Source organism: Sturnira hondurensis, unplaced genomic scaffold (assembly GCF_014824575.4).
Source record: "Sturnira hondurensis isolate 20B ecotype Veracruz unplaced genomic scaffold, ASM1482457v3 Scaffold0021795, whole genome shotgun sequence".
Taxonomy (NCBI): Eukaryota; Metazoa; Chordata; class Mammalia; order Chiroptera; family Phyllostomidae; genus Sturnira; species Sturnira hondurensis.
The window spans coordinates 864,159-936,247 of record NW_028094426.1 but is presented as its reverse complement, the minus strand read 5'-3'; the positions used below and the strand labels follow the sequence as shown (position 1 = coordinate 936,247).

Genomic DNA, 72,089 nt, shown 5'->3' with positions numbered 1-72,089 from the left:
TTTCTGGATGTTATATCCTGAGAAGCAATTATAGAAGATACCTTAGATCATTATGATAAACTTAATTACATGGCAAAGCAGTAGCTATAAGGGTCTTTTGCCCCCATTAAAACCAGCAAATTATAAGAAATGACCTCCTTGTAACCCTAAATATTGATCTAGATATTAAATTGTCACCCACTGACTTGCATTTCCCAGACTTTATGACTTTGATCAACAATGTGGGGTTCCAGTTTGTGTCTGTTTTGCTAGTGGGCGCAGCCACCAAGGGCGGTCTGCTACCACGGCACCTGGCATTGCCACTTCGACCTTCTCCAATACTATTCCCTGTCTGGTTTCTAGACAGGTGTAAATTGTCACCAGATCATATGTATATATATACATAATACATATAATCTTATATGTGTATGCAAAGTCATCTCCTTGTGGAAATACACACTAGAAAAGAAAATGAAGGTCATTTGTCTCATGTTGGGGAAGATTTGGCTCTTGTTAGAACATTTGCAAAGTTAGAAAAAAATATTCAGTCTTTGGTATATACAGACTTAGGTTCTTGTAACCACTTGTACCTCACATTTTTCCCTTTCTGAACATGCATGCAAGGTTTTTTTCCCTTTTATTTTCTTCTTTTCTCCTTTTCTCCTTTTTCTTTTTTGTGATTCATTTCCAAGGCTGAGGCCTGCTGGGAAAGGTGTGATAACTCAGAGATTCAGTTTTCAACATCTTCCAAATGTCTCTCTTTGTGTTTAATTTCATTTACCAGTTGTCTTTTGAACTCCGCTGCTGGCATACATGGACGCGGAAAGCAAAAGGGTAAGGAAATCGAATTCTGACACTGAACGATGATCTCACCTACAGGACTGTGGGGGACATTCAGTGAAAATGAGCGATCTCGGGCTAGCTGGGGGATCTGTTGACCCTGTATCCTTTCTTAATGTTGTTAAATTGCTGCTGTCTCCTATGACTTTGATGAGAATGGGGATTTCAGACAATGAGTTGGGTAGGAAAGGGAGAAATGTTTAGTAAGACGGGTCATTCACAGAAAAGGTGGGGGAAGTTCTTCCTTTACAGAGTTCACTTTAATCTTTCTTTACAAAAATAATGGTAAACAAACTCATAGATACAGAGAAGATGTTGATGGTTGCCAGATGGGAAAAAGGAAGGAATTAAAATATACAAATTGCCAGTTTTAATAATGGTGCCAGGTGGGTATGGGCTTATTGCAGTCGTCACTTCGTAGGTTCCATAAAGGTCGGACCACTCTGCTGTGTACCTGAACTGAATGTACATTGAACGTCAACTGTAATTGAGGAGTTAAAACACGTTTTCAAAGATAACAGTGATCATTAAAGCAGCTCTCTCTCTCTAGTTTAGAGCCCTTCTGCGGACTCATCGTCTCCTTCCAGCATCCCCACACTTCTCTCCGTAATGTTTCTCCCTGTGTCTGATTGCTAACCCAGCTTTCCCTCCTCGTGACTTGATGAAGCCTGGGTGGGTGCTGAATGCGATAGGGGCTAGCTGTCCTCAACTTCTCTTTACTCTTCTTTTTTTCCCCCTGGTTTTTACTAGTTGCTGCTTCGGAGTGCTACCCTCCTCCAGTTCACACACCCAAGTCACAGTAGGAGGTCATTTCTAAATAAAATCAACATTAGACCTTTCGCTTTCCAATAAGTTATTTTCCATGTTCCCTGGCTGGTGCCTTTCCCTTTGCCTGCCCTGTCTTCACGTACAGTGCAGGTTTGATTTCTAAGGTTCGTATTGGAAGTTACTCCTTTGGGTTTTTTCCTTGGCATTTTCAAAGGCTGGAAAGAATTTCTCACCTCCGGAGTTCTACCCTGCTGCAGGTAAAGAATTTAACAGCTACGGGAGTGATAATTAGAGCCAGTAATAATTTGACTGACCTACCTTGGGCACTAATTTGTACAGTAGATCTCTCTTTCGTGGTGTCAGGTGGTTATTTAACTCTTTACACGTGTGGTGGGAGGGATCTGCGTGGCTTCCCAGTCACTGATAAGGTGATTTAGCCCAGGGCATACAAGTGAATATTGCCCATATACTCATAGATTTATGTGGGCAAGCTTCCAAACTTATTCTAAAGTTTTAAAAAATATTTTCCCTGTTAAATATTGGGATGAATGGGTGATTCAGCGGTTGGTGATCTGCTTTGGCTCTAGTGTTTTAGGAGGAGCTGGGGACTCGTAGGCTCAGAGAGATGGGCCAACATCATCACAAAGAAGCCAGGGAGCCCGGGAAACTGGGCTCCACCAGCCCAAGCCAGAAGCCTTAGGATCTTCCTTAGCTTTTCCCTTTCTCCTCCTCTGGGAGTCAGTGTCCTCTCCTTTTTCATCCCTACGGCCACGGCCTTAATACAGCTGTCATCATCTCTCACTTGGGTTAAGTACGACACAGGCATCCTGGGGTACAACCTACCTTTTCCTGTCCCAAGGAACAGAGATATTTGCTAAAATAGGAATCAGGCCATGTGTCCACCGCTGCCTGAAAGCCCGTACACTGTCATGCACATACACACACCTTCAGGTCTGCTACTGCTCCCCTTCCTTTGGTAGTGCACCGAGCCCCTGAGGCAGCATTCCTCGGCCTGCTCCTCACCCAGGCACCCCTGTGGGAAGTGGCCTGCTCTGTACTGATGGCTGAGGAGAGGGAGGAGGGGAAGAGAACACGTGTGGTGAAACTGCTATGAAGTGTGTAAAAACCCACCATGCAGTTCTGATATACCTCCTAATGGGAGAGAGGAAGGGGCACCCTTCTTCTGCAGCTGTCTCTGAGGACAGTGGCTCCGAGATGCCAGGAGGAGAGAGAACGCAACTCCACTTACCTGAGCTCTGAATCACACCAGACAAAATCTCCTCTTTCAGCAATACTTCCAAAGTGCTAAGGAGCAAAGTCTCCTTAACCCGTGTGAGCTGGTCCTCCCCTGTCAAACTTCATACTCGTGTTCTCTCTCCACCTACAAGGAACCTACAGCAGAGTCTCAGCACCAAGCTCTTTTCTCTCCCTTTGCTCATGGCTTCACACATACTTTCCCTGGCAGCTGGAATGCTCTTCCCCTTTTCTGGGTAATTCTCACGCACCCCTCCAGTCTGGGTGGGGTATCCCTGGTATAAAGGGGTACTTCCCCATACGATTATAATTGCCTTACAGCTTGCCTGTCTCAGCCTCTAGGGATACTCCAGGGGATGCACCTGTCTTGCTTATTTTGGGTTCCCAGGCATTCAGCCCACTGTCTGGTACATACTGGGTGCTCAATACCTGTCAATTATATACAAGAATGGAGAGAAGAATGGGGCATAAACAAGGATGATACAAGAAGCATGACATTATCCAAAGGGCATGTTTCCGATCCTCTCCTAGCTTCTCTTCTCACAAAAGTCCCTGGCTCTGACTCAGCCTGCATCTCGTCTTCATTTGTCACATTCCAGACTGAGGGCTGGTCGGATTCTGAAGGCAGTTTATGTTTCATTCCTAGTTCTTTACTTACTTCTATGTGGGAGGCACTGTTTTATTGCTCCAGGGCTCAGGAATGAATCTCCTAGATATTTTGCTTCTTTTATGATGGGGAGATTCTTATTTTTCTTATGAGGTTTGGCTTTCCCTCTCACATTCCTGGGATCTGTTACAGGAAGAGCATGCTCCTTGTACTATTGCCCTTTAAGTCTGAGGCTCAAAGTGAAGATGTATGGAACGGACCAGAGTACAGCCACGGCCTGAATTAGAGCCACGTAGCTGACCCGCAGACCTGTGAATAGGACAAGAGATATTTGGGGTTGTTTGTTACCTGGCAGCATCGTGGCAATAGGTGACTGGCATACCATCTGTAATATGGAGAGTGATGGGCTCTCATTGACCCCAAAGGAAAATAGATCCTTAGGAATATAAAAACTATGGATTGCTTTACTCATTATCTGTTACAAACCTCATTCTAGTATTGGAGAGGCTGCAAAAATTATAAATTACATTTTTCAGATTCTCTTGCCGCTAAGGTTTCAAATGTAATTTAGATTCCATCAGTCCGAAAACGTGGCATGATACTTGAATTTAGAACTTGTCTGCTCAGATCATGGTAGCTCCTGGTAGAGACATCCGACTTCGTGCCTATGTGAGTAGGTGGTGGCGGCATCGCTGCTTGGTCTTGTGATTTTGGACCTGGGAGGTTTTCCTGGGCCTTCTGTAGTCTATTCCTCCAACCCTTCCAAGTATTTGGTGAGCGAGCTGATACTGTAGCACAAATTCCTTTCTGCTTAAATTAGCTTCAGCTTCCAAAATCTAATCAATAAAAATCATACAGTAGAAATTTCAAAGTATAAACTCTTAAAAACCCTATAGTAAAGATTTCAAACTAAAAATCAGAGGCAGAATCATCACAGGCTCTCAGTCATCTATGGGCTAAAGGTCAAGCTTAGCCTGACACACAAGTTTTTTTTATGAGTTGGCCTCAACCTGCTTTTCTAAATGTTTCCCCACAGCCTTTCTCAGGTGTCATTAGGTGCCAGACAGATGGAGCTGCTAGACAAGCACCAGGTGCCTTTCCTGTGCCTCGGACACGCTGGTTTTCTACCAGCAATTCCCTTTTAACTCATGGGCTTATCTCTTCACCAAATGTTTTTGACCACCTACCATATGCCAGGCCCCTGGGAGTACGAAGATAAGTAAACAAGACCCCTGTATGCAAGGACCTCGTGGTCTAGTATGGGAGACCTGGATGAATAACTATTGTGAATCCCGTTACATGCTGGAACATGAATATGAAAAAAATTCTGTGACAGTGGAAGAGAAGAAGAACTTGGTTACCTTAAGACACGGTGAAAGTTTACCAGAGAAGGTGACCTGCAGCTTAGTTGTATAATGTGAGTGGTGTGGGATACTGACCATGCATAGCTTCTTCTAAAAAATGATGAAGAGCAACTCAGTCATGTAGAGTAGGGAAGGAAAACAAAATACAGTAGGATTCCAACTTCAAGTTACTACCTAAAGCAAAACCATGGATTCTAGTAAGCAACTGAGAGTCCATGGAGGTTTTTCTATAAAGAAGTGATTAACTTGCACTGTCGGGCTAGCTCTGGTGGCCCTATGGAACATGGGGCCACCGTGGAGAGGCTGGTGACTAGGACACAGCTTAGCCTTAGGAGGTGGTTGCTATCCAATGAGATTTTGAACAAATTCAGTAGCTGCAGGGGGTGGAGACCAAGGGATTAGTTGCCATGGTTGTGTGGGTGTATGTGTGTGTATATTCCAGGAGCTGATGAGCAGTTGCTCCCAGGAAGTGAGAAAAGAGAGGATTTGGGATGCTGGAAGTTTCTGACTTTGATTCTTGGCTGGATGAGTGCAGGTGCTTGGTAGCACTCAGTAGGTGTTTGCTGGTAAAATGATGGCAATTGGTTCCACTCACCAAGTCAGTGAATACAAAGGAAGGATCAAGGAGGGTTTTGTAAGTGTGTGTGTGTTTTTCTTTTTGGGGAGGAAAAGGTGATGTTTTGAAATGTTTCTAGTAGATAGAAAGAGCTCTAGGGAGAGATCAGAGTGGAGACTGTGTTACGTTCGGGTATCATCAGCATATAACGTGATGGGGGTTGGAAAGACTGCCCGGGGAAAGTTTGTAGAGTAAACGAAGTGGTCTGGAGATAAATGTTGGGCACAATCGACAGACAGAGGAAGGGTGGAGCAAGAGGAATAAGGAGACAGGGAAAGAGTCCAAGGGAGAAAGCACTGTAAGAAGGAGGCATCTGTGGAGCTGAATGCAGCAGAGTAAGAATGGCCAAGCATCCAGCGGATTGAAAATTCGGAGAGCCTTGCCCCTTGGCAAGAGCAGCTTCACTGTAGTTTTGTGTAGAGGAGAGAATAGGGTCTAAGAGTTAGAGAGGGTAGTAATGTACTTCTGTTCATGCACCTGGGTGGGAGTAGGTGAGGTGGCTTAGCTCTGGGGAGGCTAAGGATAAAGGGAGGATTTTTTCTAGGGGAGAAAGAAGAGAAAGGAAATAACAAAATTGCTATTACTACCACCATCATCTCACCACCATTTACTAAAGAAAAAGATACATCGTCTTTCTAACACTTGTCACACTTTCATGTAACAAGCCTCGTGTTGAAGCTAGGCACCGTATACACAGCAGCCATGGAAGCTGGGCACATTGATTTATTTTTCAACAAGAAGAGAATGCTCCCCAGAGGCCACTCAGTGAGGAGTTGATGGACCTAAACTTTGAACCCTGTGCTAACTGACCCCCATAATAATGATTCCAAAGTGCATGTTCTTTCTAAAACACCATTGCATTTCATATTTCAAATGAGAGAGGTTGGCAATACAGAGAAGAGGAAGGATAACTAATAGAACATAGTCCAGGGGGAGACAAGGCTGATAAGAATAATAAAGGCTAATGCTTATTAAACACTTACTGTATGGCAAACAATAGAGTATTAAATCATCATAACAACCCTCTGTAATATTATGATTCCCATTTCACGGATATGAAAACTCAGGTTTAGAGGTGTTAGGAGACCCATCCAAGGTTCCACATGCTGAGGCAGAGTCAAGATTCACTCAGACATTCTGACCTTGGAGCTGGTATCTTAACTGTGCTTACTGCCCAGGGATTGGGCAGTAGAGATGGAGGATTATCTTTGAAGTGGAGAAAGGACCCGCTGTTCTCTGAGAAGGCAGAGAGAGTTAAGGAAGATGTCAATGTAATTGTAGATGAGCTTGGTGATGGTCAGGGTAAATGAGGTTGTTCATGGCCAATGACTTCAATTTTCTTAGTGAATCAGGAGACAAAGTTACCTGTGGAGGGTGAGAAGTTTTGGTGCAGGGAGGGGCAGGTTTGGGTATTAAGCAGAGTGATGAATATTAGGTTTGGCTGCCAGAAGAAATAGAACTCAAGCTATATATGTCACAGTATGCATTTAACTGTCATGAAGCAAAATAGAAAATATATGAGAGCCACTTCCCCAAGACTGATAAGAGATTCTCTTCAGTGTTGAAAACTCTAGAGTTACGAAAAGACCTGTTTGTATACCAATAGTCCCACTTTTTATAAAGGTGATTATAAAAGGGGATTATTTAGAACAATATATCTTGATAAGACATTTCTGAGAATTGAAGATACACATAATAACAATTCCATGAGTTGGTGAGGAAGTATCTTTGCAGGATCTAGGAAATAATCTAGTATAGTGGCATATGTATGTAGGTACTTAATAAATATAATTTAATTATAATGGAGAAATATACACTCAGAACAAATATCCAGCTGCCTCCTTGGAGGACGATATGAGTGAAAGCTGGGGCAGTTACCTGCTGTTTATAAAGAGCAAGTTTAATCTCACTTAAAGTATTCAGTACTTAGAGGCATGGCTGCTGAACTTAGCATAAAAAAATGCACTACCTTGAATTTCTTTTTCTCTGACCTCATCTCTTTCCGCCACCCCACCCCACCCCACCCCACCCCACCCAGAACCTGGTGTGGGGCAGAGACTCTGCCTGTCTCTCTTGATCGCTCACTTTTTAACTTTTCCCAGTAGCATTTTGGGAGGCATTCATTTGTAGCTCCCAGTTATGAAAATGAGTTTTGGCCTTTCTCTTTTATTTCAAAGTAGCAAATGTTTTTCCTCATAGGTATTCTAATCTTAAAGACAATTATAGCTCTAATCCTCAATTTTCTTAAAACCATGATACAGTAATTTTCACAGGCTACCCTCCTACTTTTATGAAAATTTTAACATCCCCACCCTTTGACTTTGCTGGAGCTACTTTCCTGTACTATCATGTACAACGTTCAGAGACTAGTGCCTTTCCTATGGTTTCTGAGGATGCACGAGGCAGGAGGTTGGGAATGGGGGGCGTGTTTTCATCTCTGAGGGGGTGGGTGGGTTGTAATCCCTAGGCCGTGTGAACACTCAGCCCCGCTCATGGGTTTGCCTCCGTGACTGCTTTCCTTGGTTGACACCACTTTGTCTCCAGCCCCTGCGCTGTTGTTCCCCACAGCGCAGACGCAGACGGAAAAGCTGCCGAAAACCAGGGAACAGAGAGCGGATCCCAGCAGAGCAACGGTGGGACGCTCTGCCCCAGGCCCGGTTGCCTCCACTCCAGCCAGGCCCATTTCCTCCGCAAGGTCACATCCCGAAGCCCTGGTCTGCTCTGAGGTCTGTGGTATTTCATTGGCTCTCCCAGAGGTGCCATCTGAAAACTCCCCGTCTCTGTTACTACACAGCAGGGAGAGGTTTAACTCTGGCCCACTCCCTCAGTTCTGGGGAAACTTTATATACCTAAAAAGGCCTCTTAACAAGCTCCTGTGAAGACAAATGCATAGAACTGACAGCTTTGGAAGCATTTCTGGCAGTTCTCCTGTGGTACAGGTCAGCTCTAATTCACAGACAGGGCCACCCGTATCCACCGCACACCCTCTCCTTCCCATTCCTGCCAAGGATTCCTCTTGGGACGGTTCCTAATTTTTTTTCTTTTTACATGAAAATGACATCGGTCATATTATCATGGTGTTATCAGTAGCTGGAAAAATATAAAATCTTGTAAATACTGCTTTGAAATATTGAAAGTAAAAATATTTTCCAACAACATAATTCCTTCTGCATTCTGAGTCTAGAAGCCTCGGTTGAAGGGTATGGTACTCCTGAGGCTTGCCAACAGGGCTTTGCAGATCTTTTTGGTATTTACATCTCTGTTTTTTGTTTATAAATAGAAAAATTTGAAATATGTGAAACTATAAACCATGGCATGGACATAGAAATGAAATGCAGCACTATCTTGTAAGACACTTGGAATGGAGGAGGGGGAGATGAATGTTAAAGCATATTCTTTAGCCTTAAAGGGAGAAATCTAGGTCACGAACGTTAAAGAGAAAGAGTGTCCTTGACAGGCCACGTCTTTGGAGTGGAAAAGATTTGAGTTCCCACGTCAGTGCTGTCTCCAGTGAGCTGGGTAAGTGACGGGAACAGCCCTCTCTGTACCCCAGGGTCTTACTTCTGACGTAGAGCTGGAACTACCTCTATCTGAGAGTTACGGGGAGGATTAAACATAGTGGGAATGTGCCTGGTTCATGGCGAGGGCTCCATAAGTCCCTGTGTCTTTCTCTTCACCCTTTTGCCTTTCTTCCTTCTAAGGTGGGGTACAAGAACACACAGTTCTGTACCTTAGAAATTCTTAGGATGAGTGCAGTTTCTAATAAAAATGACAGGTACACACACACACGTGTGCACCCAGCCAAACACTGAGCGGATTAAGTAATTAAATTTTTTTATCTGTAAGGTAATAGGAGAGAATTAGTGAAGCAGAAAGGTATAAAAACCAGGCTTATTTGAATATCCTTGTGTATTTGACTTTAAAACTGTGAAAATAGTTTACATAATTATACAACAAAATTAAATGAAAAAAGAACAGTACCTAGACAGTAAAGATTAAATGAAACAAAATCAATCTTACTGTATATTCAATTGTTAGCAGAAGAGAACTGTATTAAGTGAGTGCCAACCAAGTAATTGGACAAATACATCCCTATTGGTGTGTACCCTTAGCAGAGAGGAGAACAAAAACCTTTTTACACATAGTTTTCAAGAGTCCTGTTTTTCACCTGAGACAGTTATATGTGTATTATGACACAAAGCAAAAGGATAATTGTGTGACATTCTAAATTAAACTCTCGGATTCTAAGTTTGGGAGATGTAAGAGGATAAATAAAAGTACTTTACTCCTGGATTTGACTTAGAGGTGTCAGTTGAGTTTATGATGAGTTTTACGTTAAAAGATTGCCCTAGGCTTGTCCACTCTAAGGCCTGAGCACCTGTAGTACCCAGACTGTGGCTTAGATAGCACAGGAAGTTAGACATGAGCAGAGCAGGAACAGCGCCCAGGTGTGGAATGTCACTAGGGCCGAGTGCCCAGCCATGGATGACACAGAGGAACCAGTTTTAGGCTAGGATCTACCCCCCAGGGTGACCTTTCCTCCCTTCGCATGTTGCTAATCATGTGGTTTAGACCCATCTCGAGGAGGAACAAGGGGGCTGAAGAAAAGCCTCACATGACTCCCATAAGAGCCCTTGCAGGCCACTCCCTTAAGCATTAAGCCCTCAGGACAATGAATGAGGTTCTACATCACATCAAATAGTCTTAGGAACAAAGCCTCAAGCCTGTTGACCACAGAGAGTGAGTTTTGGTCAAACTAGAGATTACATCCTGGCCTCAGCTGTGTTTCCAGGCCCAGAAAAGCAGCAAAACTGATGAAGCAATGCCATGGTTGACCTGAGGAGCAGCTGCAATGACAAATGAGCCCCAACTGTAGTGCCAACCCATCAGTAGAGACCATGGCCCTGAAATGACACACCTGGAAAAGCTGATGAATATTCTATTAAGGTGCCCCCCTGAGACCTATTCTAAAATTTGTACCTGTAGAAAATGGATAAAAACCCTTAAGACAAGGGACCCAGAATGTACACATGTTCTCCATCTTGAGCACACCCATGCCTTTCCCCTCCCCTTCCCTCATGGTGCATACCTTTGCTTGCCTTCCTCTAACCTCCAAGGGTCCTTCTTTAGCCCTGCAGCTAGTTTCCTGGGCCCACACAGCCCAGCTGGCCCAATTCTTCACCTCTGTGACTTTCTAAATAAACTTCTTGTGTTAGAGTTCTTGGCTCTGAATTCTGTCTTAGCTGAACTCAAAAACTGAGGTCTAACTCTGCCATTAACAACTTCAAATACCATTTCCCATGAAGGGAAATCTTGGCCCCTTGTAGAAATACCAAATCTAAACTTGGGGTAGGCAATGCACAAAAAATGAGCCTAGAACATCTTATCATATCAGTAAGAAAGGAAGGAAGCTATGGTATATTTAAAAGTTACATTTGGTCTTTGTCTCCAGTTCCCGGCACAGAGCTTCTAAACCTTTTGTAGTTTTTGGAGTGAGCAATTTTCTTTGCGCTTCCACTCCTTTTGACCTCAAGGGAGAGGAAAGTGGCTTAAGTTCATTCACCAATGGTTAATGATTCAATCAATCATGCCCATAGAAAAACTGAAATAAAAACTCTGAAAGAAGGAGGCTGCAGGATCTTCTGGGTAGGGAGGATGGAAGGGCATGGGAGCTCTGCACAGCACCTCCCCCATTCATCTCTTTGTCTGGATGGTCATTTGTATCCTTCATGCTGTTATGACACAAAGGGAAATTTGAATGCTACTGCAGGTTTGATTCTCTGGCAAGTAGACTCTGAGACAAAGGCAAGCGCACAGGGAATTTCCTGGGGGTGCTCCTGGAATGGACTCCTGTGGGGGTCGGGAAAGCAGCAGGATTGAGCCGAGGGAGGAGCTGGGCTGAGATGGGGTCACTGCAAGTCCTCTGCCGAGCTGGATGGACTCCTCAGAGGCTCCCAACTTGGGGTGCGGGGTGTGAGCCTTTAACCCTCCATTCACCAGCCACTGGCTGTGGGCTGCTCCAAGGAAAGGTGTGTGGCCTTCAGGGAAAAGGCTAGAGAGCCTCGGGCTGGCAGCTGGAGGAGTAAGTCCCTTCCATCCTGAAGGGTGGGCTGGGCAGCACAGCACAGTGTCCACCGCAAACACGGGCCGGAGGTTTGATGAAGTTGGAAAATTACTTTTCCTTTTATTTTAGGGGCGATGATTTTGTTCTGGTTATGTTTTAAAAGTGGGCCCTTTTAGAAATAGAGGCTGAAATATTTATTAATGAAATGATATCACAGATCATGGGATTTGCTTCAAAATAACATTGGGGGAGGGGTGTGGAGTATAAATGGAACATGGCTTACAATTGTTGAAGTTGTGTGATGTGTATATGGGCTTCATTAGACCACTGTCTCTACTTTTGTGTATTTTGACTTTTTCCACAATTACAATAAGTAGAAAAAAGATGACACAATTAAAGATCATTTATAAAACTGATATGTTAGTTAATATAGCAAAACATGACATTACTAAGAACAGGATTAGTGCTTATCTTAATGTAAGTCCTTTTTACATAAAATGTTGATAATTAGATCTATAATTTGTTTTGATATTACAGAACTGGTGGTAAAAAAAGAGAAAAAAAGAATGCATTCAGGTTCCAATGAGGGACAGTATGAAGGTTTGAAATGACCCAGGACACAACGTGTTACTGAGTGCCAGATTACCGGAACAGAGTGCTGATGGCATCTTAAGACTGGAACAGATACACATCCTTCTAAAAAGACGTGCATGAAAGCCGATGCGAAAGGCATGCAGGGAACCTGTAGCTCTCCGACGTTCATGTCAGTGGATGTAGCTGTGTTTCCCCCCTTTCAACACGTGGTAATTATTTCTCCTTTTCCAAGGGAAAAATGGCTTTTTATGTGTGCCATGAACAAAAGGTATTTTTTGTTTGTTTTTGGTAATGAATTTATGTGAATATCCAGCTTAAGAACCCAGGGGGGAAAAAAAAGCCAGGTTAAAAATAATAGAGCATTAACATCCAAATGGTATTTTTGAAAGTGAAAATTCTCACATAGAGCATAATTCCTGATGGTGCTGTACCTCATTTCTGATTTAGTTCCCGGACTCCTCATTAGCCAGAGGAGAGGCGAGGCAGACCAGCTGCCGGTGAGGTGACCTTGAGTTCTATCTACTCCATAACTGTGATTCAGCAGGAAGCCTGTGTGTGTATGTGTATGAAACACTGAAAAATATGTGGGGGAGGAAAGCTTAAAGTAAGCTCATTGTCCACAAAACTGTTTCAATGGCACCAAAAAGGTGGATTTGTGGGTACCAGGTGCATCATTAATAATTGGGAAATACATGATGTTACCCAGGTTTCACGCCATTCTGTGGGGGGCACTTGTGTCTCCTCTACAAGGATCAAAGAACATCCGATTCCTGGCAGCTTGGGTCTCCCTGGGGCCTCATCTGGCCCTCTCTGTTTGGACCGGTTTCCCACCAAAATGGGATGTGGGTCCTGGATCCTCTAATTTATCTCACTGTATTTCTTGCTCTTTGCACAGCTCCTCTCCTTTTAACTTTCACTTTGGGTCTTTGTCTCAGGTGTTATGCCAAGGTAAGTTGAGAGAAACTATTGATAGGCCAGGAGCAAATCCAGAGTTCTCCTGGGACTTCCGAAACATTAAGATTTAGACAGTGCCAAGTAGAATGAGCAGAATATTAATGTTAAGGCTCCAGAGATGTCCACTAAACTAAGCATTACTAATATTTCACCGCCATTATTGTGAATGCCTTGGTCGTTCATTACTGGGGAGGTTTGTTCTCTTTGGGGCGTGAATGTGGGGGGCTCTATTCTACCAAGAGGCCCCTCGCCCAAACGTGATCCAGGGTGTGCCATGTGGGCGGGTGTTATCTGGGTCTTGGAGGGGCTCATGGCACTGAGATACTTCTACTTCAGTTCTTTCTGCCACTTTGTCTCTTTCCCGTTCTTTTACTGTGTTCTCTTGTCGCATGGTGCTGTTTCCCCATCATGCCTCACTCGTTTACAAGGCTGCCCAAAGCCGCTGTGAGATCAGAGGATTAGTTTTGGACCCACTTTCTTTCTCCTTTATTTCATACCTCTCCTCACTGTGAAAAATGCATTTCTCGCTTCCCTCCAATCTCAGCGTCTTGGTAGCTCTACGGGGCTGCTGGACTCACGGAAGCGCTGAAATGTAAACAGTAGCGGTCAGTGATGGTTGTGTTTTCATAGTTCATCCATTGCTCCCATTTTCACACTTTACCCTCTTCTCTGGCCCGCCCTTCCTACCTTTCCTTCTCCTCCTTGTTTCCTTCTGATACCTTTCCCCCAACTCTTCTCCCCAAGTGCCTGCCTTGGTACTTTCTGCTTACTTTTTTGTTTTCTTTTATTGCCGTTCAAGCACAGTTGTCTCCACTTTCTGCTCACTTTTGCCCACAGCCTGCTCCTAGCTCTAGTGTTCTTGCTGTCCCACCACTGCTAAGGCGCAGAGGTGTTCGTCACCTCTCAAAGGAGTCTTTTTTTAAAAAACTTTCATGCTATCTTCATATCGGTCAGCTTTTCAAAATTCGTGCCTGACTAAAAAGAACAGGAGTACTTATTTCCTTGTAACTTGTTTTCCAGTTTATCGTCCAAGATCAGTGGCAGCCACGGCCACAGCTGATGTGCCGGCAGTAGGATTACGTGCATGCGGGTCCGTAAAGACCACAGCAGTCTAAGGAAGGGAGCAAGAGATGCCTCAATGAGGGGCTTTGCTTGGGAGAAAAAAAAAAGACACGTATACGAAATACGGGGGAAGGAATTTATTGAAAGGATCTGGAGTAGCTCAGTGGAAAAGCAAAATAAAGGAGTCATGAAAAGGACAAGAATGAGGGCAACTCTGGGTGTCTGGGCAGCAGGAACCAGGGCACAGACTCCGTGAGGCGCTGCAGCCTGGGAACAGTCAGCCACGTCTCCTAATCTTTACTCTCACTCGGCTCAAGATACAGATGCCTAAGGAAGACAGTGTGAGGAGCCACGCTGGGGTCACCTGCCCACCCTTCCCCTGGTGAGAGGTCAGAGAGGGGCAGGAAGGCGGTGTTTGGACCCCCCCATGGAACCCAAAGCAGTAAGTACTCAGAAGCAGAGAGGCGTTCTTCAAGACAAGGTCATGGAGTGGTGACCAAAACAGGAAGCACTGGGTTCTGCAGGAGCAGAACCCACAAGTAGCTGCTGGAGTTGAAAATGAATAGATTCACGAGAGGACAAGTGGATTCAGTCATTTTTAACAAGTCATTTTGCTGAAGCCTCTTGAGAACAGTGCCCCACACTTTTTAAACACAGAAAGCCAAGGTGCTAGAGTTAGTGTTCAAGTTCAGGCTGCCAAGAGGATTTATTGGTTAAGAATAGCTAACATGATAGATCACCCTGTGAATCAAGATAGGCTAAGTGCTTTTCCTATATTAACTAACTTAGTCCTCACCACAACCCAAAGGTAGGTATTATCAATCCCATTTTACACAGGAGAAAACTGAAGCCCGGAGAAATTAAGTAACTTACCTAAGACCACCTAGTTGGTACCATACACGGCAGACTAAGGACTCAACCCAGGCAGTGTGGGTCAGTGGGTGCTCTGACCCACCTTGCTGTCTACCTCTGAATCTTTGTGTAAATATTTAAAGGAAATGGGGTTTTGGAGGGCGGGGCTCTGGTCGTCTCTCCTATGTTGGAAAGAGGGAGCAACAGAAGAGAAACATTTTAAGTGATAGTTAATAATCCCTCCCACGTGGACCCAACGTGGGGATTTTATCAATAAACACCTGTTCCCATTCAAATGTAACACACCGAGACAGAAATCGCTGGCACACGAAGACGCCCACTCATATCCCGGGAAGCCAGCTACAGGGTTGTATTTCCTAAGGGCAGTTATTCGAAAGTATGGGTCGTTTTATTTTTAGTTTCCTTCACATTATCCCCCAGAGCACATCCCTTCACTGTCTCCCAGACACTCCCCTGCTTTTCAAAAGGAGAAACACTGGACCTTCTCTCCTCCACACTAAAAGGCCTTTGTCCGGAACCACACATGTCGATTTTCAACAGAAAATAATATTAAAGCACAGTGCTTCCTTTATGTGCCTCACGCAGCTTTCTGAGTGCCTGTGTCCTTGGATTTATGATGTGCTCCACACTTTCCACATTCTCAGCGCTGTTTTCCCACATTGGAAGGAGAAATGATCAAGAGATTTGTGCCGGAGTAAATTTATTCTGTCTTGAGCTGGGAGAAGGTTCCAAATCCACCACAGCATGGAAAATATAAATGCTGTAAGCATCGTGCTTCCTCCCCAGACACTGCGGACAGGCAAACACGGGGCCTAGAGCAGAAATGAACGTTGCGTTCTTGTGATCACCCTTCTGCCCAGAGTGGCTTGGCTTTTCTGAACTGAGGAGAGAAACCTGACCGGGTTTCATGACCCAACCACTTGGTTCCACGTTGGGGGTGAAAGTCTCCTGTGTCCTTTTTTAACTGCCCCGCTCTTCTGTGGAGTGAGAGATCCGTGAACTTGGAGGGGCTGGACACTGGCACGAGTGGTAAAAGAATGTGGGAGGTGGAAGTTCACTTTCATCTTTCAGGAAATTCAACTGTTGACTTTCAGTCATAATTCTAGAGGTACATGTCATTCTGTTTAAAAATGAGGAGTGTAGACAGGGGGAATAAATGCTTGGAAGGGATGGTTTTCTGGGTGGAATTTCATCCCGGGTGTCAGGATGCCTCACTCTCACTTCCCATTCACTTTCATGGGTAAAGCAACTGTCCACTTACTGCTCTTGGGTCAGAAGCCTTCCATATTCAGGAAACTTTGCCCCTCAGTGACCAGAGGAGGTCAGTCTTGGGGCTCGAGGGGTGTCAGTGGACAAATCAACGTTCAGAGCTGGGAAAGGCTAGCACCCACTTTGTTGTTGTACTGAGTCAGGCAAACGCCATCATTAAGCATCTTTAAGTGATGAATTTGGTTTGGTTGGATGGTCCCGATTTTTAGGCCCTTCATGCTTTAGTGGTTTCCTTCTTACTCCTTTAGTACAAAAATAATCACTCATCTCATAGTTTCTTTCAGTGTCTTAACTGGTAAGACAACCCTTCAAGGGCTAGTAACATTCTGCCTTTTGGTGATCTTCCGGGAAAGATGGTGAATACCTTTGATCTAAAACTAGAGACAGATGAGAGGGTAGCATTAAAAACCAATGGAGGAAGATATAAAGAAATCGATAAGAGATGCTGAAACTATTGATTATCCTGGTGGAAAGTAATAACATAAGACCTTTGCTTATTGCCACATTAAAATCTCAATTCCAGGTTCACTGGAGACCTAAATAAGAAAAGTCAAAACTTTAAAAGCTTTTGAAAAAAAGTATATATAAAGCATTCTATTTGGAACATTTTCTTTTAAAAGGACTCCAGAATGGAAAAGTTGATGAATTTGACTATATTAAATTTAAAATTTTATAGAACGAAGGTACATAAACTAATTGGGAAGATAAGCTGTAGACTGGGGAGAAATACTTGCAAGACACACACACAGTCAAGCATAGGCTCCGTAACATTTGTGTTACTGATCAATGAAATGTTTTTTTATCAATGATTTTATCCTATAAATTGCATATTTTAGAATGGAGAATGTGTGTTAAATAAATAAAGGAGTTAACAACCGTGTAACGGGAGAGTGGGAGAATTATTGACGATGTTACAATTGGTGGTGGCCGATGTGGAGAGTGTGGTAAGGAGATTAGGTCTGAGAGACAGGGCTAATGGATTTAGACCTAAATGTTGATGCCTGGTTGCTCCGAAATTCAAGTTCCTTGAAGAGGGAGGAAGTAGTGGGATGATGGAGGAGGCCTTTCCTACAAAGAGCTCAAAGTTTGGGGGTCTGCTTCCCACAATATTCCTCCTAAATTCTCCTTTTTTTTCTCACGAAGAAAACTGTTAGCATCACCTTTAAATGAATCCTAATCTAGGTATCATAAGGAAGGTCATGGTGCACTAGCTTGCTTTAAAAAGTCACTGTGGGGCATATGCAAGGCCTCCTCGGCTGGGCGGGTGGAGCCAGAAGAGCCAGGGAGGCCTGGTAGGAAAGTGCAGGGCCAGACGAGGTGGGTGGCCGGGTTTGGGAGTGCCCAAGTCTGGCAAACATGGTAGAATTTGGAGCCAGGGGTCAGACAGAAGCCAGGAAACACTGGGTTCATGAGGTGAAGGCTAAGTGGGGGGCAGGGGAGAGTCAGGAACAAGACAGCCAGAGCCGACAGAAAACAGGGGTGTCTTGAAACCAAGGCAGCTGCCTCTGCCGAGAAGCCTCCTGTGTGCCTCTCTCCAAAACAAAATGCAGCGTCTAGAACAGTGTGCCCAGGCCTGCAGGTGGGGGCAGGGTGAGGAGGCTGGCAGGGCTCAATGGCCAGCTTGGAGCTGCAGCCCAGACACAGTCCTGGCATTCAGCCCCTCTCTCTGAGAAGGCAACCTTGCCTATTCCCTCTTTCTAGGTCTTGGATGCATGAAGGAGGAAAGCTGTCTGTGTTGTAAAGACCTGTTAGGAATTTTTAGGACTTTCATTTCAAGTAATCCACCAACTGATAGAGGGGGTCCCATTTTCGTTTGTCTTGTGGCATCTCTCATGTTATCCTTGTCATGTTGAACCCCATTTTTGACCTAGAAACCCTGGGACAGACAGACCAGGAAGCCCAAAATCAGGGTGCATGATCTCTGAGGTCCCTTCAGGGGCGAGAGAGGAGTCATCTGGCCATCTTCGAGGGAAAGGTCGGCAGTATTAAGACAGGGGGGAGTTTAGGACAGGACACAAGAAGGGCCTCAGTTCTGTAGCTGTAATTTTAAGAATTTCTGCTCATCAGTTAATGTGATGAACATGGTTTCTTCCTTCACTTACCCACAGAATATTTATTGAGTACCTATGTGTGCCAGGCCTGTGTTGCTCCCTACCAGCACTAACTCCACCCTCCTGGCCAACCCTGGATGTTTGTACTCTGTCCTTGAACTCCCTCTCCCTCCCCCTTTCCCTGCCGCTTTGCTCTCTGAGTGGAGTTGCTATAACTTTATGTTACTTTCACCTGCTGTACTTTTTTACTGATATTTGAATTTGTAATCATTCTGCAGGCATTTAGAAAATGGCTGTTAGGATTGTATATGCTCTTCTGCTATTATATATTCCATAGCTATCCCGTAAGGGTATTCACAATGATGATAAAAACCCAAGGAGCGAACATCACAGTACAGCCTGGACCCCGCTGTCCAGCCCTAGTTCACGTGAAAACTTGGTGTGCTAGTCCCAGCGAGCCATCAGGGTACAGATTAATTTGGTGACATGGTTGCACACTGGGGACAGATGTGTTAGGTACAGTAGGTCTGATCTGGCAAAGGATGGATGAAGAGAGTAGATGATACTGATGGTGATAATTATGTTAATTTTAATAATAATAATTTGGGAGCCACCATACCATAATCAGGGGAAAAACACAGACTTTGAAGTCAAGAAGACACAAGTTTAAATAACAGCCATGATACTCACTGTCTGCATAACTCTGACCAAGTCACTCACCTTTTTGAGTCTTGGTTTCCTCATCTCTGATACAAGAATGTCTACTTCACAGTGAGGGTTGCTTTGAAGATTAAATGAAGAAGGGAATGTATTCAAAGTGTCTAGAAGACAAGCCCTGTGGTTGTGGCGCAGAACAGATGCTCCATCACGGTAGATAATGTAATAGCTGTGATGGACTGGGCATGTAGGAAACGCCAGATATTGAAGCTGGTGGAGGGTGCCTTCTCACTTTCTATTGCCTACGAGGTAAGAATTGTCCCCATTGTAGAACAGAGGGCTCTGAGACTTAAGGAAGTGACGTGAATTACTCAGGCTCACAAAATTCATCAGACACATCTGTAAGGCCCGGCTGGTAAGAAAAGGAGAAACAAATGAACATGTATGGAATGCTTAATGTGTATTAGAAATTGTACTAGATGCATTATAAGCATGGAGTCATTGTAGTAATCCTAGGAGATAGGTATCACTATCTGATTTTACATGAGAAAATGGCAATTTTCTCAAGGTTGTACAGGTGCTCATATGTGGAGTCAGGATTCCAGCCCACATCTGGCCACCCCCAAAGCATATATGATCTCTTCATCTTGAAAGGAGAGAAGGAAGTTAGGACTCTGGGTTTTGTCCACCATAAGATGAAGTTTGAGTCTTTACAATGAAAAAACCTGGTTAATCTTAGCAACGGAGAACCGACTTTGACTATGGGGTAGAAACTAATGAATGCTTCGAGATCTGTATCTCCTCTGACTGTCTGCTTTGCTCCGGAGCTCAGTCACCTCAGCTGCATTCTGGCAAAAACGGGAGCTGGCTGCTCTCCTTTATGGTCCTGGTCATTTAGGGAGTCAGCGCCCCTGGCTTGTGGGGTCAGGGCAAATGTGTCAAATCATTTGTCAGACCATGTGTCTCCAGACCTGGACACAGGACCAAGTTGTAAGAATGGCAAAGAAAACTCCTACTTTATCTTAAGAAATGGAGAATATTGCTCTTTATTAAAAAAACAAACTAAAAAAGTAAGGGGAGGGAAACTCAGGTAAGATAGGGCCATGTGGTTCCTCAGGCTGCCAGGTTGGCTCGGCCTGTTCCCAGGATGGTTCCATTCTGATCCAGAATCTTCTAGATCATGTCTATAGATGTGGGAGAGGACTGGTAAGGAAAGCAGTGGTCCCCCCCAGGTGCGCTGTGGCAAAAAAGCGGGAGAGTGAGGCGTGTGGAAGAGAAACAAGAACTTTTGGGAAGTCTCCCTCTGATTCTCTTTATGCTTCACGCAAGGACAAGAGTAGATGCTCAGCCCTATGTTGGGAACTTTATTTCTATTTATTCAACCTTCGATAAATAGTTATTGAGTATCATGTGTTGGATAGGGTAGAACTGTGAGTAGTCAAATATAGGCTGGGGCTTATATTTTAGTGGAGAGGCATGTTTAGAAAATGAACCAAACTAAATAAGTAAATACCATAACAGAGAATTTTAGAAGATCATTTTCATGGAGAAGAATAAAGTAAAAAAAAAAAGGAACAAAAGAAACATGGGCATTGAAAGAGCTAATACATTTACTCTAAGAAGATATTCTTATTACATTGATTTTTCAGGTGAGGAAACTGAGGCCAATAAAAGTTCATTGTTATTATTTTCAATTCTTCTATTGCAGTTGACATACAGTATTACATTCGTTTCAGGCTACAACAGAGTGAGCAGACATTTCTGGGACTTGCGACGTGAACACCCTGATAATCAGCACCCATCTGATATCACACACAGTCATTACACTGTTACTGGCTGTGCCCTACGTTCTAGGCTGCACAACCGGGTGGGGCAGGTTCAATGGTAAACCGGGTCTGTTTGAATGAAGCTCATTTTTTTTAAGGAGCCAACTTTTTATTTAAAGACATTAAAACCCCCTCCACAACCATCTGTTGTCGCTAACATTCCATAAAATCAATGCTTAAAATCTTTAACTCTTCATTGTCCATTCTCCGCTTTATTGCCATCCACCTTAGCTGCGTGTTGACACAAAGGAAGACTGGGAAGTGCAAGCAATTTCTTTTTAGTAGCTTTTTTGAATTGCCCAGTAGGCAGTTACAGAGTTCTTTAGCATACGGTAATAGAGAATTTATGTAGACTTTTCGGCTCAGTTAAGAAATGCTCTTTCCCCTGCTAGCAGCAAAAATGTTTTTGAGGTCAGCGCTTTAGCCTTACGAACAAAGATGAGCTAGAATGAAAATTCAAACATTTCTTTTTAAGGAGGTAATTTGTATTTGCAGTGTGCAAACATGCCAGAGAGCTCGCATTCAGTTCTGAACTTGGCTGTTGACAACCATTGTTCCCAATGAACAGCAGTCACTTCCCAGCATTGTGGTGCTCATTTGATCTTTTATTAAAAATTTCCCCCCAAAATATTAATTTAAAAATTAATGTCAACACTTTCTGACATTCTATCCCTGAATGCTGAAGATGAAAAAAGTTTTAGAGCTTTTTAATAATCTTGGTAAATATTATTTGAACTTTGCTTCAAGCCAAAACAAGTTTCACGGGGGAAAAAATCCTTTCTTAGCTCATGGGCAATACATTTGGCCAGGAGGGGCTGGAAGCAGGGAACTGAGCTTGCTAAATGCTAAGTGGGTGTTCGTACCTGCGGGCACCATGATTTTCAGAGACATTGATTCTACTGCCCTAAAAAATGTTTTCAGAAAAATATCAATTCCTGTCCATTATCTTTTTATCTCGCGAGTGGATATCTTTTTAAAAAAATAGCCAGCAGTTATTAAAGAAGATCTTGACTGAACACATTATTTACTGTTCATTCCCCATGTTTGGTGGAAAGAAGAAAGAAAGAGGAGCCTAATGATTCACTCAGAAAACAAGCCTATCTCTCCAAGATCAAGGTTTTTTAAGGATTCAGGAGGTTGCGTGTTTGTTGGGGGTGGCTTACTTGTGTGTATAGAGAGCTGGTGCGTTAGCTAAAAGTTCCCTCTTTTCCTATAAATGGAGCTTTTACTTTTCATTTCTTTTTCACTGTTGCTTATTAGGAAGATACCTAAAGGACTTAAAGTAGGAGAGTGGATCCCTAATGGTCCTCTCCCACCGAGAAAGTGTGCTTCTTTTTTCTAGTCAGTAATTGCTTGAGTCAGTGGAGGAAAAGGGAAGATAGAAAAACAAAAGCAAGGCAGGAGGGACAAAGAGAGAGTGGAAGGATGGAGGGAAAAGGGAGGGGACCCTACGGGCTCCAAGTGGCTCAGGTGGAAAAGAATGAAAATGGCCTAAGGAACTGGACAGGACATTCTCTCAGCCCCAAGCTCCAGATAAACCTGATCCAGGACAACAAGGACGAGATAGTGAAATGAATTTAGCCCAGTGCCATTACTTGGTGAAGAAAGTGAGCAACTTTTGTTCTCTCTCGTTAGTAGAAGTTAGATCTATTCACTGTAAAGCGTGGGATGAGAAATCACTCAACCTGGGCTTCCGTCCTACTGGGCTGCCCCTGCGCTGGGGGACGTGGCCAAGCTCCTCAGAATCCTTCAACTACAACATGCCGACAGCAATATTGCTTTTCAGTCCTAAGTCGTAGATCCAGTTGGCTGGAGGATCAGACGAGATACTTTATTACATATCCATTCTCTTTCAACAAGATTTATTAAGTACCTTCTATGAAAAAGACAGACAGACTCCTGTTTCATGAAGCTTACATTCTTATGAAGTAGAACATCCTAGGTATGTTCTAAATATATTTAAGTATATAAGTTTATATATTTTAAGTATACAATGTATATATATAAATACATACCATTCATTATATAACACACAAAACGTATTTTACTTTATTCTGTAAAGATAGTTTTGTTACACGTGTGGATCACACACTACATATGTGTGTGTGTGTGTGTGTGTGTGCAGATGGGTGAATTAAAAGTTTAGTTGAGAGGCATCTGTGGAAGGCTGGCATACCACCTCCCAGACAGTTGGCGGAATCCAGCTTATCTCTCTGTTCCTTCAGGTTTTCCAACTTACAACTAGGGCTGCCAGAAAAAGAACACCTTAAAAAGAAGAGCAGGAAAAAAAAAAAAGAAGAGCAGGAACATTTGCAGGCCTCACAAATGAAGCTATTAACTGCTTTAGTCAGTTTGGGTAGAATGTTGACACACAGATAGATTCATTGCCCTGAGACTCACTGAGAGGGGTGCCGTTGACTGCTTTGTAGCTGGGACAATATGTTATTCCCTCAAAGATGAAAAAGTCACTGCTCCAATCGTAATATCTGAATAAAGTGTGTCGAGAATCTGATCTTGTTTGAAAGTAAGTGCAGGGTTTTTAGAAAAAGATTAAGATTTTCTTTTGGCATTTCTGTCCTCCATCTTTTCCTGTTCCAGTGTTGTTTAGATAGTTGGCCGCAAGATAGAGTTCACCAAGGTGAGGGCCAGTGGAAATTTCTCTACCCCTAGAACAGCCATCCTGGTCCCAGCTGTTGAGAGCAATGAGAGAGGGGGTAGGAGAAGGGACAGTGTGAGGTTATAGACATTTGTCAGATGGAAGAAAGGTTTGCAATTTATTTTTACTTCTACTCATAGGAAGGAGAATGACAGTTAATGGTCTTAGATGAGCAGTTGCTTAATGAGATGTCCTTATAATCATGCTTTTCTTTTGCCATGTTCTATTTCTGCAAGTTATGTGGCCCCAGCTACCAAGTTATTTGGCGTCTCTCCCTGGACACCAAAGAGAGAAGATCAGCACGGAAAGTCATAGGAATGGAATGAATGAAATGAAGTATAGCATTGATTCTATTCCATTGTGTTCAATCTGCAGTAATGCTACTAATTGTGATAATAATTCATTCCACTTAGTGATGTCCACTATCTGCCAGGCATTTGTTAATGGTTTTACATGCAGTATTTTAATTACCATGTTTTTTGGACCGTAAGATGAACCTAGGTTTTATAGAAGGAAAATAGGAAAACTTTTTGAAGCAAAATATGTAAAATATTTAATAATATAAATAACATAATATTTCACCAATATAAGTGTAAACAGAATTCAACAGCAGCATTAACAACCATTATTCCTCCCAAATTTGGCAGGGGTTGGGGAGGGTGCATCTTATAGTCTGAAAAATACAGTAGTGGCCCAACAATTCCAGTGAGGTAGATTTGAGTATTATTCCCATTTTACAATTGCTGGGACAAGCTTAAAAAATTGAGTAGCTTGTCCGAATCAGTTAGCTGGAGATCGTTGAAGCCAGAATTCAAAATCATAACTTCATTTCATGACTCAATCACTCAGCCATTCTGCCTTGCCCTCAATTCTCTCTCCAGGCACTGCGTGTCTCTTCTTCCTTTCTTTCCTGTCACCCCACCTGCCACCTCCAGTCCTTCGGTCCCATCGGGTAGTTAAAGAAACCACGTGGTCACATTTAATCAAAAACAACCTAAAAATCTACAATCTAAAAACACAACAATATTTTTTCTTGCTCTTCTACATTTGGGAATGTGTTGTTTTCACGATGGCATGAAAGGAGACCCCTCTTTTCTCTTTGTGGTCTCTACCAAGCCCAGTATGGGTTTCAGTGATGACAACATTTCTTGGGCACACTCAGCAGATTTCAGGCGCAGCAGAGAGCTAGCGTGTTATCAGAGGGCTGGTTTCTAAGGGCTTTGCACTCGCCAAGAACGGCGTCATAAGACAATACCAGACTATCGCTGGTCTGTGGGACCCATGGTGACAGGGCTCCTTGTTGCCTCCTGAAGACTTACATAAACAAAATTTTGAGCTTGAGTAAATAAAATAACAAAGAGGTGAGTTTGCAAAAGTGAAAAGAACAAATGTAAATTACCCTGAAAGAAAGCAATAAAGTACCTCAAAGGAAAATTCTCAGTACTTATGAAGTGTCTTGAGTATATTTTTAAGCAGTGGTTCCATTGGGCTGGAGTGCTTGAGCTCCTTCCGTTGGGATCGGGTGGTCCAAGAAGGGAAGGGCCCTCCCGTTTCAAAGCTGGGTGGGGGTGTAAAGAGCGTGGCTCCAGCAGAGGGAACAAGAAAAACAATATGGGTTTATAATGCGCTAATCCTGCCTATAGACCTAACCCAGATGCAAGGCCTGAACTAAATTAGGATGGAAAATTTTGGTCTGCTTACTTCACTGCAACTCATATGGGTCATTTAAAGTATATGTCTGGCAGATGTATTGGGATTACTACTTTTTTTTGGTGAATATATAAAATCTATTTATAAAATACAAGTACTTAATATTTTGCCAGTAATGTACATATTACCCACTAAACTGGAGTTGGGACCTGGTATTATACCCTTTATGAGCTCTTTGCCCTCACAGGCTCAGAGTTCTCTCAACAAGTATTCAGTCGCCTCCGGGGCCCATTGCATGAGCTTGCTCCTTCTTGCCTGCCTCTTTGCTTTTGTTAACCTACCCTCTGTGTTAGATTCTTGTCTTGCTTTCTGCCTTGGTGTTGAGGCCATGGATTTTCTCTTGCTCTCTGGGCCATCTTCACTTAGGGGAAACATTTCCCAAACATGTACTCTGTTCCTTGCTATTGAAGGTCATCTCTGCCCACTGCCAAGTGTGGATAAAATTCCATGGACCCAAATCTAAAGCAGAAATCTGACCCTTGCCCCTGCTCACACATGGGGAAAAGTTGCTACATCATGTTTAACATGAGTAGCCTCTATGACAATCCAATATACTGATGCATGGTCTATTTTCATCTGTTTCTTATCTACAAATTCATGGTGGCAACCCCTACTCCCTAAAATCGCAAATAGATTTCTCCTTTCTTTCTTCTCCTTCATTTCCCCTCTTTATTCTCACCCCATTGCAAATTTTATTAGCCTGGAACTCCTCTGAGGGTATGTCTGATAGTGTGTCTTGGTGTTTTGGAGAGGGGAAAAAGAAGTGTGAGAAACACCTTCTCTCAAATGCAGCCTTCTCAGTGGTTTGCTCTCCACAGCAGGGGCAGATGAGGGTCCACACCATGAGTGTGCAAACCAGTGCAACGTCTTCCCGTGACGGAGGGCTGAAGTATTTTTCTAATGGACTGAATCATCACCAGTAATAATAGTTCACTTCAAATGGGACTTTCTTGCCCACACAGAAGATGCTAAGGGCTGTTGCCAAGTAGCTCACAGGACTTCCCATTAAACACACAGCTGGCACACTGCAAGGGTTCAGAAGATGTTCACCTCCTTCCTCTCCTTTCCTTTATCTTGTTCTTGTTTTCTCACTCACTTCTTCTCTCCCTCTGTTTTTCTTTCTTTCCCAAGGTCGCATCTTTTCTGCTTTCCCTCCCATGCTCTCTGGCTTAGGGGGTTCCAGGGGATTCTATCTAGACTTATGCCCCCAGTACAGAAGCCACAGCCCCTGTGGCCATTGAGCACTGGACACATTTCTCGTTCAAATTGACGTGAGTTGTAAGTGTGAGCTGCACACCATATTTCAAAGATTTAGAATAAAAAAAAGAATAAAAGTATCTAATAACTTTTATGATTATGCCCTGGACTAATACTATAGATATATTGGCTTAAATGGTATACTAAAATTAATTTTGTCTGTTTCTGCTTATTGTTTTCTCTATTTTAAAAAATATTTTAATTATTTATTTACTTTTCAAGAGAGGGGAAGGGAGGGAGAAGAGAGGGAGAGAAACATCAATGTATGTTTACCTCTTGTGCGCCCCCTACTGGGGACCTGGCCTGCAATCCAGGTACAACCCAGGCATGTGCCTTGACCAGGAATCAAACCAGCAACCATTTGGTTTATGGGATGATCCCCAACCCACTGTTCCATACTAGTCAGGATTGTTTACTGTTTTAAAATGTGACTACCATAGAGGACTTCCACCAAGATGGAGGCATAGGTGGAAACACTGTGCCTTCTCCCACAACCAAGTTTGAATACAACAAAGGTTTGGAGAACAAAGACACAGCCAAAGAACAGAAAATTGAATTATATGGAAGTCCGAGAAAAATGAACCGTTCAACCGGGATGGTAAGAGGGGCGGAGCCAGTAGCAGAGCGGGGTTAGGGAGGAAAGATCCCCAGACCTAGGCGCGCAGGCAGCCTGGACACAGTCAGGGTGCGGGGCAGACTGACCGCGGTCGCACATTCGCGCAAAGTGAGATGGACCGCGCAGGCCCCAGCGGGCGAACCCAGTGGTGGAGTGCGGACGTGGCACACTCGCGTGCAGTGGGATGAAATGCGTGGGCCCTGGTGACAGTGGCAGCTACGGCACCTGTGGGGGTGGCCTCGAGAGGTGGCAGACAGGACTGCCACTGTTCTTCTTTGGCCCCGCCCCCACATACAGAGTCACAACCCAGCAACTGAGTTGCCCTGCTCTAGTGAACACTTTAGGGCTCCGATCCTGATATGTAACAGGCATGAACAGCCCAAAAGATGGCTCAAGAATAACTCAAAGCCCCAGAGCCCATAACTTTAAGCGACCAACAGATTGCCAGCCTCTCAGACGCACAGTTCAAGACACTGTGCATCTTTATCAGGATACTCACAGAACTGTTTGATTATAGTCACAAATTAGAGGAACATATGAAGGCTAAACTAATTGAAATGAAGGGAGATGCACAGGAAACCAATAGTGATGGAAAGGAAACGGGGACACAAATCAATGGAATGGACCAGAAGGAAGAACAAAACATCCCACCAGAAAGGAATGAAGAAATGAGAATTCAAAAAAATGAGGAGAGGCTTAGGAACCTCCAGGATATCTTTAAGTGTTCCAACATCCGGATTATAGGGGTACCAGAAGGGGGAAAGAAAGCCACGAGTGGAACACTTATTTGAACAAATAATAAAGGAGAACTTCCCCAGTCTGGCAAAGGAAATAGACTTCCAGGAAATCCAGGAAGCTCAGAAAGTCCCAAAGAAGTTGGACCCAAGAAGGAACACACCAAGGCACATCATAATTACATTAGCCAAGATTAAAATCAAGGAGAGAATCCTAGAAGCATCAAGAGGTAAGGGGACAGTCGCCTACAAAGGAGTACCCATCAGACTGTCAGCGGATTTCTCAAAAGAGACCTTACAGGCAAGAAGGGGCTGGAGAGAAGTATTCCAAGTCATGAAATCCAAAGACCTACAGCCAAGATTGCTTTATCCAGCAAAACTTTCATTTAGAATGGAAGGACAGATAAAGTGCTTCTCAGATAAGGGCAAGTTCAAGAAGTTCTTCATCACCAAGCCCTTATTATATGAAATGCTAAAGGGACTTATATAAGAAAAAGAAGATGAAAATTATAACAGTGAAAGGACAGCAAACTCACAGTTATTAACAACCACACCTAAAACAAAAGCAAACTAAGAGGACAGCTAGACCAGGAGTGGAACTATAGAAATGAAGAACACATGGAGTGTTAGCAACAGGGGAGTGGGAGGAGGAGAAGGGGGGAGAAGGTACAGAAAATAACATAGACAATAGCTAGAAAATAGATAGGGGGAGGGCAAGAATAGTAGGGGAAATATAGAATCTAAAGAACTTGAGACATGTGGTTATAAACTAAGAAGGGGAGAATGGTGGGGGAAGGAGTGTGCGGGTGGAAGGGAATGAAGGGGGGATAGAACAACTGTAATGGTATAATCAATAAAATATATATTAAAAAATAAATAAAAAAATAAAATCCAAAATATGACTACCATAAAATAAGAAAAAATTTCTCTATGTGTCTCTTATTTTGTTACTATTATGAAGTACTAGTCTACACTATCTGTGTAGGTAGTTTTGGGGGGAGTAGCAGAAAGAGCTATATGTTTGAAAGGCAACCGGTTGCGTTACCCAGTCATTGGCAAGTGACATAAATATATATAATACCTCTTTTGTCTTATATAGACTTGGAATTGGAAAAAGATGCAACATTATTCTATACAATAGTGTATTCACTTTTACCTTTTCAGAGAGGGGTAGATACATGCCCACTACAATGTTTTAGCATTCCCTTTTTGGTACGTTTTCACACCCCTGAAGATTTGGTTGGGCTTTACTAGCTGTAGAGTGTGTTAGAAGAGCAATAAAAATACTGCTTTTTCCCAAACAATGTTTCCCTACCCGCCACTTTGGCTTATTATACTGTTCATTCTTTGGGACAATTTCTTCCAAGTTAAAACTAAAACAACAATTAGAACCAGCCAACAGCTAGTGGAGTTTTCTAAGTTGAGAAGGCAGAGAGGATCAAATTGTAAATCTATGAGGTGATGTATAAAATAAACTAATACAGAGAAAAATATGGTTAAAGTGATTGACACAAGTTTCAATTTTTCTTAAACTATTCAGATTGCTAGATTGAAAGCATTAAGATTTAAATGGAAAGATACTCAGAAATAAGCCTCATAGAAATTGACATATTCAAATGTCTTCACCCCTGTTTATTTGGTTGGGTGAACTAGGGCAAGTCACAAAATTTAACTTCCTTGTACTATATGTCTGTTTTTAAGTTTTTGTTTCTTTAAATGGAGGTAATACTGTTCTATTCAAGGAGAACAAGGGATTGAGAAAAATAGATGCACCATTAACAATAGCAATTCTATTGTTATTTAGGAAGAAAATGTTCTTTAAGTAGAAATGCAAGCAATGAATCGTAAATATTGAATTTGCTCTCTGGAAAAGCAAGTTTGTAAAATACTAATCCAGAATAATAATTTGGTGGGAATTAAAAGGAATATTCTGAGTGTGTGTGGGAGGAGGAGGTGGTGGGAGGTGATGAAGGTGCTTAATAAGGGAAGACTAGCCCTTCCAGGTGCTAACAGGGATTTTCAGCAAACATAGTTAAGACATTGTGGATCTTTAAGAACATGGCCCTTGTTGCAACAAAGAAATAGCCCAGAAGTTAGTCACAGACATTTCAATAGGGAAAGAATGGTCTTCTTAGCCAGTGGTGCTGGGACATTGGTTATCACCATGCAGATGAGAGAAATTGGACACGTACCTCATGTCCTATATAAAAACGAACTCAAAATAGAACATAAACCTAAATGTAAGCACTGAAATTACAGAACTCTTAGAAAAAAACATGTGCATAATCGTTGTCTCTAAGAATTAGGCAATAGTTTTGCTCTTAGAAATGACACCAAAAGCACAAGCAACCAGAAGGGAAAAATAGATAAATCGGGCTTTGTATGAAACAAAAACTTTTGTGCTTCAAAAGGCATCATGAAGAAGGTGAAGAGAAAACCCATAGATTGGGAGGAAATATTGGCAAATCACATATTGGATAAGGGCTTGTACCCAGAATATGTAAATAAATTTTATGGCTTAAATACAAAAAGGCAATACACTAAAAAAATTAGTAGAGGATTTATATGGTCATTTCTCCAAAGAGGGTATGCAAATGGCCAAGGAGCACACGACAAGATGTTCAATGTTATTGATCATGATGGAAATACAAATCAAAACCATAATGAAATACTAATAAAAGAAATAAACAATAATAAGTGTTGATGTGTCATATATGGAGAAATTGGAACTCACATACATTACTGGTAGGAATGTGAACTGGTGCACTTGCTTTGGTATATGTTGGGGTAGATTGGTGGTTTCTTGAAAAGTTGAACACAGAGTTACCATACAACCCAGACGTTCCACTTCTAAGTATACACCCAAGGGAACAAAAATGTGTACACAAAAACTTGTGCACAACTGCTCATGGCCACATTACTCATAAGCGTCAAAAGGTGGGAACAACCCAAATGTCTGTCAGTGAATAAGTGGATAAGCAAAACTTGGCTTATCTAGATAGTGGGTTACTATTCAGCCATAAAATGTAATGAGCATTAATATACACGTGACAACTATGAATGAGCCTTGAAACTAAATCAATCATAAAAGGCCACATATTGTATAATTCTGTTTATATGAAATGTCCAGAATAGCCAAATTTACGGAGATAGAAAGTAGCTCAGTGGTTGCCAGGGGTTGGGGGGAGGGGCGCGCTGAAGTATTGGCCGCGGAGGGGCGTCCTGTCTTTGGGGCGATGGAGATGCTCTGAAATTAGGTTCCGGTGATGATTGCACAGCCCTGTGAACATAAGGAAACAACTGAATTGCACTCTTTAGTGTGAATTATTTCTCAATAAACATGTGTTATTAAAAATTAGTTCATAGAAATGATTTTAATATACAAGTAGTTGAGGCAACACAGAACCATGAGGAAGGAAAATATTCAGTGAATGGCATTGGGACCATCTACTTTACAAATTTGAAAAGTAAATACATTTATTTATTTATTATTTATTTAAAAAAAATAAATTGTTGTTCAAGTACAGTTTTCTTCTTTTACTCCCATCGCAGCCCACGACCCCCAGGAAAAGTTAATACATATATATCTATACTGTGCTTCAAATTATATTTCAGAGGCTTTAAAGATGTAAATATTAAAATTGAATCAGAAAAAAACAGAACAAAAAGAAATAAATATTTATCAGGTATTTGTATATGAAGGCAGAAAAGTTTTGTACTTAGGGACAATGAAAGAAGCCACAAATTAAAGGATCAACATAAAAATGACCACATTAAAAATAAAATATGTAAAATTAAAAACTATATGATGTACATAGAAAAAACACTAATAAAATAAAAAGTGGATTGACAAAAACATATTGCAAAAATACAACTTAAAAGGTGAATATATTGTAGAAAACTTAAATAGTTTGATATAATATAAAAATAAATATGGGGCTGAGAATAAAAATAGGTAACTCATAAAAGACACAGGCTCACAATTCTAGGCATGATAGAAGTTGTGTCTTAACTTTTCCTTTTATTGAAAAGGCTCTGTGCTATCTATTTGCATAGGAAACATCTACTTGGGGAGGGAAATAGTATGGGGTAGTATAAACTAGATGTGGAAAAATACTCATTCAGGCATGTAACCAAAGATGTGTACTTTAATCATTACCCTCTCTCCCTCTATCAAATTAGCAAACATTGTATGAAGGGAAACATTCTTAAACATGGTATGAAGGGAAGGTGAAAGCTGTGTATTTTTGCATGTGGATAAACAATGTAGTGTCAAGAAAAGATCACTCCTGGTCTTGAAGTCAGGCAGAATTAACACCAAATGATAACTGTGTGATTTTGGGTAACCGGTATAATCTCTGACTCCATATTATTAACCATAAAATGATAATAACTCCTACCTTGCAGTGTTGACATGAGGAAATTATATTGTGTATAAAGAATCTAGCTGAGTGCTTGGTACATAGCAACCATCCAATGAACACTAACTATTACAATGTCACTGTTGGCTATATAAATTCCTAAGAAAGAAATTCAGCAACAAATATTGAGAACCATAAAATGTTCATGTTGATCGATTCAGGAATTTTATTTCTGGCAATATATTCTAAGGAAATAATCCTTACGATGAAGGGAAGAAGCTACAGGCAAAAGACTATTTTATGGCACTATCTAGAATGAGAAATAATATCCCATAATAGAGGAACGGTTAAGTAAATCATGATGCTATCGCTTACTTGGTAGAAGGACGATGTGGCTGCCACAAAGAATGGTGATTGTGAACGCTACGTAGCTTCCTTTAAAAAACGGGTACTTCTGTGCTCCACAGGACACAAGTGATGGAATGGAAAGGCAGCCTGTGAAATGGGAGAAAATATTTGCAAATCGTGTACCTGACAAAGGATTAATATTCAGATTCTATCAGGAACCACAACTCCACAACAACAAACAAATAACCCAATTGAAAAATGGGCAAAGGACTTGAATAGACAGTTCTCCAAATATGACCTCAGATGACCAACAAACACATTGAAAAAGTGCTCATCATCACTAATCATTAGAGATGGGAGTGGGGTGGTGGGCGGGATAGGGGAGAGCAGTGGGGCAAAGGCAGGACAACTGCAACAACAATAAAACAAACAAGCAAGACACCACCATGGGGTACCACCTCACCTGCATTAGAATAGCTGCTACAAAAAAAAAAAAACAACCCCAAACCTGAGTATAACAAGGGCTGAGGGGATGTGGAAGACCCTGGTGCGCTGTTGGTGGGAATGTAAAATGGTGTAGCTGCTATGGCAAACAGTATGGAAGTTCCTCAAGAAATAAAAAAATAAAAATAGAACTATCCTTTGATCCAGAAATTCTACATCTGGAAATATATCCGAAAGAATAGAAAGCAGTACCACGAGGAGGTATTTGCACCCCCGCATTCAGGGCAGCGTTATCCACAACAGGCGCGCCATGGAAACAGCCTGCACGCCCATCACAGGGTGGCTGGATTAAAGATGTGCCGCATATAGGCATATGAATGTTACTCAGCTTTACAAAGGAATATTCTGTCACATGGTACAACGTGGATGGACCTTGGGAACATTATTTTAAGTGAAATAAGTCAGTCATGAAAAGGCAAATACCGTATGAGTCTACTTATGTGAGGAATATAAAGTAGTCATAATCATGAAAACAAAGTAAAAGGGTAGTTGGCAGGGGCTAGGGGAAGAGAGAAATAGGCAGTTGTTTAAAAGGTATGTGTTTCAGTTTTGTAAGATGAAAAAGCTCTGGAGATCTATTGCATAGCAATATGAATATATTTACCACTACTGACCTGTACAGTTAAAGATGGTTAAGATGATAAGTTTTATGCTACGCAGTTTTTTTCACCACAACTAATACATTTTAAAAAAAAAGACTCAATACAGTGAGTTTTTATTGAGTGAGTGCTTTTCACTGTGCTGGGTTGCAGCAGTCAGAGGGGGCATGGCCTTGGAGTGGTAAAGGCCAGATGGACCTGCAGGGCCATTTGGAAGGAGCAAAAAAAAGCCATTGAAAATTTTAAAGCAGAGAAATGAGCGATTTACTTTACATTTTGACAATATTTGTCTGATTACAGTATGAAAAATGGATTAGAGAAATATAAGTCGTATGTTTACTACAACTATACAAAAAACGTATACATGAAAAAACAAGCTAAAGCGAATAAGCTTATGTCTGACATTTTTCCTTCATTCAAAGAAGATTTTTGTTCTTGTCTTCTCTTAGTCATAAAAGGAGTGGCCAGAAAAGCCACACAATTTGAAATTTGCAACCAGAGACGCTTGTTGAAGCCCCTCTGTACCTTTCGCCCACCCAGCTTACCAACTCCAAGCCACACCAATTAAAGTTCAGTTCTTGGGCTGAGTGTCTCCTGTGCTGCCACCTAGTGGTAACTCCCAGGCCATCAACAGAATTTAAGACACGCCAACACTTTGTTTCATGTCAGAGAATCACAGTACAATCTAGGAATATGGTTGAAATTATTCTAGTGCATAACCTTAAAATATGTTTCTTCAGTACTAGTCTTGATTTCCAGTGGTTGAAGGATGAGACTTGTGATCTCTTTAAATCTCTTCCAGCTTTTTTTATGTTGTTTAATTTGGAAAAAAAACCTTTTGTAACTCTGGAAATTTTATATAAACATGGCATAATTCACAATAAGAAATTCTGTTGGTTTGGACTTTTATAAATTTTAGTATTTAATAATAATGAAAATACACTAGAAGTTTTATAAGAAAGTGTTGAACTTGAGACGCGGATATCATGGCTAAATTTTTTAAGTTGGCAAATTCAATATTTTCTTTACCAATTTGTTATTCTGCAACAAGGAAACTCCCTAAAGTAGTTGATCAGATGATCCTCATGAACTAAAGATGGTGTACAAGGGCTGTCCGGAAGGTATCCAGCCATGTAATATGAAAAGAAGAGACATTTTTTGAAGAAGGCAGAAGATACAAGAAACAATGTACATAGGACAATGACACCTCAGTCCCCTTCAAAGGAGGCACCTTGGGACCTCACACAGTTCTCCCAATCTCCATCAGCGGCACCACTGTATTTCCCTGTATCTCATCGATGGTCTGAAATCTCTTCCCTTTAAAAGGTTATTTCAGTTTTGGAAAAAGCCAGGAGTTGCAGGATGCCAAATCTGGGCTGGAGGGGGGCTGAGTCACCAGGATGATATGATGTTTCCCCCAAAAACTCTGCATAAGACATGATGCATGAGTGGGCATATTGTTGTGATAAAACTGACCATCACCAATTGCCCATAGCTGTGGCCTTCTGAGTCATCTGAATAATTTCCATGGAGGAATGTTCAAGCTTAATGCAAAATTTGATGCTGATTTGTTGCTCTACTCACTCAGTCATTTTGAATGCAATGGCCACACAGTACACATGCTCATTCAAGTGCTTCTATCACCCCCACTGACCAGTACAGTGAAGTTGTCATTGTTCATGCATGTGAATTCCAGTCCACTCTCCTTGGCTGCCAGGTTACATCGATGCCACACAGATGTGCAAACCATGCTTATTTTATTAACAATGGCTGGACTTTTTCCGGACAGATCTCATATTTTGAGATTTAAAAAATATAATATTTTAATGTAAGAAAATCTGTGGGGCTTGGTAATTAATAAATTTTAAATAACTATGGTATAAACTATATATTTTTATCCCATAAAATAAAACTGTTTTTTAATTAGTGGAAAATGTTAATTTTCAGAAGAAAAAATAGAACATACAAGTTACATCAATGTAGGGTATTTTAAAATCTTACCTTATGCATCTATAAATTTTTATTTCATTTATCTATTTATTAATTGTGAAGACTATGTAATGAAATTTTTTACTTCCTAATTCCCCATGTGACGCCCCAACTTATGAATGAATCTGTATTTTACAAAAAAACAGAGCATGGCTTTGGATTCATATTGCCTGCTTCCGGTTATGAATATGACCTTTCTAGGTCCTTGTTCCCTGGACCAATAAATCTAACAAAAGGGGGTTAAAAATACCACCAGATTTTAGGGGTTTCGAAAGATTAAATGAAATAATGCATACAAGGCATTATAGAGCCTGGTATATAAGAAATGCTCAAATAATGTTAGCTAACATTATCACAAATAGAGATAATCCATGAGGATGAAATGGGTCCCGCCAAGTCAGTGGTGTGATTTCTTTAAATCTTGTGTGTGTATTAAATGATTGATATCTATTTCCAGAAACTGTATTTGTTATTTTGAAGAAATGATGATCACACATGGACATCAGAATTTGTTCTTCCTTAGGTATCACTACTATACCGTGTTGAGAATTGAAACAAGGAGTTGAGCATGGCCCAGAGTGGGACCTGTTATAAGGTTTAAATGAAAAGGATACAAGTTTAATTCAAACATTATGTAAATTTTATCCCGACTCCAAAATATTTTAAACTACTTCTTGCACATCAGTAACTGTTAAGTAAAACTTTAATAACTCTTGAAGTGAGCATTTTTTGTTAAACTTTAAAAGTCTTTCTAATAAACAAACCTTCTGAGTGTCCCGTATGGTTTTGTCGAAGCATCGATTGTTGCCCACCCTGTTGTTGAACTTGGAACACAGAACCACTGAAGAACTGATGTAATGCAGCAGACGTAAAAATACACATGGTACAAATTAAGGACAAAAATCAGAGGACTGCAGAGAGAACAGCTCAGAGTCAGGAGGAGAGTGAGGAAGTCATCTTTGGAATGTTCTGGAAGACAGCATGTAGGTGAATGGGTTGTTGTAGGAATTGTCAGGGACTATTATGGGCTGAGTGAGACTCTGACCGAGGTTCAGACTGGTCAGAAGAGGTCTGATGGAGAGCAAAGATGCTGTCTCTGCTGGACCCCAAGACACAGGAATGGGGTGGTCAAGCTGTCCTAGCAAGGGAGATGGAGTGGGCAGGGATGCAAAGGCCAACATATATCTGGTGTGGTTTGGTCGAAGGAAGGGGATTTGGATCAGAACTGACCCAGCTGTGCTGACCTAGACTCAGTGCCCCCAAAGGCAGGACCGCACTGCTTAGGGAGAGAGCTGCTGCATTCCTCTCGTTTAGCCAACACACGTTGATCCAGCCCTCCTGCATTCGAAGGAACCTCACTGAGTCCTTGCCTTGAGGAGCTTGGTGGATGACAGCTGTGTGAGCTTACAATTACAGAGCAGTGTGCTGGCCGCTAGATAGGCAATCTAGCAGCACACTCAGACCCAGAAGTGCTGGGCATTATCTGGACCCTGGCTCTCACTGTGTGACTGCGGGCCAGTTGCTTTTATCCTTCTAAGCCTCAGGTTTCTCATCCATCAAATGGAGGCCTAACAATACCTGTTTTATTGAGATTATTATGAGATTTACATGACATGCCAGCCCAGTTCTTAGCATATTCCTAGCTTGTGGGGAATGCATAATGGTAGCTATTAGGAAGGGAAACACAGAGGTATGGGATGTGTAGGAAACAGTCAAGTTGTGGGGAAAATGTGATGGGAGATACAACGTAAGGCAAGAGCTGAAGAAGTTAGCCTGATAAAGGTAAGGGCATGGGGAGTTGGGAGAAGGGGCAGTTCTAGAGAATTCCTCAGGTGGGCAAATAAAAAGCATGTTGAGTGAACTAAAAATATTGGGTAAAGGAGCATAAAATGGAGTCTGGAGTGATCAGCAGGGCTTTGATTATGTGAAGTCATATATGTTATAAAGTTCTTCAAACTGGCCAAGCACACCTGCCTCATGGGCCGTGGCTTTGGCATTCCCTTTCTTGGAACACTGTTCCCCCAGGTCCCCACACACCTCTCCTCCTTACTGCTTCAGGCCTTCCCTCCAATGTCTCCAAACTGGGAGGTCATTTTTGGCTGCCCTCTATGAAATATGGTTTTACAGAACAGGGCACGGGTAAGATATGTAGATTACGGAGTCAGATTGCTGTGACTGGCACCACAGTTCTGCCTCTTCCCTGCAGCAAGTTACTGAGAATGTAAATAATAATAGTCCCGGAGCAGAGGGTATTATAAAGATGAAATGAATTCATAGAAGTAGAGCCCTGAAAAGAGTGATTTGGCACCTTGTAAGTACTCAGTAGGTCTCTGCCACTGTTGTCGTTACTGTGATAATTGTTCTGCTCCAAATAATAACTGAGACATGCAGTAGAGGCCACTCCACAGTTAACGTCAGTGCCACGATCACTCCACTCCCTGCTCTGGCGATGCGCTGGAAACTACGGTTCCATGAGGGAGATGGCTCTCTGGTTTGGTAGCTTGGAAATATATCAGAAATGTATAGAATTATATGACGAGTACCTGTATGCCCAGCTTGAGAACTAAAATGTCACAAATACAATCGAAGCAACCTAAGGTGTACGATTTCTGATTTCTTTGTTATTGTCCTGTGTCAGCTTCTTCCAAGTGAGCCACGTGGGAGCTGCTTCTGTGGATGATCATGTGGGGAAAGGTTTGGGGAACGAGGTTCAAACTGGTTTGCGAAGTACTGGGCTTTAGTGAAATGAAATAGAGCTATTTTCTACAGGCTTACTCAAAGTCCCCCAAACTGAACACAGGACCCCCTTGCTATGCCATGTCTTTTGGGACTATGTTTCAGGCAAAACATTTTTGAAAATGGTAATCTGTGTCTTACTACAGCATCAGCTCCAAAAAAGTACTAGTTGCCTGATCATTTTCACATGATTCAAAGAGGATGGCTTGATTTTTAATACTGAGTCCAAAAAAAAAGGGGGCTTAATGATTAGTAACCTTGGTGCCAAGACCAGAGTTAAATGGACAGTTCAACTTTAATAACCAGGGGGGACTCGATGGCCTGATTATTTATATTTCAGTTTTCTCCATAATCTTGGTATTTTATTCCATCCACCTTTTCCTGATCTTATACTTTGTTAAATTCAATTGTCACTGTACGCCATGTGTTGTTATGACCTCTCTCAAATCCCCTGTGGGACAAGGCAGGGGATGAACTCGTTAAACTCAATGAAGTATACCTAATTGTCTTCACCTCAACGTGCTAAATTTTACAGTGCTGATTTAATGACTATTGAATATTACTTCTGGTTCTTTTCGAATTTAACATTGATTAATACTGAGATTAGGCCATTAGTATTGACGTAAGCCAAAAGCTGGACTACAGCCACACCATATTTATAAATCCAGCCGTTTCAAGGTTATGTTGTGGTAGAAGTCAGGGTCAGTGATGATCTGGTGGATTGGAAGATGGGTGGGAAAAAGCTCTTGGAGCAGTGGGTCCTTGAGCTGTGATTTAAAGAAGAGAAACTTGTGGTTTGGTTCTTGTTCCATAGATATGGAAAAAATTGAGCGAAGGCTCACAGCCAGGAGAGGAAGAACCAGTGGAAGGAACCACATGACAATAAATTTAGTTGGTCTGGAAGGTGAAAGCTGGGTTAGAGTAGGAGATGAAAACAGAGCAAGCTGGTCAAGCTGGGAGAAGCCACTGAAAGAAACACTCAGAAATTTGTGTTTGACTGGAAGTGTGAGAGGAAATCAACGTAAGGGCCACAATTCATGAGAGAATATGGTCAAAATGGTGAACAAGGGAAACAAAAAAAGTGCTGCCTTTAGAAACTGCAGCCCAACGAGCATAATTTACATGCCAGTAAACCTACGTTATGAAATCTTTTCAGAAACCGGTAAACTGTATTTGTTAACTGATGAGTGAACAAATGGCTTTGCCAGTTGCGGGTGGGTAATTTAGCTTATAGAACTCAAGTAATAAGGTAATTGCTAATCAGGAAGGTGGTTTGCCAGAAACTTCCTGTGGGAATGTCAAGAGAAATACTAACAACAGCAACAACAATAATAACATATGTCTACATACACACTCTCGTGTGTTGGACACGGCTTTGACAAATCTACAGGAAAACAGACGAGGTAAATAAAATCCTTGCCTTTGGGAGCTTAAAAGCTAAAGGTAACATATATATTCATTCAACAAATTCTTCCTCAACACTTAATCCTGGCTAGGCTATGACATGTGCTAGTCGTGGAAGAGAAGATATACTTCTCACGGAGTTTACGGTCTATCAGGACACAAAGAAGGCGGGCAATTACAGCGTAAAAAGAATGTCTAGCTCTGGCTGTCTGTATTTTCCCTACAGGTGCCTAGCTGTTCAGGGTGTTAAAACCACCGAATGTGTACAGCACAGAGCAAGCTGTGTTTCTAAAACCTGGGGGGTTGTGACTGTGATCCAAGAGCTGTTTTTCTAAGCATCTCGGAGTGGGGTAGGGGAGGCCTCCAAGGGGCGTGCCTTACCAACAATAATGGATCAGTAAATTGCATTCTAAGTAGGATGCGGGTGGTTATCTTTAGGTTGTTTCTTTTGTTGAACTGAGAATCCAAATCTGATACTTCAGGGGGACTATTCACAGCCAACAACAGAGAAGCCAATTGCAGACTGCCTCAATAGTTTTTCTTCTCTGCTCTTCCCCCACATAGCACATGGCTTCTCCTCTCTATAAATATTTAAAACACTTATTGATTTGAGGAGATACCCATCATTGGCTCATTTTCTTTGTTGTTGTTGTTCTCAATTCCATTCAGTGTTGTGCTACAGAGCATGTGAATGGGGCACTGTGATGGTTAAATTTATGTGTCAACTTGACCAGGATCCACGGTGCCCCTATATTGGTAAACATTATTTCTGAGTGTATCTGGGAGGGTGTCTCCAGGTGAGATTAGCATTTGAATTGGTGGATTGAGTAAAGCAGATTGCCCTCCCCACTGTGGGCCTCACCTAATCTGTTGAAGGCCTTCATAGAATAACAGCATGAGTAAGAAAGATTTTTTTCTCTTTGTGTGACTATCTTCAAACTGGGATATTGACCTTTTCCTGTCTTTAGACTTAGACTGGAGCTTACACCACTAGCTCTCCTGGTTCTGGGGCCTTTGACCTCAGACTGGAGCTGCACAATCAGTTCTCTTGGGTCTCCAGCTTGCTGACCGGAGACCTTGGACTTAGCCTCTATAATCATGTGCACTTACTCCTCGTAGTAAATCAATCTCTCTTCTCTCTCTCCCTCCCCCCTTAACCCCTCTCCCTCTTTGTCTAAATCAGATCACAGAATTGAGGCTTATATTTCAGAATCCTTGTAGATCCAAGTAATCTAACCTAATCAAACTAGTTTAAACAAAGGAAATTGCTCCTTTTCTATCTCCCCCACTCCCCCTTTCCCCATGTAATTAAATACTTTAGGAATGGGTGAGTCCAGGACACAAAGCATGATGTCAAAATTGTCTTTTTTCTTTTCTTGTCCCTCCTTTCCTTTCTTTGTAAGTTGGCTTCCTTTCATACTGGACAGCCTCCTTCACACAGTTGGGGAAGATGAAGAACACAAGAAAAACGTAGACATTTTTTTTTTACAACTCATGATTGTTAAAGAAGCAAGAATACCATCCCTATACTTCTCAGCAGAAAAGTCCAGGGAGAAATCTGATTGGCCATTTTGGTTCATGTGCCCATTTCTAATCCAATTGCTGTGATCAGGAATAATGGATTTTTCTATTTCACTGAGTTTGGGTCATTTGCCTATTTGGTGGACTAAAAGGATATGTTAACCTAACCCTCCTTTCCCTTAAAACACATGGAATGGAAAAAGGATAAATCCCTCAAATTAAAGGTACTAGTGCTGCAAGATAATTTTAAAAAAATCATTGCTTTGGTACAGTTAGATAAATGAACATGTGTTAAACGTTTATTCTACTCACCAGTCAATGAGGGGACCAGACAAATGTTGTAGCACATTAAAAAAAAAAACTCACCAGGGACATTGGAATAAATGTGCAAATGGAGGCAACATTATTATTTCCAAAGAGTGGGAAGCAGTCGATTGGACTTTTACCAGACAGGACCAAGCTATCAGCAGGAACTATTTTGCATTGCTATCAGTTACCTATAGTTCGTAGATTTTCCTAATTCCCACAGGATCAGAATCTGATAACCTGGAGGAGTTGTCTCAGAATCTAGTTGCACAGTTTTCAATTGGAAGCACAAATATTTTCCCTGCACTGGGCAGACAAACAACATGTGTTCACTAAACAAGGGTTGCAGTATTTGGAGGGGAAATATTTCTCCTTCTGATTCCAGGTGGTACCAGCAGAAACCTTACCCAAGTTCAATTGCAGTAGGTAACCTGTGATTCCTTGAAATGCGGACTATGCCTCAGTTGTTTCTGTGTCCTCTGGGCCTAACACAGGAGAAATGTTTATGAAGTGTGTGGCATGAATGTTGACTAGGACACCTGCTCTGCAGACTTTCTCTGCAACAATGGAAAAGCACCCCTACCGTCCTGTGACGTAGAGCCATTTCTAGCGCTCTTATTTCTCAGCTAGCAGCAAAGCCTTGCCGTTTGATTCCTACCAAGTCCTCGGCACGGACTTAAAACATCAGAAGTTGGAATTTTTATTAGCGATTACCCAAGGTTGAATTTGGTTCCACACCGAAATTATTTCCGTGATAGTTGGCGACAGTAGCACTGAACAAGCACAAGAGATGGTTATTATTGTTGCCATAATAACTACAGTATTAGATGATAGAGTCTCTCTGGGGTTTGCATTAAGCTACAGTCCATGTTGAATAGAGGACAATGTCACTTCCAACTCCTATGAATAAGATGTTTCCAGGGGCCCAGTCACTCCCAACTAACAAGATATGTATTTATTAGCCAAGAGGCTGCTGCTAGGCTAATCCTCAAAGAAAAACAAACTCAATAGAAGTAATGGCTAAAACATATAGGGACTAAGAAAACATAAAGGGAGCTATTGTAGATTCAGCATGGCACCCCAAAAAACGAGCAGTATAGGGACCGCAGGCCCAACAATCAAATCAGTTTCAGATAGTCGGTTTTACTTTTTAAGTAAAAAGTAAAACTGCCTCTTGATTGGGACACCATAAGAGAAGGTGACATCAGGACAGTCAGACTAATGGTCATCCATGAGGAAAGACAGCATTTACTCTGCCTCCAGCTTCACAAGGTAGCCTTCATCGCCTGAGTGTATGAATCTGTGTGATTCTTGGAAAATGTGGGACAAGGAGGACTGTAATGGGAATTAGAGCCGGTTGGAGGGACATGGTCTAATAATCTAGCATAGTAAAAGGTAAAAATATCTTTTTTCCCTTATTTGGTGAGTCAGTTAAGTATGTGTAGCCATTACCCTAAGACTTCTGTGTTCCTTTGGGCAATAAAATATATATTTAGTTGTATATATATATATTTAAATGTACTCAGTATTAAAGGAAGGACAGCTTTGAGCCAGGCAGGACTCCTCACGATGAAATTGAGAGCTATTAAAAGAGAAGGATATAAAGTGGACCGAAAAAGGTAGGGAGTTTCAGACTCTCCAAGGGAAATGTTGGGAGAATTCAAGAGGCTTCAGCAGTGGGTGCTTTCAACACCAAGTCAAGCCAGCCAGCACTCCTGGAACTGGGCTGTCCTCTTCACCTCCCCCGCCCCCCACCCCGCCCCACCTCCCTGAGTCCTAAATGTCGAGGAGCTGCCACTAGCCTCAGGCCCAGCTCATTGTCTGTGCAGCACCCTCCGGAGAGGAATGACATTCCTCTTCCCCAAAGCAAGTTGGTTTCATGGAAACCTTTTCTTTCTCCACTTCCACGTAATTTATAAACAAACACATAAGCACCTGAAAAGCAACCCAGAGATGAAAAAGCCGTTGAAAAGAACCGGCAATGGCACACTCATTGTTTGCGCCTGTGTGGGCAGTGCGCGGAGGCGCCCGCAGAGCGGGCACACACATCTGTTAGCTGGGGAAATAATTAACTGCCGAAATTATTTCTGACTGCTAAATGAAGGAGTGAAACTGCTCTGCCGTGGGCCAAGTGTTCACACAGAAAATCAGCGTTCTCTAGGGAAGGGGGGAGGGGGAGGGAGACTTGGAAAAACTGAATATTGGAGTTTTGGAGCAGGTTGAGAGGTAACAGGAGGGGAAAGACTTCATCTCTGAGGTGGTCCCATTTTAAATATGTTTTAGCCGTCTTACAGAAAGTGGCTCTCTGTATACGTTTACACGCCCGCCTGCCAGCCGGCACTGCCTGGCCCCCCTCTGCCACCCTCCTTTAAAGCAACAGCTGCTCATTCATGGGACTGTGCAAACACCTGGGCTTCTTGGCTGTGCGTGTGTGTTCGTGTGTGTGTGTGTGTGTGCGCGCGCGCCTGAGAGAGGGCACACGTTATGAGCTTTGTGGAATAGCAAGCTGTAGTCAGCCCTAGAAGATACTGTGAAGGACAGAAGCTGGTAACATGATGTCCTCACGGGAGCGTGGAGAGTGGAGCAAAATAGGACTGTCTCAGACCTATGATTTCGCTGAACTCACTAAAAGCAAGACAAAACTGTTTTGTTTAATAGACATTCCCTCTGAGACAGTGAAGTTAAGAACAAACTGAGAGTAACTAGAGGGGAGGCCGGAAGAGAATATTGCGGGGGAAAGAGGACGGGTTTTCAGGGACATCTATAAAGGACACATGGACAAAATTAAGGGGGGTGGGAGGTGGGGATGGCTGGGGTTGGGGGACATGGTGGGGGGAAATGGAGACAACTGTACTTGAACAACAATAAAAAAAAGTTTAAAAATTAAGTTAAAAAAAAGACATTCACTCTGAACCAAAGTGTATTGCAGCGGTTGTAGCTGTGGCCCACATGGCACAGACCCAGCAGGTGAGGCTTGCTTTGAGCCCTCGCTGTGCTGTGTGACCGGCTGTGCGATCTCGGGCAGGTTGATCTGCCCCAGGCTGAGCTGCATCGTCTGTGAGATGGAGACAAAGGATATCTACCTCACGGGGTTCCTGCAAGGATGAAAGGAGTTAGGGTGTAAGTTAGGTTAGTGCAACGTGTGTATAAGCTTGGGGAAAACACTAACTATTCATTCTGTTATATGTTAGCTTGGTGCTATGCTAACTTATTCTTTCTGACATGTTAATTGTTATAATGTTATAAAATGTTGTCTTGGAATAATATTTGCAATTCTTGAGGAAGAGGGCAATGAAGAATCTCTCACTGTGTCATCAGAAGAGAAACAAATTTTCCTTGAGGAGCTATGCCTGCTTTCTAGTTCCTTTCAGCTACAGCTGGCCATGACACAACTGTTCAATATGTTGTTTCATATTCTACACTGACTCAAGGGTTCCGCTAAAACTCATGAGGAATGAAAGAGTGATGTGAATGTAGAATTAGTAAATGCAACATGCATGGTTTGTTATTGTTTTGCCTTTATTTTATAGAACATGGAACTCACCAGAATCACTTCCCCACAGTTTTTTGATGACAACCCAGTGAGCTTGGACCGTTAGTTACCTTGTTCGAATGGAAGATGGATGAACTATTTTGCTCTTCAGACCCCAAAGCAATGCAGCTTTGGCGAGGAGTAGGAGTCATCGCTAAAACAAATCCATTTTTCAGGGGTGACATATTTTGTATTTATTCCAATTTGTAAATGTCTTCCAGTTTGGAGGAAAATGTAAGGAAATTCCCTGGGAGATGTTTTGAAATTTAATTAAAAGGCAGTTTGAAAACACATCCCTTGCGCTTTGCACTTGTAAATGTGAGCGTATCAGCAACTTGCACAGAGGTGTGAAAGCTCTCCTCCTGATGTTGGGCAGCTCTGCCTGGGAACTGTGTGTATTAATCTTCTGACAAAATAGCAGTGTGCCACCTTCGCACAACTGGGCCCTGTGCGTAACTTCTGTGCAGTGTATTCATAGGAAGAAAACCTGATATTTTAAATTCTCCTCCCTTCCTCTGGGAGGTTGCCGTATACTCAACACAAACCCTTGCTTCTTGCACTTACAGAGCTGGACAAGTTCCCATTAAACCAGAGTCTGGAAAACAAAAGGGCGCTCTGGTGGACAGTTTAGATAACTCGGAGCTGTCGTTCTCCAAACTTCTTGTTATTGGAATGAGAGAATGGCCTGGCATTCGGGCCTGAAACACTGAGCACCCCTGGCAAGCTCTTTGGTGAACTCTGCTTTTCAGTGGATTCATCAGAAACGGAAAGAACCTTTAAATTCTTCCCAACAAGTATTTATTGAGCACCTGCTATGTACTAATGCTGTTATCTAGTGCTGGATGGTACCTATTAAATAAGTCAAGGTTCCTGCCCTGCAGAAGTTCACAGAATAATTAGGGGAGTAATATTGGCAACTTGGAAGAAATACTACTTCTCTTGAGGAGTTAACCCCTGGACACATGATAATGTGGTTCAGTGAAGCAATACCTTTAGCCTTTGGAATCTTAGCAGCTGCCAGTGTTTAATACCCCGTCTGAAATGTTCAGTAGAGTCCTTAGGAGTAACTTATCACAGGGCAGAGTTTTGCCAGCTGTGTAATAGAATCTGTGATAAGAGTCGTGTTCTTAACATCTTCTGGGCTCTTAGAGGGAAGTGCTTGGAGTGTCTTTGACCCTTTATTTAAGGAAGGGATGAGGGCTCTTCTGGGAAGACTTAGAACTCTCCGTAAAAGTATACCCTGTAAAAGAATAGAGTACACTCTGTTTACAGAAGATGAATCATCTGAGCCTCAACATATTGTTTGTGTCCACGGCTGGCTCTATTTTTTTCCATGGACTTTGTGGCTGAAGGGGAAAAGAGCTGTTAAACTGTGTGGTGCTCTAGAATTAAACTTTAGATTATCCTAAAGTTCATACCTGTGATAATGTCTCTTTGGCAAACTCTTTGACTACATTGTTCAAGCACATACAGACATCTATTTAACTACATTTCAGTATTGAATGAATTGACTATAAGAAGACTGAAGTGACACTCAACTTGATTCTTGTTGGGTTCCTTATGTAGCATATTAGAAAGGAACTTTTGATTTGATAAGAACTGATTCTCTTTGTCCTTGTATGGCAGATATAGACAGTTTAAGAGCTGCTTTGCTCAACTGGTTATTTAGAACAGGTAGTGGAAAATTGTAACTGAGTTCCTTACCATCAAGGTACAGGGTTACGCTTCCTGCCAAGCAAAGCTTCCGTTTCTCCATATTCCTCGGATGCTGCCTGCACTCCCAATAATTTTTATCACAAGGAAGGAAGATGCCAATATTGACTTTAAATATTTTTAGGACCAGTAACATTAACACTGATCTTGGTTCATATCTTCATGTAGCCCTGGGTACATTAGCTGCATTATAAATATAATGCTTTGAATTGCACCTGTTTTGCGACAAGGGCTGAGAAAATACAGAAGAGAGGGGTGGGCTTTCACATTTCCCTGTCACTCCTTGTCCTTTGGAGTTGGACTGCACATTGTCCGTGAATGTATATTAGGTAGCTAGAGAAATACTGAACTTCTGTCTGAATAAAATTCGAGGAAGGTAACAGTAGTAAGTCAGAAGATTTGATTTTATTTTCTTAATTCCAGAATACTTAGTCCAATGTGCTTTTATGCTTCATAAACATTACTTAAGTGAAGGATGAACCACATTCACTTAGACTGTAATTTGTTAGGAGTCTATTTACATTTAAACACTTATTATCCTAAATCACTTATTTCTGTTTTTCTTTCATAGAATATGACAATGTCATAAAAAAGGACAAATTTTCCCAAAGTCTTTTTGCCTCCTTTATCTTTTCATTCCACCCCTTATTGTAAGAGTTTACTTCTTACTATTGCTAGACACCTCTAGGGTATGATTAAAGGCAATTATTACTTGAATAATGCCTTGGTGAGAATTGATAACTAAATCCCCATGTTCCCTCTTACCTTTTTCTTTTCAGGAGTGGGCTGTTTGTGAAGAAAACTTTAGAAAATGACCCGAGTTTGATGCTTTCTTGCTTTAATGTTCAAGTATTTACTAAGCTAGTGGTTTAAAAAACATATTTTTAAAGATTTTATTTATTTATCTTTAGAGGGGAAGGGAAGGAGAGAGAGAGAGCAAACTAACAATGTATGGTTGCCTCTCGTACGTCCCCTGCTGAGAACTGGCCTGCACCAGGTGTGTGCCCTGCCTGGGAATTGAACTGTGATCCTTTGGTTCACAGGCCTGAGCTCAATCCACTGAGCTACACCAGCCAGGGCTAAAAAACATATGTTTAAAAAACATATTTTTCATGTGAACAACTTATAAGGATTTGGTGTAATCTTAAGATTTGAGTTTCAGATGGAGTTTTGCAAAATATGGTTACATCTGTTTTTAAGGCACTCCAGACTAGTTGCTTTATGTGGGTTTGGTGTATTGGCCTTAACTTGTGAAATCACTGGAGTCTCAGTTCTTGAACTTAATTCGTTCCCCCAAACTATTCAAGTTTTGATTTGAAAACCAAATCTCCTTTGTTTGTCATCTGAGAGACGTGTGACTGATCACACAGTCTCAGCGTGAAAGGGTTGTCACGGAGAGGATCGAGACCCACAGTTTTGTCAGACAACTGAGACACTTTTTTTTCTGTGAACAACTTGGTCAAGAACCGAAGTGTTCGAGAACCGGGACGTTCAAGAACTGAGGTTTGACTCTATCCCTTTTTACACTGAGGTGTAAAAAGCACCTCTGACAAATTCAGAAGTGAGGCTAAACACAAATCCTTGTATTCCTTACTATCACAGGTTCAAAATTCTTACCAAAAAATGGTGTGATGACCCCATTTTCAAGGAGTGAAAATATGAGAAAGTTTAATGTTAGAATATTCCTTTCTAAAACATTATCCTTCTCACTCTCAGCTCAGACTAATCTCTCCCTGTAATTTTTTAAACATTCATAGATTTTTCTTTCATTTTATAGTCTCTTGTGTACAGCATTTAGTTGTTCCATGTATATGCCTGTGTAACCTACCCACTGGAATGAGAGGGTCTTGAGGGCAGTTACAGCATTTTAGTTCCCGCGCCTTCCCCGAAAGTCTTACAAATATCTACCGGGATATTGGGCATAAGCAGAATGCCTCCTGAATACATGCTTGCCTGTTTCAGAGGCTTTTTGTTTTGTTGTGTGGCGGTGCTCTGGTGTGTCGTGAGCTGCAGAGAGTTAAATAAAAACAATTCTGCACACGGAAAGATGTTTGTGTTTTCACCTGAGTGCAGAGGTAGGAAGGAGTGGGATGATACTCAGAATGGAAAGGGGGTTGCACGTGGTGTTACACCCTCTGCAAACGTCGGCCCTGCAGCCCAGGCATCACAGGAAAGCACCTTCGTCTGTGAAGGCTTTCTGAGTGCTCATGTGTCTCCCAGAGGTGACCCTCTCTCCTTTCTCGGTAGGAAACATTAATAGGTGGATTTCTCAAGTAGCTCTTTTATGCTTGTTACTGTTGCAAATAAGAGCAAGCTCTCGAAGATTAAACTTTGTGTTGCTTAAAAATCTCCCCTGTCCTTAAAGTTCCTCATCTGGTTCTCTCTCCCGCCCCCTTTTTTATTTCCAGCGCTGGCTGACTCTCTGGATTAAGTGTCATTAATCTTTTCTCCTGACTTCTCTGTGTTTTTTTTTCTGCCCTCTCCCGTCTTCACTTCAAATTGGACATACTTCATAAAATGACGTCTAGGTAGCTCAGCCATTCTATTGAACTGAACTTAAATTTTGGATGAAATACAATTTACGTGATTTTAAACTTAAAGCTAATGTGAAAATGTTGGAATGTGTACCAATATAAACATATTAAACTTGAGGCCATATCAAATACAGTGCAAAAATTACAATGTGTTCCTTCTGTTAGAAATCTTAAAGGGTATAATTCACCTTCTGAGTCACGATGTAATTTAGATTATATTTTATTAGACATTCTTTACAAATTTAAAATACTGCTATTTTTACATGCAGAGGATAATTATACTTAGGCATTCATGAAAATGAACCACAAAATAGAGACACTTTATTGTGTCATTTATCAACATACTTGATATGTATACCTAAAGTGCATTATGTTACAAAAAATATAGAAATTCAGCAGCACCAAGATACATTTACAAAATAAATACATCAGTTGACAAAATAAATTATGGTAAATGTGACAATAATAACTGGATTAGCCTTGGAAAAAATATTCACAATGACCAATGTGCAGTTTCATAGAGCAATGAGGGAGTCAGTTTTATTCCAATGCATTTACAATATTTACAGACAATAAATATTTCTAATACTTTCCATATGTTCACTATTACAGAATCCTGCAATACGTCTTCTGAAGTTCTTTGCAAAAATTTCAATGCCTCCTGAAAAGAGAAAGAAGGGAAAGAAGAAGTGAAAACAGGTTAATTTTCCTTGCAAATAAAGAGACATAAAATAAAGGGCATTAATTAAGGAACACAGAGTCATACACAAAGATATACGGGGGACTTTCTGTAAATGTCCCTTACAGGAGGTGACCAGGGGGCCCACCTGACTCTCTAGAACCTCTGCCAGCATCTTTGGTCCACTCAAACCATCAGGGGCGTGGGGAAAGAGAAAGGCTTGTGTTTCTAAGCACAGCCTGTCAGGAAAAAAGGGGGGCCTGTGAAATCTTCCAGTGCCACCAATTGGCAAGTTTGGGAAGAGAAGGCACGCATTTAAGAATTTGGAAATAAGGCCAGGTTGTGCAATCCATCATCAAATAAACGTTGCTCAGAAGTTTATTCCCCTGTGATGCCTGATATAGGTAATCCACTGGTGTCTTATTTTTCCAGGTTCGCGTTTGGCCAATCTCTTCCTAAGAGAATGGGCTGTTGCACAGGTAATCAGAAGTGTGTGACTTGGGATAAAGGTCGAAAAGATGCATAATTCAATAGAGTATGTTTGGTGAATGATTTCATGACATCTGTCATCTTCTTAATTGTCCTTAAACACTAGAAAAGCATGAAACTGTGATTAGATTTTAGTGTCTGAAGCCAAAATTAGGATAGAATTTTTTGGCTGTCACTTTGCTGGTTTTCTGAATGGACCTTGTATTAGAAATTGGGAAAGCATATTTCCCAATGAGAGCCAAAAGAATCCATTGATTTAAAAGTATAAAATAGCACAAGCAAGGAGGGCATGAATAGCATTTTGAAAAATTATTTTCTGATAAGGAAAGAAAGAAAAAAGGGAGCAAATCAAAGGACCAAGGAAAAGATCATTTAATTATATTTTACGCTGCTTAGTTAGATGGCTTGTTATCCTTCCTTCTGATCTCCCTTTAACCGAGGCATGTATTGGAATAACCAAGGAAAACATATAACATGACCTAAAAATATATGTGTATGTTTATTGTGTGTGTGATGCTTTAGAGTCCTAGCTCTTTTGAATACTGAAAATGCTTTATATTATTTCTACTTCAATATTTACCAAGGGAAAATACACGTGTTGAGTGAAATCAGTCCTACTGTATCTGGACATCTTATTTGCAACATCAACATTTCCGAAGTTTAAAGCTATCTATTTCCCACGGAATGGTTTGGGAGGAACAGCCAGACGGTGCCTGCCACCTCGTCAGGCTCTCAGATCATCACACAAACCATGCAGAGACTAGAGAGAGGATGGTGAGTAATAAAAGTTTGGTTGCCTATAAAACTTTAAAACAGTTATTCTGAAAAGATTCGGTTGGCAACACAAAATTTGCATGGCCCCTTACTGATGCACACTTCTGAGTTTCCTCACTCTTCCCTGCACCTCTGCTGGGTTGTGTTGGGAGCGTGCCCACATCTGGCTGCCAAACAAACAGTGCTTTCCATGAATGTTCCTCACAACCAGGGAACAGAAAGGAGAGGCAGAAACATTCTCTTTCTTTCAGTCCTGGGTCTGGATTTGATTAGGCAACTGCCTAATTTTTACTAGATGTACTTTAGCTTAGGGATTGCTTTGGAATAAGAATTGACAAGTGCTGATTTTCATTAATTCCTTGGATACTTAGGAGCATTGCAAGTTTTAAATGAAAAAAATCCATAAAAATATACGAATACTTCTGTTTTTAAAATACACGCACATAGATTTAGAGAGAGTAAGACGATGGATAAAAATAGGCTCTGGCAATAGAGTCCTTGCATTAGTTAGAAATAAGCACAGTTAAACTACAGTGGGTATCTGCACTAAGCTAACACTTATAAGGTTTGTTAACCCCTTATGCATCCATTAGACACACGCAGAACACGTCCTCCCCTGTGCTGGAGATTTCACTAATGCCACTGCCCATTGATTACTGAAGCTGTACTACTTACCCAGTGTAACTGTTATTTTACATTGCTATTTAATGATGGGTTTTGTCAACTTAGAAGTGATGGTAAAATAGGTTCAACCTCTCCTTTGAAATATCACTCTGTAATCCTATCTCTAGTCAGAGGGAAAGAGAGGAGTAACAGGGGGCGCAGATGCTGAGGTCCTTAGCTGCATACGGCACATTTGTGTGTTGCTTCCCTCATTCTTTCAAATGCCACCTAAGTGCTGTACTAAAAAGTGAGAAACAAAACAGATCCTATCAGTGGAAATGCTCAGATCAGGAGACCTCACTAACAGTACTAGGCTAAGTGTCAGGAAATGGGGAAATAAACCCAGTCCTAAGAAGGAACTATCCCAGTTCCCGGGACTGCTCGGTCCTCTCACTGTGGAGTACCTTGGTTTTCTAGTTTATAAAATGAGGTTAATATTAGCCCCCCTTTTTATGCATCACAGAAACACACACCAATACAGATAGAACAATCAGAACCATGTCTAAAAACACCAAAACAGTAAGTTGCACTTTATTGAGTGTTTACTATATGACAGGCATTTAACCCATGTAATATCATTTAATCTTCACCCAACCCAATGAGGTTGGTACAATTACGATCTGCATTTCAGAGAAGGGGAAAGTAAGTCTTAGATCAAGCAACTCATCCAAGGTTCAGACCCAAGATCTGAAGCCAAGGTATTTGGCTCCAAAGTCTGTGAATGTCATTACTACTTGCATCTGTGAACTACGGATAAATAAACCACATAGATATGAAGGGTTTTTTTTTTATTCTTATAGCAATACCACAGAAAAACTATTTCAGTTTGCCAGTGGGCAAATAGGTACATGAGAAAAACGTATACTCTCAAAGCCAATACTTAAAAGATTTTCAGAAATCTTGATTTTTTTTCCTTGTAAGTTGGTAGAAAGTGAAGTTAAATTTAATTAAATAAGTGTAAAATGTGTTTAAAATTGTAATTTATTTAAATATAAATAAATCTAAATTTTAATTAAATAAGGTTAATTAAATAAAAAATGTGTGAACGGCTCAGAATTGTTTATGGTAAGACATTCTGTAGTGTTTGTAGATCATCTCAAAGGTTTCTATGTTTTCCCTCGTGAAAAAAAAAAGTAAGAAATGGAAAATGATCAGGAAAGTTTGCTAAGGTGTGGGAGTGGGGAAATAAATAGACCTCTCTAGCAAATGATGAAGATGATCAGTAGCTTCTGAAGGTTGTCTAAGGCATGAAATTATTTAGTGGGGTATTCAAAAACTGGTGGGGGGGGGCTACGAGGATGGAGAGAAACGGGTTATTAAAGCCCCGTTTGTGTCATGGGGGCAGAAGGACGCCTTAAGTCAGCCAGTATTCTGAATCATCTTGCTTTTGCAAGTGTTCAACTTGTGGGGTGACTGATGGGGTGGGGCGGGAAGGTGTGTTCAAGCTAAGGCGGAAGGGAAGCCACACACCCCTGCGGGGAGCACCAAGGAGAGGCTCGGGGCCAGGAAGCCAGTTACCGGAAAGTGAATTCCAGCGATGTCGTGGAGATGTCAGACAGGCGGTCCCCTTCCGGCCCACTCGCAGCCATGCCTGAGTTTAACCAGGCCGATCGAGTCCGCCGTTTCTTCTTTTCCTGCTCCTTGCGTTTTCCAGGCTTGCCTTTCTTCTTCTTGCCAGGTGTCTTCAGTGGCTGCTCTTTGTATGTCTCCACCTTGTTGGTTTCCTGAGTTAGGTATCTGCCCTCATCGTCAGATCCAAAGCGCACGGGGTGGTTCTTTGTGTTGGGAGCAGGCTTGGAGTTGGGGGAAACCTCCGAGGTAGTTCTGATTTCAGCTGTGTGGATTTCTGCGATCAGGTTGTGAAGGAAGAATCGTCGTCGTAAGTCTTGGATGGACTTCCCCTTGTCATGGAGGAGCTGATGTTCAGACACGGCTCTCTTGCTTTAAGGGAAAAATAGCAGGAGAGAAAGAAAGCAATATGTGAAATTGTAGTCATTGGGAGAAACCACAAAGACACGAGGAAAGCCCTTTAGTTTTCTGGTCTCTCCCATACAGGACACAGGCCGTAAGAGGAGCCAGCTCAGGGAGCAGGCAAGGGGCCAGGGCGGAAGGACAGTCAGCAACTGTAGCTCGGAGTACCTGCTCTACCACTTGCCAGGTCTGTGACCTCCGCGAGGACATAAACGTTCTTGGGCCTCTGGAGTCCCAGCTATTTAAAAGGAAGGGGTCAGATCCAGCGATTTCTATGCTCCCTTCCCAATTTAAATGTGAGTCAGTTATTTTCAGAAATAGACAGAAAACAGTGAATTGCTTTTCAAGTTTTTCAGAGTTGTGTTGGGGAAATTAATTCTGGAGTCCTAGCCTGGAAAATAAAAATGAGGCAGATTTTACCTGAGCACTTGCCCCGGGTGTGCATAGGCGCGCGCATACACACTGCGCCCCCATTAAGAAAATAATAATACTGAATCTCAAAGAACAGCAAGCTGTAAGAGTAAAAGCAAACAAAGACTGAAGGATAAAGTGAGCAGTGAAGCCTGTCTAGGAAACAACTTCACAGACTGAGTTTGAACACACTAGACTGCAGGCTACTAAGAACCCCCAACTGAAGGCCAACTGTCAGAGAAAGCACGCATAATGTTCTGTAAAGTAGTGGGTGGTCTCTTTAAAATGGGTTTCTTTGTGTGTTTAAATTAAGTGAGATCATTTTATTTCTTCTGTGATTTGTTTTATTTAGAATTTTAGAGGGTATTAGCCTTAGTACTTAGTTAAGAAATTCATTTTTTTCTATTTGTTCTCTGTCTTAAAAATATCTCTATGAACAAATATGATGTGATTTTTCAATTTGAACAATAATCTCATAAAAATATAGTGAAAAACAATAAACTAATTTGCTATCAATCTTTTTAGTTGACACCCTGGCTCTTGCTTAAATGTTCATGCATGAATTCTTTTATTAGTCTGTGTATATATTGTTAAACATATTTAAGGACAACATACTTTAGTCAGTCATATTATGCCAGCTTTCAATCTGCCTTATTTCTACCATTGAAATAAACCTCCGAAGTGATTCATATTCAAAAGTGTCTGAGGGTATTTCACAGGGCTACATCCCGTGTGGCCTCACTTTCCCGAGACACAGTGGTATCTGGGTCCCTTTTCTTTCACTATACAACTTCTTTACTTTACCTCCTCAAAGGAACATGACAGTAACAGATAGCACTACTGAGAGTTCTGAGAGTGTAAATGCCTACCCTTGTTCACACAGTGAAGCCAGGCAGAGCTGGGGTTCCACAAATTAGTTCTTTTGATTCAGAACCAAGATCACTTTTCACCTTCCTCAATCCTTTCTCCTCCTAAAGCTGAAGTGCGTGTTGAGAAAACAAGAAAGGGCACAGAGTGGGAAACCTGTGGTGGGAGCTACGACAACAGGCAAGTGGACAGCAATCTACCTACCCCTTTCCTTGAAGACCGAGTTTATGGCTCCAAGAAGTCCATTTTCATTGCCATAACAAAGGACTAGGATATTAGAGTTTGGGTTTTCATTGAAGTAATGAGATATTGTCTAGTTACACTATGAATCCAAGAAGGATAAAACATGAAAAAACACTCATTATTTCTCTGGGCCTTTCAGCTGGAATGCCAACTTTCTTTTAGTAATTTAGTGTGTGAACTGACTTTAAGCCATGTAGCTGTTCAAAAAAGACATGACTTAATGGAAAGGAATTTAACAGGAGCCTGGTTCAAATGAGGCATGAAGGAGTCTTCCTTTCTGAAGGTGCCACATGTGACTAGATTAAAATTCACTTACTCTGTGGCAATAGTTAGTACTCTGGAAACTTTTAATAATCTACAAATTTGAGGCTTTGGTACAATATATTTATTTCCTGTAATAACATTTTTAAAGAATAAGACTGCTATAACTGCATCTTTCAGAAGTATTGCAGATCAGTAAATATCTTGTAGCCAAATGTCACAATATAAAGTTCTTAAGCAATGATCACTTATAGTATTGGAAATTTTATTTCTTTCTCAATTCCTGGCAGATATCCATTCCATCTGTATTGCTCTCCAAATGTATAATACAACCCATTCTAGCTTACCCCGAAGCCAAAACTTTTAATGGCTGGTCTGTTCTAATCAAGCCACATTGCTCATGCCCCCTCTGACTGGCATATATGCCTGGCATCTTGGCCAGCCTGTCAACTGTGAGTCACAGTGTCTTCCCAAGTCAAGCACTGCACTTTCCCAGGATGGTTCTCATGGGAAAAGGAGCGATCTTTCTATCCTTGTCTCTCACGAAAAGCCCGCAATATGGCACGACTTCGTCCAGTTTAAAATAGTACATCTCTTGTGAGGTACAAAACTTCTTTCTGCCTTTTAGGATTGTTAGTATATTAGAAAATGCAGACTTCCCTAAATGCTAAATCTGAAATGCCGTTACATGATTTACTTAATGATTCAAAGACGTCTGTATTTAAACTATTGTGAAGAACGAATGTCTAATCGGGCAACTGCACTAGAAGACCAGAGATACGATGGCATCCTTATTGTTAACAAGGAAGAAGGTCCCTAGACTGTTCTGTTCATTTTCAAAATGAGACATAAACTTACACAAGGATAAAGGACAAGTACGTACAAACTAGATACACACAAGCAGTGAGTAATACATTCAGATTATGGAGAAGTGCAGTTCAGAAAATGCTGAAATATTTAAGTCGTAACTATGGCCTCAGTAGCAGTCTGCTAGTCTGTGTGTCTGTGAACGGGACACAGCACAGTGGTTCACTGGAACGCATTACATGCCCAGGCTCCAACGTGGCAACACAAGAGTGTGATGTTCATGGTCTCTACTGATTATTGTAAAACAATTTGCAAAAATGTGGGGGAAAGGCTTACCATAGATAACTCTAGAGTCAATCAAAATATGACCATTCTGTCTTAAAGAAAAATCACCCTCCGAGAGTTTTCAGGGAAAATTAAATTTCGAAGGAACTCTCAAGGAACACAGACAGTAACCAGGGTGACGGACACACCTCTCCCGGCTCTGGGAGAAGCAGCATGCTTGTGCTGATGCTGAGGCTCGTCAAGGAGCCTGGGTTTGAGAAGAACAGTCCTGTGGTGCATGGAGGAGTCGGGGTTAGGGTGTTCGAGTTAAAATGACTCACCAGAAGTCCCTTCCAACCCAAATGAGTCAGCTGAAAGTTATGCTTTTCATTAAGTGGAATAGACCCAGTCTGGCTCCACAGCAGATCAGCCAATGATGTTTCAGGTTTCTGAGTCTGCTGGGGTTCCCCCCTCTAACTGAAACACAAAGGCTGCTGCTACCTGCTGCAACCCACAGTCCTCGCTTTCCAACCTCCGACTTACTCATTTTCTAGCTTCATTAGTTAAAGTCTTTTGGATTCACAGGTACAAAAGTTTCATAAACCCATATTGCCCTTTTTTTGTGGCTTGACCATGTTATTGTTGTGGTAGCTTCCTCTCCTTCAAAAGTTAGCCTCTCATCAGGAAAACACCTAAAGCAGTTTCCTTAATCATTGGTGGGAAAAGTAACTGGGAAATAACACCGTTTGATTCTATGTTAAAATCCCTTTCAAGAAACTAGGTTGATTTAGCATAGTTGTAGACTAATGTTTTGTTTTATTGCTACTTGGCAGCAATGTAAAAAATGGCATTTTAAAAACTCCATCTGGCTATAATAATTTGATGAAACATCTTCATCTTTTGATGATTTCAACCATGGCTGTAACATAATGATCTATTAGCCATTAACCATGAGCATGTTTTGTGGTAATTTTATAACCATCTGCTGAGTGTGAGTGTTTGATTACAATATTATATTTCACCCACAAACAAAACTATAACAGAGTCCTTGGCTGCTAAATGTTTTTTTTTTCATATGTATTTTTGCAAGGTGCAACAAAGAAAGAGTTAAAAATAGACTTTAGGACAATTAGCACTGTTTTAATACCATGACTGTGGATTTAATCATGGTCCATTTACTGTTTCTCAAAAGAGAAAACAGGTATTTCTTAAGCAACTTTAAAGAAAAAAATTGGCTGGTTTCCAAGACAGTATTTCTTGGCCAAATAAATACAGTATTTAAGCATGCTTTTAAAAATTCACACTTCAAAAAAAATCTTTCTCTTCATCTATATTAATGTACCGATTTTAAATAGTAGAATTTAATACAAGCCTCAAAATGAGCAAAAAGTATGAAGACAATTTTTAGAAGTACATCGACATAACGTTGATTTGAAGAATACAATGCAGCTTTATTTTCAGTACAATGTTCTACACAATTTGCCTTGGGAAGTTCATAATAGATTATCATTTTGGTGCCAAGGTTCAGACATGTCTAAAGTAATTTCATTTAAGGATTTTCTACTCTAATAATAATAGACCAAGGACACATAAAATTGCTGCCTTTTCGTATACCTTTGGGAATTTACAAGGAAGCACCATGTACTTGACTGTAAATATTAGATATTGCTATTTTTATCGTTAGGATGAAAGTTTTCCTGAATTCCTTCTCCAGAGGCAAACTCTTCTCAGTTCCCACACTTTATGGTTTTCTCATCCTGAACAACGAGCCTGCAGCCCAAAGATGCCCAAAGGCAGTGCCACACATTCATGAACTGCCAGGCCCAACAGATTATGAAGATAGTACTACTCTACCACATAGTGATATTTAGCTGGTGTGCTATGACCTGTGAGTATTTGAAAGTCAAAATTATCCTTAAGAGAATCACCAAAGGAGAATTCCAAAATACAAGTTTTCAGTCCACAGTGCCAATATGTGGCTCCAGATTAAAGAACTGTTAGCCAGAATTCCAAGAAAAAAAAAAGTCTCCACACCTAATACTGATTTTAGAATCAAGCAACCTAGCGTTCCTGAACTGTATCAATACTAATGCTGGAATTGTGCCATTGCAAAGTTGTCACTACTTTCTTATATAATATGTCTTCATTATGTAATGTGGTCCGTTTTATATGCTTAGAGTTATGTCATCCATAATAAAATTGGATGTAAGGTTTTTGCTTTGCACACACCAACTGCCACCCACATTCAGCATGTACAGAAGCGCACGCAGGCGTGCTGCCCTGCATCCCTCTCCTTCCTCACTGAGTTTCCTAAATCTCTTGGACTCATCAGGGTTTCAAAACGTTCCCAGGTCCTGAAAGTCACCCCTTTCTTTCACTAGAGGCAGAGGATCTTTGTCTAGAGGAGATTCTGTAAAAAACAAAACAAAAAACGCTCCCTCTTACGGAAACCCATATAAAGTTTTTCTCGGCTGTCTTCCCTGGAGGTTCAACCAGTTCTCCTGCTGGGGTTGAGAACCAGGCTCAGCCCCGCCGCAGGTAGCCGGATCTCCTGGCTCTCTAACTCGGCAAGGAGCATCAATCAGTGGCGGCGGTGAGCCGTGGGCAGCACCCCATCCTGGCGGCCTCTCCCACTGTCCTCCCCAGCCCGCTCCCGGAGCCCCGGGGTGGACGGGACACTTACAGCCGGCGGCCCAGCTCCTCCACCGAGCGCCCGCAGGAGGGCACCGAGTAGCTCAGCAGAAACACCGCGACGCTCCACTGCTGTACCAGCCTCCACAGCATCGTTTCCTCTCGCTCTCAGGACCTGCGACAGAGCGGAAAGCGACCCGAAGTGTCAGTCCGGAATCTCCATCTCCCCGAATGACCCGCTTCCCCTTTTAGCCTGATTTCAAATAGCCTCTTCAACATCAAGGGCATCTCCCAAGTTGCAAAGAAAAAAGAGAGAGAGAGAGAGAGAGAGAGAGAGAGAGAGAACTTTCTTTGAATCCTCTCAGCACTTACTTATTATTTAGGAACCAGCTACTCCAACTGTGCTTTTGCCAAACCACACAGGCAAAAAGAGACCAAAAAGGGGGTAAAAATCAGAGGTTCTTCCTCTGAAATAATAACCAAAATGAAATAATTTTATGTATGCATCAATGATGAGCAGCGAACGTGTTTACACGTCTCCCATAGCAATGTCTAATTAATCTGGACGGCAGTTTTCCTGGGTTCCTGGAGCAGGGCTAATCCCCTCCTAAAAAGAGAAGAAAGTTTCCTCCTCCGAAGTCAGCTTCTTTGCGAACTAGGCCGTCTCGTTCCAGAGCCACTTGCAGGGAGACCCACATATATACACATAGCTGTCTGTCTACCTCCTCTGGTGGGCTGGTTGCTTCCGGAAAGTTGATTCCACACACTCTGAGAACAAGTTTCAAGTGCGTGTGTCGTCGATCAGGAGGGCCAGGTGGCAACGAGGGCGGGCTAATAGCAGCGCGGAGGGGCGGCGGCCCCGCTTCACGGGCGGGGAGGCATGCTGGCCAAGCGACGCAGGTTAGAGGCGAGTTGAAAGCCGAGCAGAGGAATGTTCACACGCTCCCAGGCAAACCTGCGGGAGGAGTGAGCGAGTCGCAAAGAGGTGGCGCCCTAGGAACGCGCGCGGGGCGAGCGAGGGCGCGGGCGCCCAGGGGGCGGGGGCGGCGACGGGCGGCCAGAGCGGGTCAGAGCGGGCCCGGCGGGTCGGAGGGAGCGGAGAGGAGCTCGGAGCTGGGAAATGCACAGCAAGCGAAGGAGTTCCCCGCCTACCGCCCCACCGCCCCCGATGCTGCCCGGAGCTCCGCAGAGCCCCACCCCGGAGCGCCAGCCCTAGCGCGCCAGCCGGGAGTCGGGCGCGTGGGCGGATTCGCTCACCCCCGCTGGGTCTCGGCGGCTCCGGACTGCCCGGCGGATCTACCATCTGAAGTCCCCGAGGGCATGCGGACAGCCGGGGCAGCCACTGACCCGGGCGCGTCCTTGCAGCCGGGGCTGGCTGGGTGCGCGGCCGCCGGGGGCGAACCGGCAGGGAGGAGGCAAAGCAGCCGGGATCGGAGAGCGCGGGCACCCGGAATCCTCGGCGGGGAGGTCGCAGGCCGTGGGCCCAGGGCTTTAATGAGCCCTAAACTCGCTTGGGAGCTCGGGGAGAGAGACGGGAACCTCACTTTCTGGACCTTCCTAGGACAAACTGGGTGGGGAGAGTCACTAGGGAGGGGGAGATTCTTCGCTCAGACTTCAGTTGGTTTCAGACTTCAGGTCGAGATAATATCTGAGGACACCTGGAGTCCGTCCAAGAACACCCGCGCACGTGACGGAGACCCCCTTTTCAATGACAGAGGGGAACTAACACTCCTGGGGAGCGCACACGGTTTTTTAGCCCGCCAACAGGCTAGACGCCTCCGAAGGCTAGACGTGGGTTAGACACCCACGCTTTCCCCGATAAACCTACTCTGTCGCCCCCTCACCTCCCAGTCCCCTGTTGCATATTCTAGGGTGACTCTATCCGTGTCACTTAAGCTCGCAAACGCAGTGAAACTAGCGCTGTTTGTTGCTCTGCCTCGGAAAAGCGAAGGGAAAGCAGGGTGTTCTTCCCAAAGCTCTTGGGCGGGGAAGAAAGACTGCTGCGAATTACTGGGCAGTATCATCTAGGAAGGATTGCAGCGGATGTGAACGCCCTCCCAAACAGTTCCTCTATCTCTTTGAAATGAACGCGGCTGGTTGGGAACGGCTCAAGGGATGTTTGTTTTTTCAGATAGACAATCCTGATGGTAGATTTTAGTACTCTCCAGAAGGTTAGTGTGATTTAGAGATTTCAGATCATTAAGAGAGTCTGACCTTAATCAAGTCTGGCTTTCCGGCTGATGCTCCACGGATTTACCGAGGGTGGGTGAAATAGCGCCCTCTCACCGACCTTCACTTAGCTGGGCTCCTTTTCCACCTTCTGAACTGCAGCTAGCTGGCGGGCAGTTAACCTTTGCTGCTTAGTTGGGGTGGGGGTCACTTCTACTCAGAAGCTACTCTCTCATTTGATTACTTTACACTTCATACTTTAAAAAAACTTGGCTTCCTCCCACTAAAACAAAAAAGCCTCTGGAAATTCCCACAATTTCCCTTGAAAGTTGAAGAATTTCTAAATGTTAGACCTATGTGCATGGCATGAAAAGACAAAGTTAACGCTCAAAAATGTCAACCTTTGAGCCTCCAGCACTTCCTGATTTGTATTACATTCTTTCCAAAAAGACACCGGCGCCTTAATGTAACCATTAGATCTGTTAAAAGAAGTGCATCACAAATGAGCCATTTAATACTTGAAAGTTTTTCAACATTAAAGTGATAATATTTGCTTCCACAATTAAAAAAAGAGGTACATAGTCAATTTTCAAATTATCCAAGCTTTAGAAAGTCAGCCATCCCCCAATAAAGTTTAAAAGCAAGACTGAAAATATCAAATCACTTATGCTGTAAGTAAATTTATTACACTCCCAGAACATTATAGAGGCATCAACAGACTGCTTTGATTTGTGTTGTTTTTTTTTTCACTATTTAAACAAAATTAATCTCCTCCCCACTTCCCACTCACTTTTCTGGTATTAATGGCAAAACATCTATCATATATTTAGAAGTTCCTCTCCCTCAGAAAACGAGAAAATATAGACACAGGAAAATGAAATAGTCTTTATATACTTGGAATACTAAAGTTTCCTTATAATTTATTACTTCACCTTTTTCTTGACTTATAGTCTTGTCTATTCCTCTGGCTGAAGGAGGAAGGTCTTCTTAGCAGTCTCTTCCAGAAATGATTTGTTTTTGTTCTTTAAAAAGTAAAATTAAATCTTAAATAAGTGAAAAACTACCTGTAAGGAGTCTTTTCTGTTCCCACCAAATGCGATTGTTAGAAAGCTAGAAAGCAGGTACCTCTTCTAAGGTGCCCTGTTCATTACTTTCAGCAGAAACTGTCCTCAATATATACCCAGGATGCTGACTTTTTGCCTTCCTGAAAAGTGTATTTTCTGACATCATAGTCTAGTTTCCAATACAACTGAGTGACCTCTATGATAATGCTGAGGACATGTGAATGCAGATGAGATGACTTCACACTAGAAACATTCTTATCCCCCTCCACCCCCCCTTTTTTTTTTGTTTAGGAATAAAACAAGTGCCAGTAGAAACTGAATGTATGCTTAGGCCTTACTATCATATCAATGTACTTTAGCAAATAGGAGGATCTGAAGGCCTGTCTTTAATCTGAAGTGTTCCATGTGAAGACAGTTTAGCATTGGGGGATCTACACTTACATGGAATAGTAGTGCAGTTTTAAAAAAATTTTCTAAAATTTTAAGTGACTTTTACACTTAAATGCATGTTTAAATAACTGGTTGATATCTCTTCTTGCAATGTAGAAAAAAAGCATTTATGTTTAGCTTTTTCATCTTTCTCCTTTTTTTCTCCTTAGCCCAAACAACAATGAAACACACATTTAAACCAGGAAAGTACTTGCAGCTCTTTAAACAGTGCACCTGGGCTCAGAAATGTCCTTATCTTATTACCAATAAGCACCCAGATTTAACATTTGCCAATCTGTAGCTCCAAGCTATATCTCTTAAATCCTATGAGACCAAACAACTAAATTCATGCCTTTTCTACTCCGAACTTTTTCTTTGTTTATATAGAGAAGGTTGCATGATTAGCTCATGTAAATTTGTCTTTTGACTTCATTACAGTGAGTTCCAAGTCACTTACTTGCCTGGACTGAGACTGGAGAGGAGGTTGTTGCCAGCTGACCCCAAGGTAGCAATAAAGGGGATGTAACAACTTTAAATTCCCAGTGGGGGCACAAAAGGGTATGTGTCCTGGTGAAATGTCTGTAGTTAGGTGAGGATAAGACTGAGACAGGGGCCCCCTTCTCCAGGAATGGGACTGGCTGCTGACATCAGGAGGAACTGCCTCCGGGAAAAGCACCTAGACACGCATGAGTCTCACACCAGTCTCTCCACCGGGAGAGTGGGTCTCACACCAGCCTCACCCTTCCCTACTTCCTGGGCAGTGCTCAGCTTTCCCCAGACAGGACCAGAAAGCCCAGCAGTGAAGCGGTTTTTTCCGAGGGGCCTAAGCCAATGTGTGATGAGGGGCATCTTTAGGAAATGGGGTTCTTTAAGGACCAGTCCTCCTAAGTCCAGCACTTGTGCAGCTCCCAAACCCATGAGCATCAAAATGCACTTGAGGAGTATTCTTCTGGCCAGAGATGGGGTGTGTGCACATGTGTGCATGTGTGTGCATGTGTGTAAGAGGGAGAGGAAATGGAGGTGTATAGCATATGAGTCCTGATTTCCTGGACAGATGCCTGTCCGATGCCCTTGGCTGGGCCAAGTTCTTGGCTTCCTGAAGTAGGCAGCTCTGGACTTGTGCAAGACCACAGGGAGAGTTTCAAGTCCCACCTGACTCAGACCACAACTCCTCAACCTGAAACTGCCTTCTGGCAGTGCCACACGGCCTTCCTGGCTGACGCCCAGCTCCCCTGTGAGGGGAACCGTCCTTTCTTAAAATGCAGCGCTGGCTCTCTGCAAGGCACGGCCCCCAGAGTTACTGAGACCTGGGAAACTGTTACCTCCCTAGCACCGTTCTCCGTCAGTGCAAAACCGGCCAGGTCACAGTGTGTCCTCAAGGCAGCACCGGGACTGGGGCGCCCATCCTGTCAGGCGGAAAGAGACACACATAGACCGGGCATTGTGTCTATTTCTATTTGAGCTCGTAATTACGGTGTCTGCGGGCCTTGCCTGCCCCTCCTGGGATTTGTGTCAGAAATAAGGCCTCCATAAAGAAAATGTGAAAGCTACATGCTCCCTCCCAGGGACTCATTTCCTGGCTGCCACAGGAAGGGGGGGTGGGGGGACACGTGTGTCTCGTAGGGCAGGGGTTCAGGGTCTTGGAAGAGGTTTGAGGGTAACAGCGATCTTTACTAGACCCCCCTCCACCCACCTCCCACTACAGTCTTGGGTCTCCCATTGCTGATAGGGTCCCCTAGGAGGCGCGGGTTTGGTTCCCGGGGATCAGAGGACTGGGAACCCCCTGTCGGATCTAGCTGCATCCCCTGGTTCTTCCGTCACTTCTCTCCCTACGAATCGGGAGCCTCATTGCCACACAGGGTATGCTCTGTCGCCAGCGGCCAACTCAAGGCCTTCGCACTGCGCCCCATTCCGAACGGTTGAGCGCGCCGTTTCTCACTGTTGGAGTCTCTGGCCATGCCCGTCCCCTCGCCCCGCTTCTGGCTGCAGACTGAGAGGAAGCTTCGGGGAACAGTGTGACCCGAGGACAGGGTCCAAGGACACTTGTGGGGCTTTCCCCTCCCTTCTCCCTTCTCCCTTCTGGTCAGTCTGTGACTCAAATGTGACTTAAGCCCCGGGCAGACGGTGATGATAAATTCATGGGTGGGGGGTCTGGGAGGAGAAGTGTGGGACAGATGTACCGCCCGCCCGCGGCCCAGTCCCAGCTCAGGTCCGGCTCTGCACGGGGTGTGCCGGGACGACCTCTGCTCCTGGAGCCCGGGGGCTCCTCCCCCGCAGCCTGCCTCCCTCGGCCCCACGAAGCGCCTCGCTGCAGGACCCCTGGGCGCCGCCTGCTTTATTTCATTTAACACAATCTGCAAAGGCAAGGCGGGGTGAGGGGCGGCGCGGGCAAGGAGAGGAAATGAAGGGACGTGGAACAGACTTTATCGGCGAACTCTCTCGGTCTGATTCTTAAAATCCGGTGGCAACTTAAAGGACAGATGTGCATGGGGCAAGGAGACGCTTATTAATTTCTGAAGATCGCTCTCTCTATATAGCTGCTCAATGGTTGCAGTTGGCGATCGCGGGGAGTGTAGACTGTGGAACACGTGGCATTTCTCCAGGGCATAAAAATGAACTTCGCTGGTGGCTCCTGTGGAGTTTCTGAACCGCGCGGAGTTGGCTTGGGGAAGCCAGTGAGCTGTCCATGGTGGTTAAGACTCCTTGATGTGCGTGCTCCGGCTGTCCTGGCCGGGCGCAACCCCCGAGTCCCCCTCGCTGGGGGCCGCGACAGCCTCCCGCCCAAGCCAGCCGGCGACCGAGCCGGTGTGCGCTCCGCACTAGACCGGACGCGTTCGTTTGCCCAACTCTGTGACGCGCACTTGCAGAGGCAAAACTCTCAAGATAGGCGGGGGAAAAACCCTTCTGAGTCTAAATTGTGGGTTCCCATGAGCTCCTTCCCGAAGGTGTCTTCCTCCCAGGCAACATCTCACAGGCTTAAGAAACGTCTGTCGGTTCACTAGCCTACCTCCCTTCCCTGCTCTAAGGCTCTACTCTGTAAAGAGGGAGAAGCAAGCTGATGCGTTCTCGTAAGCGTTCAAAGCATCTTTGGACCCGTGGCTTCGTTATGGTAACGTCCCCACACTCACCTGCTACAAGGATATTGTCCGATGTCTCAGCGATTTGGGTCAGTCCCTTCCCAGGGGGTGGCTGGGAATCTTTGTAGAATATTGTTGTTCATAGGGACGACTTCAGTATTCCCCAGAGCCCTGAGCAGGGTCGGATTGGCACTCTTATCACAGGAGGAAACAAAAGCGTCGCCTTGTAGAAATCGAGATGTTACAGCCCCATCTCTGTGAAGTACACCTCTGCCCAGTTCTCCAGACATACTCTTAGGAAGAAATCTTCATACACTTGATCAAGCTCTTATATATGTTTAAGGCAGAGACTGCTTTGACTTTTTAATTATCACCGTATTTTACCTTTTTGTCTTTAAATTTCTCTTGGTAATTTCCCCCTTACTTATCTCTAGCAGAGATCTCATCTCCATTAGAATAACTAATTCCCTTAAAGGCTATGGAAGCTAAAAAAATTTGTAAACATTTATAACTCTTATCTGTATTTTGTGCCTTTATTTCTGGGAGCATATCTAATTAACACCCAGGACATAACAGGAACTTTTCTATAACCTTGTACAAGACACCAGATTGGAACCCGGCAGTGCTTGCTGCATTCACTCTTCCCTCTTATTGTGGTGTGCACTTAACAGAAGAAAAGTGTGTGTGTGTGTGTGTGTGTGCATGCGTGCACACACTTACAGGCAACTTTGAGCATGCCTAATGTAAAGTAAAAAGTATTATGATTCACTAATTTTTCATAGGTTTTCTTGCTCTTTCTTGTTCTGGGTCTATAAAATAAAACAATTAATGGAGAAAAATGGAATATTTCTATGTAGTGTTCTAAATATTTTCCTAAGTCAATAAAATTGATATAAAACATTTCACTTTTTTTTCTCTGTAAAAAGTTATAAAATGGGGTTTGAATGTATAGCTGGTTCCCTGAAAAGGGAACCTGGTTTATGACATAAACCAGCACAAAATAATTTATTATTATTGTAATATATTTTGTAATTTAGAAGCTTAGTTTTGTTGTATGAATTCTTTACTCTCTATAAAAGGATAAGAATAAAATGGTAGAAACAGATTTTGTTAATTTATTCTCTAATGTTTATAAAATATAGGGAGCTTCACCCCACACCCCTTGGTTGTTTGGCATTCTCCACTGTCCCATGAAGAGATTTGTTTCCCTTTAAAGGTAATCCAATTTTCTCCCATTTATTTATTTTAAAAAATCAATGTCCCCAAAGTATCTTTATGATATTTGAAAGATCTCATTCTTTTATCCATTAAATATATTAAATTGATCAGGGAGGGTATTAACCCTCACTAAACTATTTATCTGCTTTTAAGAGGTAAGCATTCAATTGGTACAATTGTCTATGAGCAAATATTTATATTTGCATCAGTCTCTTGTTTGTATTCTGCTTATTGTATTCCAAATGTGCCCAACACTGCTGTGAGCCCAGAGGAGATCTTTGAGTGTATCTGTGGAATCAAATTCAATTGCAGTTCTTTCTACCTGCCTTCTGACTCTTGGGAAATGAAAGCATATTTTTAATTATTTTAGATCTGTTTTCAAAAGTCCTTATGTAAAGCTCTTTGGCCCTGGAAAATATTATATATTATGCATATTCTTTTTTCTCTTTTTAAATTTTTAATTACAGTTGACATTCGATATTACTTTATATTAATTTCAGGTATACAGCATAGTGGTTAGACATTTATATAATTTATGAAGTTATCCCCCTGATAAATATAGTACCCACCTGGCACAATATAGTTATTACAATATTATTGACTGTGTTCCCTATGCTGTACTTTATAACCTCCATGACTATTTTGTAACTACCATTCTGTACTTCTTTTTAAAAAAATATATTTGATTGATTATGCCATTACAGTTGTCCCATTTCCCCCCTTCATTCCCCTCTACCTTGCACACTCCCTCCCCCCACATTCCCCCCTTTAGTTCATGTCCATGGGTCATAAGTTCCTTAGCTTCTACATTTCCCATGCTATTTTTGCCCTCCCCTGTCTATTTTTCCCCCACCATCTATGCTACTTATTCTCTGTACCTTCTCCCCCCTTCTCCTCCTCCCACTCCCCTATTGCTAACCCTCCATGTGATATTCATTTCTATGGTTCCGCTCCTGATCTAGCTGTCCTCTTAGTTTGCTTTTGTTTCAGGTGTGGTTGTTAATAACTGTGAGTTTGCTGTCCTTTCACTGTTCATATTTTTTATCTTCTTTTTCTTAGATAAGTCCCTTTAACATTTCATATAATAAGAACTTGGTGATGATGAACTCCTTGAACTTGATCTTATCTGGGAAGTGCTTTATCTGCTCTTCCATTCTAAATGAAAGCTTTGCTGGATAGAGCAATCGTGGCTGCAGGTCTTTGGATTTCATGACTTGGAATACTTCTTTCCAGCCCCTTCTTGCCTGTAAGGTCTCTTTTGAGAAATCCACTGACAGTCTGATGGGAACTCCTTTGTAGGTGACTGTTCCCTTATCTCTTGCTGCTTCTAGGATTCTCTCCTTGATTTTAATCTTGGCTAATGTAATTATGATGTGCGTTGGTGTGTTCCTCCTTGGGTCCACCTTCTTTGGGACTCTCTGAGCTTCCTAGACTTCCTGGAAGTCTATTTCCTTTGCCAGATTGGGGAAGTTCTCCTTTATTTGTTCAAATAAGTTTTCCACTTGTGGCTATTCATCTTCCTCTTCTGGTACCCCTATAATTCAGATGTTGGAATGTTTAAAGATGTCCTGGAGGTTCCTAAGCCTCTCCTCATTTTTTTGAATTCTTGTTTCTTCATTCTTTTCTGTTTGGTAGTTTCTTTCTTCCTTCTGGTCCATTCCATTGATATGAGTCCCAGTTTTCTTTCCATCACTATTGGTTCCCTGTACATTTTCCTTCTTTTCACTTAGCATAGCCTTCATTTTTTTTCAGATAATTTGTGACCAAAGTCAACCAGTTCTGTGAACATCCTGATCACCAGTATTTTGAACTGTTCATCTGATAGGTTGGCTATCTCTTGGTCGCTTAAAAGTATTGGCTCTGGGGCTCTGATTTGTTCCTCTGATTGAGTCATTTTTGGTCAGGTCACACCTGTTACGTATGAGAAGTGTTCACCTTAGGTGTTCACCAGGGCAGGGCAACCCATGTCCATGGGTTGTGACACTTTATGTGGGAGCAGAGTCAGAGAGGAAGCAATGGTGCCTGTTCCCAGCTGTCTCGGATTTTGGTCCCATCTGCCGCTTCCCACAAGCAAATTGGGCCCTTGAGGTGCTGGTTCCCGGGTGGGTGGGCTTGTGTACATTCTAGGACCCTCTGGGTCTCTCCAACAAACTCTCCTGTGAGAGTGGGAGTCTGTCTCCCAGCACCTCAGCCCCCGCAAGTTTTTTCAATCGGTGCTTTTAGGCTGTATTTCCTGTCACTGGGGCCCTGGGTTGAATGGTTTGTCTCACTGCCCATTTTTTGCCTGGTTTATCTGTGTGCAAATGTCTGTCCATGGTTGGCAAACCACCTTGCATGCCTCAGTGGGTCTGCTCATTTAGTTTCTGAGCTTGGGTCGCCAGCCACCATGTTTTCCTGCCTGAACCCCTCTCCTCTGGCTGCCAACTCCGCCCCCTTACTGGTCTGTATGAATGGTTCATTGTTGTCGAACTTTGGTACCGTTCAATTTTCTGTCTGTTCTGGTTGTGTTTTTGTTTCTAAATCTTTGTTGTCCTTAAATTTGGTTGTGCGAGGAGGCACAGTATTTCCACCTACTCCTCCATCTTGGCTGGAAGTTCCCCATTCTGCACTTATTAAACACTTTACTTTTTTCACCCATTTCCCCAACACCCCTCCCACCTGGCAACCATCAGTTTGTTCTCTGTATCTATAAGTCTGCTTCCTTTTTGTTTGCCCATTTATTTTGTTTTTTAGATTCTACATATAAGTGAAATCATATGGTGTTTATCTTTCTCTGTCTGACCTTGTACTTAGTGTAATATCCTCTAGGTCCATCCATTTGTTGCAAATGTTAAGATTGCATTTTTTTTATTTATGGCCAAGCAACTTTCCATTGTACAGATGAGCAACATCTTCTTTATCCACTCGTCTATTGATGGGCACTTTGGCTTCTTCTATATCTTGGCTATTGTAGATAATGCTGCAGTGAAACCTAGAGATGCATATATCTTTTTCCAGTTAGTATTTCACATTTATTTAGATAACTATCCAGAGATGGAATAGCTGGGTCATAAGGTAGTTCTATTTTTTTTGAGGAACCTCCATACTGTTTTCCATAGTGGCTGCAACAATCTGCAATTTCATCAAGAGTGCAGGAGGGTTCTCTTTTCTCCACATCCTTGCTAACATTTGTGTGTTGATTTACTGATGATAATCATTCTGACAAGTGTGAGGTGATATCTCATGATGGTTTTAATTTGCATCTCTTTAGTGATTGGTCACCATTGCACATCTTTTCACATGTGTATTTGTCATCTCTGTATGTCCTCTTTGAAGGAATGTCTATTAAGTTCCTTTACCCATTTTTAAATTGGATTGTTTGGTTTTTGGTGTTCAATTGTATGAATTCTTTATAAATGTTAGATGTTATCACCTTTTCAGATGTATCATTAGCAAATATCTTCTCCTAATTGGTAGGTTGCCTTTTCATTTTGTTGTGGGTTTTTTTTTGCTGTGCAGAAAATTTTTAGTTTGATTTAGTCCCATTTGTTTTTCTTTTGTTTCCCTTGTCCAGAGCCATATACATATATCACAAAATACTGTGAGATATATATGTATATATGTATATGTGTGATGTGCGTGTGTGTGTATAATTACTAAGAGTAATGTCAGGGAGTTTATGCCTATGTTTTTTCCTAAGAGTTTTATGGTTTGGGTTCATACATTTAAGTCTTTAATTAATTTTGAGTTTATTTTTTTATATGGTATGAGAAGATGGTCTAGTTTAATTTTTTGCATGTTTCTATCCAGTTTTCCCAACATTTTTATTCCATTGCATTACATATTCTTGCCTCCTTTGTCATAGATTAATTGGCCATGTAGGTATGAGTTTATTCCTGAGCTCTCTAGTTTGTTTCACTGATCTATGTGTCTATATCATGCTGCTTTGTGTTCTATAGCCCTGAATATAGTTTGACATCAGGCAGTGTTTTCCCTCCAAGTTTGCTCTTATTTTTCAAGATTGTTGTGGCTATTTGGGGTCTTTTGTGTTTTCATATAAATTTTATGATTCCTTGTTCCAGTATTGTGAAAAATGCCATTGGTATGTTGGTAGGGATTGTATTAAATCTATAGATTGCTTTAGGTAGTATGGACATTTTGGTTAAATTTTTTATATCCATGAGCATGGTATATGCTTTGATGTGCTTTATCTTCTTCAGCTTCTTTCAATGTCTTATAATTTTCCAAGTACAGATCTTTTAGCTCCTTGGTGAAATTTATTCCTAGGTATTTTTAATGCAATTAAAAGTGGGATTGTTTTTAAATTTATCTTTCTGATAGCTTGTTGTTTGTATATAAAAATGCAACTGATTTCTGAATATTAATTTGTGTCTGGCTACTTTACTGAATTCATTTATCAGTTCTAATAGTTTTTTTTAAGATTTTATTTATTTATCTTTAGAGAGGAAGGGAAGGAGAGAAGGAGAGAAACATCAATGTATGGTTGCCTTTCGTGCTTCCCCTGCTGGGAATTGGCCTTCAGGGAACCGACCTGCAACCCAGGCATATGCCCTGACTGGGAATCGAACCGCCATCCTGTGGTTCACAGGCCCGCACTCAATCCACTGAGCTACACCAGCCAGGGCTATCAGTTCTAATAGTTTTTTGTTGGAATCTTTAGGATTCTCTCTATATAGTATCATGTCATCTACAAATAATGATAGTTTTATTTTTTCTTTTCTAGTTTGAATGCCTTTTATTTCTTTTTCTTGTCTGATTGCTGTGGCTATGACTT

At 42.2% G+C, this 72,089-nt stretch overlaps 1 protein-coding gene across 4 annotated transcripts; it reads right to left on the bottom strand.

Annotated features, from left to right (window-relative positions):
* Positions 1-49,528: 49,528 nt before the first annotated feature.
* Positions 49,529-60,375, bottom strand: PTHLH (parathyroid hormone like hormone). 4 transcript variants are annotated; one of them, XM_037033951.1, is made up of 4 exons: positions 59,731-60,375; positions 59,411-59,533; positions 53,374-53,844; positions 49,529-49,959 (listed from the first exon to the last, which is right to left on the bottom strand). In XM_037033951.1, the coding sequence occupies exons 2-3, from the start codon at positions 59,509-59,511 to the stop codon at positions 53,418-53,420; spliced, it is 528 nt and encodes a 175-aa protein (XP_036889846.1). In that variant the 5' UTR covers positions 59,512-59,533; positions 59,731-60,375; the 3' UTR covers positions 49,529-49,959; positions 53,374-53,417. The 4 variants fall into 4 exon arrangements, with proteins under 4 accessions (XP_036889846.1, XP_036889845.1, XP_036889843.1 ...); XM_037033950.1 differs by having other exon boundaries at positions 53,422-53,844; positions 59,734-60,372; XM_037033948.1 differs by having other exon boundaries at positions 53,422-53,844; positions 59,731-60,371.
* Positions 60,376-72,089: the final 11,714 nt, after the last annotated feature.

What these genes read in the sequence shown, in the direction of transcription:
- PTHLH (XM_037033950.1), bottom strand. Translation starts at nt 59,511, where the DNA reads ATGCTGTGGAGGCTGGTACAGCAGTGGAGCGTCGCGGTGTTTCTGCTG. An exon ending in GAGGAGCTGGGCCGCCGGCT is followed by an intron (nt 53,845 to 59,410) that starts GTAAGTGTCCCG and finishes TTTCCCTTAAAG; the next exon opens with CAAGAGAGCCGTGTCTGAAC.